The sequence below is a fragment of the Lathyrus oleraceus genome, chromosome 7 (genome assembly GCF_024323335.1).
Source record: "Lathyrus oleraceus cultivar Zhongwan6 chromosome 7, CAAS_Psat_ZW6_1.0, whole genome shotgun sequence".
In the NCBI taxonomy this organism is placed as follows: Eukaryota; Viridiplantae; Streptophyta; class Magnoliopsida; order Fabales; family Fabaceae; genus Lathyrus; species Lathyrus oleraceus.
Genome location: NC_066585.1, coordinates 230,177,535 through 230,249,623, shown reverse-complemented (window position 1 = coordinate 230,249,623; position 72,089 = coordinate 230,177,535). Strand labels below are relative to the sequence as shown.

At 37.7% G+C, this 72,089-nt stretch overlaps 1 protein-coding gene across 1 annotated transcript; it reads left to right on the top strand.

Annotated features, from left to right (window-relative positions):
• The first annotated feature begins 30,048 nt into the window (after window positions 1–30,048).
• LOC127103099 (uncharacterized) lies at window positions 30,049–30,936 on the top strand. Its single transcript, XM_051040387.1, has one exon. It carries the CDS (start codon window positions 30,049–30,051, stop codon window positions 30,934–30,936), a length of 888 nt encoding a protein of 295 aa, XP_050896344.1.
• Window positions 30,937–72,089: the final 41,153 nt, after the last annotated feature.

Sequence of the window (72,089 nt, the reverse complement as noted above, 5' to 3'; positions counted from 1 at the left end):
CATAGGGAGTCTCTGCAGAAAGTCTTGGATCTGGCGTATGTTGATCACGACGTCACCCTTGAGCAGTTTGATAGCATAGTTGCAAACATTACCGCTTGCAACACTTTGAGCTTTTGTGACGCTGATCTCCCTGAGGAGGGAAGAGACCACAACATGGCTTTACACATATCCATGAATTGCAAATCTGATGCAATGTCCAATGTGCTGGTGGACACTGGATCGTCCCTTAATGTATTGCCAAAATCCACACTCTCTCGTCTGTCATATCAAGGTCCTCCTATGAGGCAGAGTGGGGTTGTTGTGAAAGCATTTGATGGGTCGCGCAAGACCGTGATTGGGGAAGTTGACCTCCCAATCAAGATAGGACCAAGTGATTTCCAAGTTACTTTTCAAGTAATGGACATCCACCCATCTTACAGCTGTCTCTTAGGCAGACCATGGATTCACGAGGCGGGCGCCGTGACATCCACCCTACACCAGAAGTTAAAGTTTGTGAAAAACAAGAAATTGGTTGTAGTAAGGGGAGAAAAGGCTCTCCTGGTTAGCCATCTGTCTTCTTTCTCGTACATTGACGCAGAGGATGAAGTTGGAACTCAGTTCCAAGCTTTATCTATTGATGAACCAATCGAGAAGAAGTCTCCTTCATTCACTTCCTACCGAGATGCTAAGCTGGCCATTGAATGTGGTGCAGTTGCTGGATTAGGGAAAGTGCTTGAACTCGAAGACAACCGATCCCGGGCTGGCATTGGCTACTGTTCTGGGGCATGCAATGAGCAAGGTTTGTTCACAAGTGGAGGATTCATCCATGCTGATCAACCTGAAGAAGAGGAAGTTGCCGCTATCATTGAAGAAGTTACCGAAGATCTGAACAACTTTGTTATTCCTGGTGGTGTCTGCCACAATTGGGTCGCTGTAGATGTTCCTACAGTCATCCATAGATCAGAGTAATGGTTCACTTTGTTTAAAACCCTTCTCCCATGCCAAAAGGAGAAGTGATGACATTGTTGGCAAAGCATATATACAATGATGTTTTCATTCAATTTTCGCATTGTTAAACATTTGTTTTTCCTTTGTTTTCACTTTTTGCTTTTCATTATGAAATCAGTGATCACAAAAAACCATGAAAAACAAAAACAGCTTTTTCATCTGCATAAATGATTTGCTTGTTTAAAATTCAAAAGCTTTTCATTATCCAGAATCATTATGCAGGGATTTCTAAACCCATTGAACATAATGATCCAACGCCATCTCCCAATCTTGAATTCCTTGTATTTGAGGCAGAGGAAGATGATGTTGAAGGGGATTCCTGATGAGATTACCCGTCTTCTTGAGCACGAAAGAAGCTCATTCAGCTGTATCATGAGAATCAGCAGAACAGTCAAACTGGGGCATTACAAATGCATTACAAAAAAAAAAAAAAAAAAAAAAAAAAAAAAAAAAAAAAAAAAAAAAAAAAAAAGAGGAGGGTGAAAAATAAGAAAAAAATCAAAAATCAGGAAAAATTTTTCAAAGATTTTCCAAAAGAAAAAAGAAAAATTATACCCTCAAGTCCCTAGTTGACTGATGCTGAATGGATTCAGAGTCGTTACGACCAATTGAATTTGATTGAAGAGAAGCGGTTAACTGCCATGTGCCATGGTCAGCTATATCAGCAAAGAATGAAGAAAGCATTCGACAAGAAGGTCAAGCCTCGTGTGTTCCGAGAAGGTGACCTTGTGCTCAAGAAAGTTTTGTCTTTCGCGCCCGATTCCAGGGGCAAGTGGACTCCAAACTACGAGGGTCCATATGTTGTTAAGAGAGCCTTTTCAGGCGGAGCTTTGATGCTTACAACAATGGATGGGGAGGATTTCACTCGTCCTGTGAATTCAGATGCAGTCAAGAAATACTTTGCCTAAAAAAAAAAGTATATGCAAATGAAAAAAACAGAATAGCTCGCTAAGTTGAAAACCCGAAAGGGCGGCTTAGGAAAAAATGAGCGTCTCGGTGGAGAACCCGCAAGGGTAATTCAGGCAAAAATTAGAGACTTGAAAAAAAAATATTTGCATCCCGCTAGATTGAGTACCTCACTCTGGGGCAATCTAGGCAAAAATTAGGGATTTGGCAAGTAACTGCATCCTGACAAGACTTTCTGTTCCACAGTCGTCATTTCGTCAGAAGATTCTCGATTCGTCGTCAACTGAAGCTTCGGATACATCGAGATTCAAATTGGTAGAGAAAGGATCATTATGTTCAATGTAGCCCTCTTCCAATATATATCACTGATTTCGAATTTGTACAGATCTATGGAGTCTTGCCATTTGCAGGCTACCATTCCATCAAATCAATTTGAGCTTTTTATCCAATTATTTGCACTCTTATTTGTTTCAATTCAACAAATGTTTTGCATGTTTTAAATTGATAAAATGTCATTGTTTTAAACAAATAAATTTTTCAAAATTGTTGTTTTAAACAATGTGAACATTCACAAGATTGAAAGGATACTCAAGAATATCTCAGTGCTCTCCCGAGGGTGGCATGATTTCCAACAGGTAAGACATTTGTTCATATTCCTGGTTTGGTGGTATCTTCTTTCTTCAGATCTTTGTTGGGGTTGTTCCTCAGACAAAGTTGTTGGTGGGGTTGTCCCCCAGTATAGTCGCAAGCAGAGTGTTGTTGAGGACCTCGTTTTCTCCAGCAGCAGTTTTCCCTAGCATGGGTGTTTCCTTGTGAGTTTCGGCGGTTGATGGTTTGTCATCTTGGTGCCCCGTCACTTTCTCCAGTGGGTCGTATGCCCCAGACTTTATTTGTCTCCTCAGCACAGTCGTGAGTAGAACTGTTATTGATATCCCCATCGGATTTGCGAGTAGAGTTGTTATCACTCTTCCCAGTGCAGTTGCCAGCGGAACTGTCTGTTTCCTCAGCACGATCGCTTTCTTTTTAAAGACTCGGTAAGTCAGTGGTTGATACCCGGTACTTTACCTTTTCCCCGGCGAAGTCTTCAGCGGAATTGTTGCTATCTCTCCATCAGAGTTTTTCTCTTCAGCAGAGCAGGATTTATTTTCCTATTCAGTGGTTGATTGAGTTGATATTCCAGTTATTGCATTCACCTTTTCCTCAGCTTAGTCTGCAGAATGTTTGTTGTGGTGGTTTCGCCTGCTGAATACTCCTTCAATCCCCAGCATGGTCGGATGACGGCTCTAGCCTCCAGAGAACGGATTGATTTCCTGACTGTTTGTGATCCCCAGTAGAGTGGCTTATATTGCAGAATCTACTTGTTGTGATCAGTTTGCTATGTATATTCTCCCCAAGTAGAGTGGTTCGTTGCAAAATCTACTTGTTTGATCTGTCCTCCCTCAGTGGTTTGTTCCCCAAGAGAGTAGCCGACAGTTTTTCCCCAGTAGAGTTGCTTATGCAGTTAAATTCTATTTGGATGATATCATTCTCCCTCAGTGGTTTGTTCCCCCAGTGGAGTTATGTGGATTTGCTTCTACAGCAGTCTGTGCTTGTGCTTATGCACTTTTTGTTTCTCAGTTGACACTGGGATCCCTTGCAGATACTTTGGGTTTTCTCTTATTCCCCTACAGATTCGTCTTGGTGGCTGTTTTGCCTGTTGTGACTTTCTGTACCCTGATTGGGTTGTTTCCTGATATCTCTGATCCTCTGCTTCTCCAGCAGTACCCGCAGATCTTTGCTTTATAGCATATGGATCTCCGCAGATTGGCTCTCCAGCTGGTTTTTCCCCTGGAAGTATAATACCGGGCGTTTAGTTCCTGGACCTGTTCGTGTTAGAATTGTCTGTTTTGTCAGCATTCATCAAACATAAATCACGCATATTCATGCATATTCATAAACATTCAGATATTCATGTCGCATTTCTCGCCATGTATCCTTTGTTTGTCGTGTCTCCTGCTATGGTAATATAGATCTCTTTACAGATCTCCCCAAGCAGATGTTGGGTGTTTAAAATCTCTCCATATAGAGTCAGCCCCATAAGCAGAAAATGTGTCTGTCTTTCTTTCTGCAGTTCCCCACTGAGATATATCCTCGTGGATGACGGTTTCTTCCGTTTCCTCCCAACACATATATTGGGATGGATTTTCCTATTTGAGTTATATCCTCATTAGGACGTGTCTTGATTCAGTCCGTCTTTTCGGATAATTCCCGAATTGGCTATTTGTCAAATGTCTTGTGCTTCCCAGTGGGTTGTTCCCCAGCGGAATTTTTTCCGGGCCTCTACCCTCATACCGGTAGTTGTAAGTCCTACTTTTCCTGGCTCTCTTGACAGAATTTGTGGTTATACACCTTTTATTCCCCAGCCAGAGTGTTGGTTTTCTACCCTCATACCGGTAGTTGTAAATCCTATTTTCCTGCTCTTCAGCAGTTTGTGGTTTGTTATAAACCTTATCTTGGTTTCCCGTGCGGATTTGTGACTTGTTCTATCCCCACGCAGATTTGTTGGTCTTCTACCCCGTATTCGGTAGATGTAAACCCTAATTTTATGGTTACCTCCACCCTTTTGGCCCTCTGCTTACAAACCAGCAGTCGTAAGTCCTATCTTTGCGGTTTTTCTACCTACAAACCGGTAGTCATAAACCCCGTTCTCTCCACTTGCAGAGTTAACTTTGTTGTTCATCCCAACCGATGACAATTTCCCTTGTGGGTTATCTTCATCTAGTTCTTGATGTTGATCTTCCTTTGCTTGGATAAGTTGCTCAGATCAGCACTTATATCCCCAGCAAGTCTTTCGCAGATAATTGCCGTATGCTAGCAATTTTATCCCCAGCGGGTCCTTTCACCTTGTGTCAGTGATTGTGTTCCCCGGATCTTTGATTTTCATCAATGAATCCTCAGCAGATTGTCTTTCATTTACCCTTTTGTAGGTAATGTCTGTTGCTCCTTTTGATTGGTCATCATTATATACCTAGTTTGGTATCCCGATGCCTTTCTTTTCGGTTGATTTATCCTTTATTAACCCAGTAACCGGTTGTGGATAATCTTCCATGCGAGTATATTATTCACGGTTTGCCGGTAATGAATAATATATCTCATGCGCTCTTTAGTTGGAATCCTTTGTTGATTTTCCCCAGCTGAGCAAGATTCGTATTCTTTGTAGAATCGAATAGCCATCCTTTAACCAATTTGTGTTTTGGATGATGAGTGTTTTGGAAGTGAAATCCAATTCACGTTTTCGGTAGATCACCTATTATATACCCAGTAACCGGTATCTCTGGTGTTTCTTACCATGCGAGTTTATTATCTACGTTCTGACGGTAATAGATAATATATCTCATGCGAGTATCTTATCCACGTTCTGACGGTAATGGATATTGTATCTCATGCACTCTTTGGGTTTGTGTCCCCAGTTGAGTAAGATTCGTTTTCCCGTTGTGGATTCGAATATCCATCCTATAAACAAGTCTGCTGTTCTAGCTTTCTTCAGGATGATGAGTGTTTTGGAAGTGAAAACCAATTCACGTCTTCGGATCTTATCCTATAAACAACCCAGTAACCAGTTCAGGATAATTTTCCTTTCGAGTATATTATTCACGGTCTGCCGGTAATGAATAATATGTCTCATGCGCTCTTTGGTTGGAATCTTTTGTTGATCTTCCCCAGTCGAGTAAGATTCGTATTCCTTGTGGAATCGAATGTCCATCCTATAAACAAGTCTGCTGTTCTAGCTTTCTTCAGGGTGATGAGTGTCTTGGAACACAAACCAATTCACGTTTTCGGATCTTATCCTATAAACAACCTACAACCCGGTTCAGGATAATCTTCCTTTGTGAGTATTCTATCCACGTTCTGACGGTAATGGATACTATATCTCGTTCACTCTTGAGTCAATCTTTTGATTGTTTTCTCCGCAGAGTAAGATTCGTATTCCTTGTGGATTCGAATATCCATCCTATAAACAAGTCTGCTGTTCTAGCTTTCTTCAGGGTGATGAGTGTTTTGGAACACAAACCAATTCACGATTTCTGATTTTATCCTATAAACAACCTACAACCCGGTTCAGGATAATTTTCCATGCGAGTACATTATCTACGTTTTGACGGCTATAGATAATATATCTCATGCACTCTCTTGTCGAACACTTTGTTTGTTCCCCCAACTGAGTAAGATTTGCATTCTTTATAGAATCAAATATCCATCCTATAAACAAGTTTGCTTTCGCTCTCTTCAGGATGATGAGTGTTTTGGAACACACACCAATTCACGTCTTTGGTCGGTCACCTGTTACATACCTACAACCCGGTATCCTTGGTGTTCCTTCCTGTTTTTTGTTACCCTTATACCGGTGACATCTCATTTCTTTGGTGCTTCCTCAGTGAAGTTTTCCTTTTGCTTCTCCAGGAGTCAGCTTGTGTTTCTCCAATGGATTTATTTTCCTTTTGGAATTCTTTTCCCCAGGGTGAGTCCTTCACTCCCCAGTGAGTTCTCCAGTCTGTTTTCTGTTTCCCTAATCAGAGTCGTGTCTTGTTCACGCTGTGTCAGTTTTGTTTATCCCCAACTAGAGTCTTGTTAGAGTCTCTGTTCCTGGTGAGTGTATTACTCCGATGGATCGTCTTTTTTCTGTGTGAATCATATTCCCCACAGAATTTGTGTCTTTTGCATACATACATTTGCATCATGAGGTCTCTTAGGGACCAAAATTTGTCTCATTACTGTTATTTAAGCCCATTCTACCGCGTCAAGATGAAGATTTCTAAACTTCACTTCTCCGGCTAGAATGACCTTAAATAGGGGCATCTGTAAGACCCCAATTTTGGGCCCTAAGATCCCTCATGGCCCATATCATATCATATCATGGCCTCAAGGATCATTGCATGCCCTAGCTTCCCTCCTACTGGGTGGTTTACCTTGTGAGTGTGGTTCTTGATCACCAAGCATGTCTTGCATTTGTATATCTTTGCTTTTCACATGTTTACTAACCAAAAAGTACAAAAATATTGTCAGTCTAACCTTGTTGCTTGCAGTTGAAGCAATCATCAGCAATTAGGTCAAAGTCAGTCATTGGTCAGTCAAAGCAGTGGATGGTGGCCATTCTTGCAGAATTTGGGCACCATGATCAATAATCAAGAGTTCATACAACTTGGGACATCATTTGAAATCAAGTTCTCAAGGAATTAGGGTTTGGAATTCATCAGAAGTGGTTCAATCATGCAAAACCCTAGAAAAGTCAACAGGAAGTCAAACTTGGTCAACTGTGGATTTAATCAGTGATTTGATGGATGGAATTTATTTGAAGGAGATCATTCATGTCCATACAAGCCTCATATATCATGCCAAACCTCATCATGGAAGAATTTGAGGTCAAACAGAAAATTTCCCAAAATAGAAAGTGGACCTGTAATTTCAACTGCCAAAAATGGAAACTTCTTGATCTTAATCTTGCATCATGATACAAGCTTCAAATGAATTTTTGCCCAACATGAAAGTTGAAGATCTTGTTCTCCCATTTTCAAAAAGTCCAAGAACACTCAATTCCCATGTATGGTTGGCAAGATATGATCAATTCATTTTCACAAAATCTTGAACTTCAAAAGGCCATATCTCTCAAACCATTTGGCCAATTTTGGTGGGGTTTTTTTCCTACAAACCAAATTTCATCTCCTCTTTCCAAAAATATAAATTTCATGTACCAAAAATCACCATGCAAAATGCCATTTTTGGACTTGACTTCATTAATTTCAAGTGGTGCAAAAATTTGACTTTTTAAATGAGGGATTTTTAAACAATTTGGCCATTTAGGATTTGTTTGGAATGGTATTTGAAACTTGTTTGAGGCCCAAATTCGTGCAGACCTTACACCCTCCATGAACCATGTTGGAAAATTAGCAAAAATGGCAATTCACTTCATTTAAGTTAACCCTGCTTAGCACATCATTAACCAACCTTAAACAGTGATATATAACTTCATTTTCTGTGAATTGGAACCCTAGCTGCAGCCTCTAATCACACAGAAACTCTCATTCTCTCTCAATGTGCATTTTCACCAAATTGCATTTCTGACCAAAACTCTCAAAAGACTCGAGCAACTCTTGTTGGTTTCTTCACCTAGCCATCAATTGGAAGCTTTTTGCAACATCAAATCCCAGCTGGAAGCTGATTTTGAACTCTGTTTTCTTCAAAGCACAACAATGGCAAATCGAGATTTGAAAGATTCCAGACCTTGCTGAGCTAGATTACTTCAAGTATACATCAACATCAACCATTATCTCCATCTGTTCGAGCCAACATCATCCAAATAACAACTGCTTCCTCCATTTCTTCAAAAACAAGTAAGGTTTCGACCACCTTCTTTCTCTAATCCATGCTATGTTTATGGTAGATTATTCATTGCTGAGTCCATTGCAACTTGTATCACATGAAATGGTTATGCCATGCATGAGAAATCTGGATTTTCATTTGTATGCTCAAATATGCTTTTAGTCGATTTGCTTTGATGAAGATGATTTCATGAAAACCATGTTTGGATTATGCTTGTGCTTGGTTTGCTGAATCGATTGATATGCTTGCTGTCGATTTCTGGGCATGTTCATTTTCCACGATTCTTGGAGAAGATGAATATGTGTTCTACTGTAGCGAACCCTAATTTTTTCCAGAAAGTTTGAGTTTCACGTGTGTTGCTGCGTTCTGTTACTGTTCCATTCCATAACAACCAATTACAACATTTCGCGTGTCCCATTAAAACGGTGCGTTTTGGTTAGTTGGAATTATTATTACAAAATTGCCACTCGGTCAATGTTGACTTACTAAACCATGTCATTTTGTTCATCTTATTTCATTTTGTTACTCCATTTTACAAAATTCATAACATCATCATATTAAATCCAAAATTCATGAAATTTTTTCCATCATATTCACATGAATGTCTATTATTTTATCATGATTTTTGCTGATTTTTTGGTTGGCTGGATTTTAAATGGTATTAGGGTTCTTGACATGTATGCACATTTTACACCTTTTGCCATTTCTTTTGTGAAATTGTGATGATGTATCCAATGCCCCTGAAATTTTTTGTGGTTAATCTACACTCATTCATGTTTGTTTTGATGTAGAGTTCTTGAATTTATCATATGTGGTTTGTGAGATATGAATTTTGGAAGTAGGGTGTGACAATTTGTGTCACACCATTGATATGCAATTTCATGATTTTTGTTGACATGCTTCCTGACTCCCAATTAATGTGAAATTTTGCATGATCCTTCTCTCATATGTCTAGTTGACTTGTGAATTTTCCTGGAATTAATTATGCCATTTCCTTTTTGTTTGAGATTTTTCTTCTCTGCCTAGTCAATTGTTGACTTTGTGTGATACATGTTCCCATTTCCTTTGTGAAATTCTCATACTTCATTGGATGATCATGAAATTTTACATGTGCATACTAGACATCTTGAGCTTTGCATTGGTGTTGATCCCATTCATTTCTCATCTGTTTTAATTTAGTTATGATTTTTTGAAGTTGACACATGTTTGTTTGACTTCTTTGTGCATACTTGAAATTGTCTTGACTTCCTGATTTTAATTGACCATCTTCCCATGATCCAATTGAGCTGAAATTTTATATGCATGTCATTATGTGGATTGTGATTGACCATGAATTATTTTATGATTTTTGGAATTGATTATGATTGGTTTTGAGCTAAGTCTTGCTGTTGACTTCTATGAGCTTTCATTTGCCATGCTTTGACTTCCTTTGCTTATGAAATGATGATGATGAATGATATGAATGTGGGACCAATTGAGTTTTCTTCTTGATTGTTTAAACTTGATTTTGGTTGACTTTCATTTGCTGTTTTGACTTTCTCATCCTCTTTTGACCCTAGGCTTGTCCTAGTGGTCTTGTTGCTTATGTTTGAGCTCATTGTTTCAGGTTAAGCAACAATGCTTCAAAGAGAACAATCCAATTTGATTAAGCTTGATTGTTTATCATGAGCTAACCTCTTTGTTTTGTAGGTGGCTTGACTCATATGATTTGAGTCTTGTGCTTTGCACATTCATCTGATTATATTAACTGTTGGTTTCTATTCTCATTTTGCTTTGACTTTTGAATTGTGTACTGATTCTGTTTGACTATTTCAGGTACCATTAGTTGCTTAGTTCTTTGAACTTGCTTTGCTTTGCTTTATAGCAATTTGCATTGAGGTATAATCCCTTTTTCTTCATGTAGTCTGGAAGACCTGGCCTGTTATTTGGCCAGGCAACTGTCTGAAGTCCTCCTTAAGAGGCAATGCTTGTGTGTGTTTAATTTTGTCCCAAGCAGGAAAAGTCCTTCAAATAAGGCAATTGGTAGATCAAAGGGATAAGCAACCTATCCCCTACTATTCTGTGAGTCTTCTCCTTGCTCCCATTACATGGTTGTAGCATTGAGATCCAAACCCAAGATCAATCGAGTCTAATTTGTGCAGAGAGTTCCTACTTTCTGAACTCCCACACCTTCTGATATTCAAATGCTCTCCCTGATCAGGGATAAGAGCAATGAGGCACACCCCTCATCTCCTTTCATCTGCTTCACCTTAGCCCCTCAATGGCAAGGTTAAGAGCACCTGTGACCCTATTCCAGTTGGCTTCAATGCCTAACCCTTTTGTATGAGCCTCATTGTGTGGTTATAGTGTGTGCTGAATGCTTTCATTGCTTGATTGTTTCATATGCACATGCTTGCTTGTATGCTCTATGCATTTATCATCATTTACTGCTCATCAATACATAATCATCTCATTTATCTTTGTGACATTATCATTGTTGTTTGCCCATTGAGGACAATTGTAAGACCATTCATTGGCCATTGCTCCTATGATATGGAAGTGAGTATAAGACCATCACCTTGGCCACTCATCTTATCTTTGCTTGATGCATTTGTTTGATTGTGAGGATGCAATTGTAAGTCCCTGTAAGTTGGCATTTGTTTTCCTATGATCACATGTTGTTTTGTTTGTATGTGAGGATACAACTGTAAGTCCCTGCAAGTTGGCATTTGTATTCCTAGGACCATACTGTGGAGGTTAGAGTAAGCCCAGACAGATTGGCATCTGACATCCATATTTGCTTTTCTTTGTTTATGTGAGGATGCAATTGTAAGTCCCAGCAAGTTGGCATTTGCTTTCCTATGATCATATGTTGGATATTGGTATAAGTCCAGACAGATTGGCATCCGGTATCCAAGTTTCTTTTTGTTTTAGGAGATTAGTATAAGTCCATAGAGTGGCATCTGATATCCCGTTCTGTTTTAGGAGATTGGTATAAGCCCAGTGATTGGCATCCGATATCCGCTTTTGTTGACTTTCTTGTTTGTTTGTTATTATCCATTGCTTATTCCAAAGGACACACTTGAATCATCCTCCATATGATCTCAAGAGGTGAACCTTCTAAGAAGTTTTACAACCCATTTCCATCCATTCATCCTCATTATGTCCTAAACCTTTTCACACTTTGATTTCCAACTTGACATAGATATTGTGCAAACATCTTCATGTTTTCAAATTAAAAACCTGGACCCCAAGTCCTTGACTTTTTCAAACTCATTTCATAATACTTCTTTCAAATCAATCTTAATCATACTTTGACTCCACTTTCCTAATCACAATCAATTAACTTCACTCATTCACTTGTTTTGGCTTTGTCCATTGTTAATCTTTTCATGCATTAGCCATAGGTTTCAATTATCATTGTGGTTGATGTAAACCTCCCCTTATCTTTAGTGAGTCGACAGTAAGACTTCCGTACTGAAAACAGGGCTAATCCCTCTAGTACGTCGAAGCTATCCTCGCATGGTGGATGTTGGTTTTGGTCGAGTGTTCTCCCATTGATAATGAAAAGCCTCAGTGCTATTGTTTAAAATTGAATCCACCAACTTTTGGAAATCTTTTAGCCGAACTACGGCGTTTTGATCCTTACCTTTGATGGAAGGTACGTAGGCAGCGGGTTCATCCGTGCAAACCCAATAATAAAATTGTATATTCTTTTCTCCTCATCCCAATCATGTTTGCACAATACTTATGTCATAACAAATAACAATCTTTTACAACAAGTGTGAAAAGGGCTCCCTAGGAGTACCTAGGACGTGATGGGTGCCTAACACCTTCCCATTGCGTAATTTACCCCTTACCCAGACTCTCTGATCTTTTTATTAGTTTTCTACGTGTAAAACTTCTTAGGCATTTGTTCGCTTTTTAGCCAATCCTTTGGATAAATAAAAGTGCGGTGGCGACTCGAAATTTCATTGTATGCTTTGCTTATGATTTAATCGATAGATCATATAGCGACGAATACACCGCTACAATAAGGTGAAAACCATAATCCGCCAAAATGGATGATTGATATTAAGGATGATTGAGCCGGTTCATGTATTGTTAATATCAATGGAACTTGGGTGTCGGTAAGGTGAAAACCATAATCCACCAAAATGGATGATTGATATTAGGGATACAATGAGCTTTCCCATGACCTTTGTCTGGTGTGCTTTGCTTGATCCTTGAGTGTGATTGTTGCATTCATGCATTCATCTGCATCCATGTCATCAGAAAAATCAGAAAATTTTTCAAGGAACTTAAAGGGTTTATTTGCAAAATTTTCAGACATGGAAAGACCAAAACGGCATACAAAGAAGTACAGCTTTAGACAACCTGATGTGAAAGAGTTAAGGAATCTGACATCTTATGTATTAGATCCCTTGGGTTTCAAAGCTCGCTATGGGAAGCTTCTGCCTCTGTTGACTACTCAGGTTGATGAGGGACTGATAAGTACTCTGGCTCAGTTTTATGATCCTCTGTATCACTGCTTCTCATTTCCGGATTTCCAGTTGTTGCCTACTTTGGAGGAGTATGCTCATCTTATTGGGATCCCTATTCTGGATCAGGTGCCGTTCAGTGGCTTGGAGAGTATTCCGACTGCTCGAGAGATCGCAGACTTGTTGCACATAGATGAAGCTTTGATTAAAGCTAATCTGACTACCAAAGGTGGAATTCAGGGTCTTCCTTCTGAGTTCCTCATTGCTCAAGCTACAGTTTATGGGAAGGCCATGAGTGAGGATGCCTTTGACGCTCTATTTGTGCTGCTCATATATGGGTTGGTATTATTCCCCAACATCGACAAATTTGTGGATGTGAACGCCATTAGGATCTTTTCAGTTCTTAATCCCGTTCCGACTCTGTTGGGTGATGCCTATTTCTCTTTGCATCGGAGGAATGCGAAGGGTGGAGGAGTTATTGGGTGCTGTTTGCCTCTGCTGTATAAGTGGTTTATTTCGCACTTACCGCAGACGGTTGCTTTCAAGGAAAACAAGGGATGTCTACGGTGGTCTTAGAGGCTTATGTCTCTCACTAATGATGATATCTCTTGGTATGATCGCGTGTATGATACTGTGCAGATTATTGATTATTGTGGTGAATTCCCTAATGTGCCTCTTCTTGGTACATGTGGTAGGATCAGCTACAATCCTATCTTAGCACGTCGTCAGCTTGGGTTCCCCCTAAAGGATAAACCTCATAACATTTTGTTAGAAGGCGTATTCTTTCAGGAGGGTAAAGATCCCCAAGGCCTGAAAGCCAGATTTGTCCGCGCTTGGCGCAAGATCTGCAAGAAGAGTAGGAATGAATTGGGTATGAAGAATTGCATTGCTTTGGAGCCATATACCTCTTGGGTTAGACAGAGAGCTTCTGAATATCTGATGCCATATGATCATCCGAGACCTACACCGTTGGATGTGGCTGGGCCTTCAACCCTCCCCAACCAAGGCGTAGAGGAGTTGAGAGAAAAAGACCTTTCACGTGCCTGGATCCGTGAAAGAGAAGAGTTGCTTCAATAGCTGAAGGAGAAGGACGCTTTGATTGAGTTTCTCGAGCATCAGGTGATCGATGATCCGAATGATACTTGGACTTCTCTGCTTCCTCAGTCTTCCAAGTTCTGGAAGAGGAAGTATGATCGACTTGCAAAGGAGAAAGCGGATATGGAAGCAGCCTATGAGAGAGAGATCAAGAAGTTGTGTGCATCTCGTTTTCCAGCATCCCTAGCTTCTAGAGATCCGTAGGATGTTTATTTTCCTTTTCTCTTTGTAATAATAAAAAATGTTGTACTTCTTTGTCTCAAATATATTTGATGAGATATTTCCCATATGATATTAAATGCTTAAAAATTCAAATTTGCAAATGAATGCCCTAAAAGTTCCTTGAAATAAAAACAAAGCATATGCACAAACATTGCATGCATCATTTTGCATAAGCAGGTTGTTCTTGGTCTTCTTGTCTGTGGCCTAACTCTGTGCTCTTCATTTATTTTGAAGACAAGCTGACTCACCGGTACTATACAAGAGCCAATTCTGCCAGAGTAATGGATCAGTTGGAACAAGAGAACCGTGAATTGAAAGAAGAGGTCGCCAGACTTGGCGCTTTGATGGAGCAACTCCTTGCTGCTCAGAATCAACCTTCTCAACCTCCTGCAACTCCTCCCCAGAGGACGGTTATTTATGAAATTGTAGCTCCGTCTGTGCCAGCTGCCAGTGCTCACTTTGCGCCTCATGCCATGCCAGCCGGGTTTCCTTGGGGTATGCCTCCGGGTTTCATGCCAGATATTCCTGCTCCAACTTTTGCTTCTATGCCGGCATCTAGCCCGGTCCTTGCTGCTGCTCCTCCTGTCGTGCATACCATGCCTCGGGTAGACGACACCATCTATCATTCTGAGCCATCTGAGGGCCCAGATGTCAATGAGAAGATGGAAGCTATGAATGATCAGTTCCTTGAGCTGCGAAAGGAATTGAAGACTCTCAGAGGGAAAGATCTGTTTGGCAAGTCTGCTGCTGAACTTTGCCTTGTTCCCGGTGTTAAGATTCCGATAAAATTCAAAGTACCTGACTTTGAAAAGTATAAAGGGAACACCTGCCCTCTTGCTCATCTGGTTATGTACGCTAGAAAAATGTCTACTCAAACAGATAATGATCAGCTTCTGATCCATTATTTCTAGGATAGTTTGTCCGGTGCGGCTCTTCGTTGGTATATGAGCCTTGATAGTGCGAACATCCGATCCTTCAACGATCTTGGCGAAGCCTTCGTCAAGCAATACAAATACAATGTTGATATGGCGCCTGACCGTGATCAACTCAGGGCCATGTCCCAGAAGGATAAGGAGACATTTAAGGAGTACGCCCAGAGGTGGCGAGAATTGGCTGCTCATATCACTCCTCCGCTGGAAGAGAAGGAGATGACTAAGATCTTTCTGAAGACTCTTAGCTCATTTTATTATGAGCGGATGGTAGCGAGTGCTCCCTCTGATTTCACCGAGATGGTGAACATGGGGATGTGCTTGGAGGAAGGAGTCCGTGAAGGACGTTTGGCTAAAGATGAGAGCTCTTCTAAACGATATGGGGCGTTTAAGAAGAAAGATGGGGAGGCACATGCTGTGCAATCCCATGCTAAATCCAGAAGACCCTCTGTTCAGAGGAAGCCTGCACGCCGTGCAAGTAATCAGCACCAGGTGGCTCATATAGCACCTGTTTTCAGAGATAATGCTCAGTATCAGCAGCCTCAGCAGCATCAGCATCAACAGCAACCTCAGTATCAGCAACAGCACCGTCCACAGCAACAGGCTTACCAGCCTCGTGGAAGCACTAGTAACCAAGCTAATTTGAATTATGATAGGAAGAAGATAAGCTTCGATCCGATTCCTATGTCATACGCTGAATTGTATCCTTCCTTGTTGGAAAGGAAGCTGGTTACTCTCAGGGATCCTCCTGCTGTGCCTACAAATCCTCAGTGGTGGTATAAGCCAGATCAACACTGTGTTTATCACTCCGGTGCTCCGGGTCATAACATAGAGAACTGCTTTCCGTTGAAGACTAAGGTGCAAGACCTTATGCGGTGCGGTATTCTGAGCTTTGAGGACTCAGGCCCCAATGTTACCAAGAACCCATTGCCCGAGCATGGGAAATCTGTGAATATGGTCCAGGGGTGTCCTGGGAAATATAAAGTCAAATATGTCAGTCATATTAGACAGTCACTGGTCGAGTTGCATCGCTTGCTGTGTCAATACAGCCATATGGAGCATGACCATGACAGATGCCGCATCTGCTCGGTTAACCGTTTGGGTTGTCGCCAAGTGCGAAGAGAGCTTCAAGAGTTGTTAGACGAAGGAACCATAGAGATTCTTCAGAACCGTAATGTTGATGAAGATGAACCAGAAGTGAATGTTATCTCCCTTGTGTTCAAGCTGCCTGAGCCCGTTGTCATTCGTTATGATGGCAGCAAGCCGAAGGTCTCTCCTTCTCTAACAATCAAGCCTGCAGGCCCTGTGCCTTATTCATCTGATAAAGCGGTTCCCTTCAGGTATAATCCCGTTACTGTGGAAGATGGGAAAGAAGTGCCGTTGCCTTCAACTTCCGTTGTTAATATCGCTGATGTAAGTGGATTGACCCGGAGTGGTCGTGTGTTTTCTGCTCCTAAGCCTCAGGCTAGAGCTGTTGCTTCTGATTCTGCCGAGCGTCCGGTTGGGACGGCTGTGAGTGTTCAGAATCCGGCACCTGTTGCCAAACCCTCCTCTGTACAAAAGACTCCTGATTCTTCTATTGGCCCGAGTGGCATTGTGAATGAAGAATGTGATGAGATGCTAAGGCTCATCAAAAAGAGTGAGTACAATGTTGTAGACCAGCTTCTACAAACGCCATCCAAAATCTCCGTATTATCTTTGCTTCTGAATTCAGAACCCCATAGGGAGGCTCTGCAGAAAGTATTGGATCTGGCCTATGTTGCTCACGACGTCACTATTGAACAGTTTGATAGCATCGTTGCAAACATCACTGCTTGCAACACGTTGAGTTTCTGTGACGCTGATCTCCTTGAGGAGGGAAGAGACCACAACATGGCTTTACACATTTTTATGAACTGCAAGTCTGATGCCATGTCCAACGTGCTGGTGGACACTGGATCATCTCTGAATGTATTGCCAAAATCCACTCTTTCGAAGCTATCATATCAGGGGCCTCCTATGAGGCAGAGTGGGGTTGTTGTGAAGGCTTTTGATGGGTCGCGCAAGACCGTGATTGGGGAAGTTGATCTCCCAATCAAGATTGGACCAAGTGATTTCCAAGTTACCTTCCAGGTCATGGATATCCACCCATCATATAGCTGTCTCCTTGGTAGACCATGGATTCACGAGGCTGGTGCCGTGACATCCACCCTACACCAGAAGCTGAAATTCGTCAAGAACAAGAAACTGGTTGTGGTAGGGGGAGAAAAGGCTCTCCTGGTTAGCCACTTGTCTTCTTTCTCGTATATTGATGCCGAGGATGAAGTTGGAACTCCGTTCCAAGCTTTATCTATTGATGAACCAATTGAGAAGAAGTCTCATTCATTTGCTTCCTACAAAGATGCGAAACTGGCCATTGAATGTGGTGCAGTTGCTGGTTTGGGGAAGATGATTGAGCTTGAAGACAATAGATCCCGGGCTGGCATTGGCTATTCCTCTGGGGCATTCAACGAGCATGGTTTGTTCAAGAGTGCGGGATTCATCCATGCTGATCAACCTGAAGAAGCTGCTGCTATCTTGGAAGAGGATGCAGAGGATTTGAACAATTTCATCATACCTGGTGGTGTCTGCCACAATTGGGTCGCTGTAGATGTTCCTACAGTCATCCATAGATCAGAGTAATTGTTCACTTTGTTCAAAACCCTTCTCCTATGCCAAAAGGAGAAGTGATGACATTGTTGGCAGCATATATACAATGATGTTTTCATTCAATTAGTGCATTGTTAAACATTTGTTTTTCCATTTGTTTTCACTTTTTGCTTTTGCATGAAATCAGTGATCACAAAAAACCCATAAAAACAAGAATAAAAGCAATCCTTTTTCATCTGCATAATGATTTGCTTGTTTAAATCCTAAAGTTTTTCATTAACCAAAATCATTATGCAGGTTGATTCTAAAACCCATTGAACATAATGATCCAACGCCATCTCCCAATTTTGAATTCCCTGTATTCGAGGCAGAGGAAGATGATGTTGAAGGGGATTCCTGATGAGATTACCCGACTTCTTGAGCACGAAAGAAGCTCATTCAGCTGTATCTTGAGAATCAGCAAAACAGTCAAACTAGGGCATTACAAATGTAATAAAAAAAAAGAGGGTAAAATCAAAAATCAAAAAAAAAAAAAGAATCAAAAATCAAAAAAAAAATTTCAAAAAGGAAAAAGAAAAAAGAAAAATTATACCCTCAAATCCCTAGTTGACTAATGCTGAATGGATTCAGAGTCGTTATGACCAATTGAATTTGATTGGAGAGAAGCGATTGACTGCCATGTGCCATGGTCAATTATATCAACAAAGAATGAAGAAAGCATTCGATAAGAAGGTCAAGCCTCGTGTGTTCCGAGAAGGTGACCTCGTGCTCAAGAAAGTTTTGTCTTTCGCGCCCGATTCTAGGGGCAAGTGTACTCCAAACTACGAGGGTCCATATGTTGTTAAGAGAGCCTTTTCAGGCGGTGCTTTGATGCTTACAACAATGGATGGGGAGGATTTCACTCGTCCTATGAATTCAGATGCAGTCAAGAAATACTTTGCCTAAAAAAAAGTATATGCAAATCAAAAACAGAATAACTCGCTAAGTTGAAAACCTGAAAGGGCGGCTTAGGCAAAAATGAGCGCCTCGGTGGAGAACCCGAAAGGGCGATCCAGGAAAAAATTAGAGACTAAAAAAAAAAGAATATTTGCATCCCGCTAGATTGAGTACCTCACCCTGGGGTAATCTAGGCAAAAATTAGGGATTTGGCAAGTAACTGCATCCTGACAAGACTTTCTGTTCCGCAGCTGTCTTTTCGTCAGAGATTCTCGATTCATCATCGACTGAAGCTTCGCATACATCGAGATTCAAATTGGTAGAGAAAGGATCATTATGTTCAATGTAGCCCTCTTCCAATATATATCACTGATTTCAAATTTGTACAGATCTATGGAGTCTTGCCATTTGCAGGCTACCATTCCATCAAGTAAATTTGAGCTTTTTATCCAATTATTTGCACTCTTATTTGTTTCAATTCAACAAATGTTTTGCATGTTTTAATTGATAAAATGTCATTGTTTTAAACAAATAAATTTTTTCAAAATTGTTGTTTTAAACAAAGTGAACATTCACAACGATGAAAGGATACTCAAGAATTTCTCAGTGCTCTCCCAAGGGTGGCATGATTTCCAACAGGTAAGACATTTGTTCATATTCCTGGCATTGGTTGTATCCTCTTTCTCCTGCTTGGTTGTTGGGGTTGTTCCCCAAGCAGAGTTGTTGTTGGGGTTGTTCCCCCAAGTAGAGTGTTTGGTGAAGACTTCGTTTTCTTCTCCAGCAGTATTCTCTCCCAGCATGGGTGTTTTTCCTTTTGGAAGATTCGGTAGTTGGTGGTTGGAAACCCAGGTACTCCGTTTCTCCCCAGTACAGTCGCTAGCGGAGTTGTTGTTTCTCTCCTCAGCATGGTGGCTTTCTTTTTGAAGATTCAGTGGTTGGTGGATTGATATCCCGGTACTTTACCGCTTTCCCCAGCATTGTCGCAAGCAGGGTTGTTGCTATCTTTCCTCAGCACAGTCGCTAGTGGAATCTGTGATATATCCCCAGAACAGAGCGCTTGTGGAAGACTTCGTTTTCTCCAACAGTACCCTCTTCCCGGGTTAAGTCGCCTGCAGATTTGTTGCTATATCTCCCCATCAGAGCGCTTATCTCTTCAGCAGAGTAGTGATTGTGTTCCTCCTCAGCAGTTGTGGGTGTTCCCCTCAGAAGAGTCGGCATTTGGTGGTTGGTCCCCAGTTCCCCTCCATGTCCTCAGTGGATTCTTCAGTGAATTCCCCGGTGGAGTCGTTAGTAGATTTGTGGTTTGGTAGATTGTATCTATGCAAAATCCCCAAAAGAGTTGGTATCCCCAACAGAGCCAGAATCCCCGACAGAGTCAGGATTGCATATATGATAATCCCCTCAGACTTTCCGCCAGAGCTGGTATCCTCGACAGAGTTGCTTTTGTGGTAGTTTCTGCTTGTTGAAACCTCTGTTTCCCCAATAGGATTGTTTGGTGGTCTATCATCCTGAGATTGGGTTGATTTCCTGATTGCTTTTGATCCTCAGTAGAGTGGCTTGTTGCAAAATCTACTTGTGTGATCTGTGTTTCCTTCAGTGGGTGTATTCCCGATGGAATGACTACTTGTGTTCCCAGGTAGAGTTGCTTGTGCAGAAGATTCTACGTGGATGATCTGTTCTCCCTCAGTGGGTTGTTCCCCAGTGGAGTTGTGTGGAGTTGCTTTCATAGCAATTCTCGCTTATGCAATGAATTTTTGATACTGAGGATTCCCCCTGCAGATATCCTGGGATTTCTTCTGTTTCCCCAACAGATTCGTCTTTGTGGCTGTTTGTGCCTGTTGTGACTTTCTGTACTCCAGTTGGGTTGTTGTTGATCCATTACTCAGAGATTGGGTGTTTCTTTGATATCTCTGATCTTTTGCCTCCCCGCAGATCTTTGCTTTTCAGCATGTAGATCTCCTGCAGATCGGCTTTCCAGTTGGTTTTTCCCTGGAAGTATAGTACCGGGCGTCTGATTCCTGGGCCTGTTTGTGTTAGATATGTCTGTTTTGTCAGCATTCATCAAACATAAATTACGCATATTCATGCATAATCATAAACATTCAGATATTCATGTTGCATTTTTTGCCATATATCTTTTGTTTGTTGTTCTCCTACTATGGGTGATATAGATCTCCAATAGATCTTCCCGAGCAGATGTCGGGTGTTAAAATCTCTCCATATAGAGTCAGCCCCATAAGCAGAAAATGTCTGTATTTTCCTTCTGCAGTTCCCCACTGAGATTATCCTCGTGGATGACGGTTTCTTCCGTTTCCTCCCAACACATATATTGGGATGGATTTTCCTATTGAGTTATATCCTCATAGGACGAGTCTTGATTCAGTCTGTCTTTTCGGATCGATCCCGAATTGGCATTTGTCAATCGTTTCTTGTGCTTCCCTGTGGAATGAATGAATAATTTGCCCAGTAACCGACATTATTTCTTTTATCCCCAGCGGAACCTTTTTGGGCCTCTACCTTTATACCGGTAGTTGTAAGTCCTATGTTCCCTCTTCTTGGTGGAATTTGTGGTTATATACCCTTTTCCTCAGCAAGAGTTGATTTGGCCACTACCCCGTATTCGGTAGTCGTAAGTCCTATCTCTTTTCCCCTAGCAGAGGTAACCTTTGTGGTTCGATCTGATTGATGGCGGATTGTTATGATGTTGTGTTTTTTCTCCCCAGCGGAGTTTGTGCCTCGTGGTACAGGTGGATAATTGCCGGTTGCTAGCAATTTTATCCCCAGCCAGAGTTTTCGTTTTCTACCCCGTATTCGGTAGTTGTAAACCCTAATTTCTCCCCTTTGCAGAGTTAACCTTGTTGTTCATCCTAACCGATGATGGTTACTCTTTGTGGTTATCTTCATTCAATATTTGATGTTGATATTCCTCCCTTTGCTTGTGGATAATTGCCGGTTGCTAGCAATTGTATCCCTAGTAAGTTGTCTTCTGGATCATTGCCGTATGCTTGCAATGTTATTCCGTTTGAAGTCGCCAGTGGGTCCTTTCACCGTTTACTAGTGATTCGTCCCCCGGATCATTGATTGTTTATCAATGCATCTCTAGCTAGTTCTTGTGGGTAATTGCCGTATGCTTGCAATTTATCCCCAGCGGGTCTTCTTTCATTTACCCGTTTGCTTGGTAATGTTGTTGCTCCTTTTGATTGGTCATCATTATATACCTAGTTTGGTATCCCGATGCCTTTCTTTTCGGTCGATTTATCCTTTGTTAACCCCAGTAACCGGTTGTGGATAATCTTCCATGCGAGTATGTTATCCACGTTCTGACGATAATGGATAATATATCTCATGCACTCTTCAGTCGAAGCCTTTTGTGTTTCCCCAGTCGAGTAAGATTCGTTATTTCCCCTTGTGGAATCGAATATTTGTTATTTGTTGTTGTATAATTGCCGGATGCTTGCAATTTATCCCTCTGAGTTGTCTTTCGTTTACCCGTATGCTTGGTATCGATTGTCTCTCTTTTTGGTTAATCACCTATTATATGCCCTAACTGGTATCTCTGGTGTCTCTTCCTTTTCGAGTATATTATTCACGTTCTGACGGTAATGAACAATATATCTCTTTCACTCTTTGGTTGGAATCCTTTGTTGATCTTCCCCAGTAGAGTAAGATTCGTATTCTTTGTAGAATCGAATATCCATCCTTTAACCAGTTTGTGTTTTGGATGATGAGTGTTTTAGCATATATACCAATTCACGTTTTCGGTAGGTCACCTATTATATACCCAGTAACCGGTATCCCTGGTGTTTCTTACCATGCGAGTGTATTATCTACGTTCTGACGATAATAGATAATATATCTCATGCGAGTATTCTATCCACGTTCTGACGGTAATGGATATTATATCTCATGCACTCTTTGGGTTTGTGTCCCTAGTTGAGTAGGATTCGTTTTCCCGTTGTGGATTCGAATGTCCATCCTGTAAGTCGATTTGCTTTTTCAAGCCCTCCTTTCGGATGATGAGTGTTTTGGCATATATACCAATTCACGTTTTTGGTCGGTCACCTATTATATACCTCGGTATCCCTGGTGTTCCTTCCTTTCTGCTCCCTATTATGACCTTGGTCCCCTGCGGAGTCAGATTTTCCTGAGTTGATGTACCTTTTTCAGGTCTTTCTCAGATGTTTGGTTGATTGATATCTCTCACCCTTATACCGGTCTTATATATTCATTCTTCCTGAGTTTGTTACCCTTATACCGGTAACATCTCATCTTGTTGCTTTTCCCCAGGATAGTCTCTTTGTTAGACCTTTCCCGGTGGAGTTCTTGTGGTGATTTTTACCCTTTTGATGTATTGGCGTTTTCCCCAATATATGCAAATTTTCCCCGACAGGGAGGTTCTTTGTGAATCGTTCCTTGGTCCGAGTCCGGATTTTTATCCGAAGTATCCCTTGTGGATAGTTTGAGTCAGCTTATGTCTTTCCATGTGGATTTGTCTTCCTTTGGAAATCTTCTGATCCCTAGTGTGAGTCCTTCACTCCCCAGTTAGGTCTCCAGTCCAGTCGTGTTTTGGTCATGCTGTGTCAGTTTTGTTTTTCCCCAATTCAGAGTCGTGTCCTGCTCACGCCTTTCTTTCTCTTTTTTATTATCCCCCACAAGAGTCCTGGTATGGTCTCTGTTCCTGGTGAGTGTATTACTCCGACGGATCGTCTTTTCTTCTGTGTGAACCATATCCCCACAGAGTTTGTGTCTTTTACATGCATACATCTGCATCATGAGGTCTCTTAGGGACCAAAATTTGTCTCATTACTGTTATTTAAGCCCATTCTACCGCGTCGAGATGAAGATTTCTAAACTTCACTTCTCCGGGAAGAATGACCTTAAATAGGGGCATCTGTAAGACCCCAATTTTGTCCCTAAGATCCCTCATGGCATCACATCATATCATATCATTGCCTCAAGGATCATTGTGCACCTTGCTTGCTTTCTTAGTGGGTGGGTCATCTTTTGAGAGTGATTCTTGATCACCAAGCATGTTTTGCATTTGTATATCATTGCTTTTCATTTGTTTACTAACCAAAAGTACAAAAATATTGTCATCTAACCTTGTTACTTGCAGATGAAGCAACCATTAGGTCAAGCCAGTCAAAGGCAATTCATTGAGCAATAGATGATGGCCATTCTGAAGAATTTGGGCACCATTGATCATTCACAAGAGTTCATATGAACCATGACACCATTTTGAATCAAGATCTCAAGTGGTAGAGGCTTGGATTTCATCAGAGCATAGCTAGGTCAGCTGAAACCCTAGAAAAGTCAACACAAGTCAATTGTGCATTCAATCAGGGATTTGAAGGTGGGAGATGGTTAGAGAGGCCTCATTTATGTCCATACAAGTCTCATTTGACATTTCAAACATCAACAATGAAGGATTTGAGGTCAGATGAAAAGTTTCCAAAAATAGTAAGTGACCTGTAATTTCAAACTGCCAAAAATGGAAAGGTTTTCTCCTCAAGTTTACATCATAAAGAAAGCTTCAAATGAAATTTTGTCCAACATGAAAGTTGAAGATCTTTCTCTCACCTTTCCAAAAAGTCCAAGAACATAAATTTCTCATCTGTGGTTGAAAAGTTATGGATCAATCATTGCCAAGAAATTTTGAACTTCAAGCTAGCATAACTTTTGAACCAAAAGGCCAATTGGAATGGTTCTTTTTGTGACATTTCCATCTTGATGTGCACTATCATAATCATGCATCACATTTCATCAATTCTCATCACAAAAATATTGCATTTTTCACTTGAATTTAATTTGAATTTTGGAGGGAAAGTATGCATTTGAAAACTATGCATTACATTCACTTCTAACCAATTTCATTTGCCTCCAAACTGATTTTAAAACTTGTCCCAAGTGAAAAACGAGCACTGTAGCATGCCATGCACATATGAGGGTGTTTTGGCCAAATTGCATAAACCATTCCATTTCACTAATCCTTTTGCATTAGCCTAATCATGATTAAGGAGCTTCATTAGCAGAGGGTATATATTCATAATCCTAACAGAATTCATTAAGAACAACTTCAGAATTTCAGATCTAAACTTTTGCTCTCAAATTTCTCTCAACTTTTTTCATCGAGTTTCTTCATAGCCTTGCCTATTTCTTGTGCTGTTCATCATCTGCAAGCACCATTGAGGATTATTGAAGCCAGATCCTGCAGAATTCAAGCCAAATCGTGGACTGTTGGACTTGCATCTTCCCATGGCAGTTGAGATTTCAAGAGGAATCAAGCATTGTTGAGCTGAAATCTTGCATCCATTCATTCATTCAAGCTTGATAGAGCATCTGTTTCGTGTTTCCAGGACTTGAATCAAGCAAATCCAACTCTGCATCTTCATAGAGGTCAGTTCTCGATTGCTCTAATTCATGAAATTAGGATGTGCATCTTGTAGATCTTGGAACATAGAGTATGATGAACTTTAGATCTATTGATTTCATGCAATATTGAAATAGTTATGTTGAATTGAAGTTTGGTTGATGAAACTTTCACTGCTCGATTCATTTGATACAGTTAGAATTAGGTTAAATTGATGCTGGATTATTGATGTGTGTTGAATGATGATTCGATTGATATATGTTTGGTGAATTTCTGTGATGATTGGATCTTGATGATGATGAACATGATGAACACGTGATGAATAGCTAGGGTTTTGTTTCTAGACTTGTTTTGATCCTCATGGCGCGCTTATGCATGTGATTTCTTGTTTCTATTCATGCACTGGTCCATTTGGCTCTCACGTGGCGCTTTGATTGGTCTGAAATGCTTTGCCTCGCCACGTGAGATTAATGAAACGAAGCGTTTCATTAAGCTTGAGCGCCACATTCAAATTTCTACTCGGTTCGATTCCGAGTTCCAGCATTTGCATTTTGGCTTTTGCATTTGTACTTCACTTATGCTTATCATATTCATATGCCTTATTTCATGTTTTTTTATTTTCTCATTCATTCAAAAATTCATAACTCCAAAAATACTTGTCCAAATCACATGAGATTTTTTGCATAATGATCTTCATGGTGTCTTCTTTTTTTTTAGTTATTCTTACAGAATTTGTGCACGGTTGAAATTGTTTTTGGCCTAGGGTTTATGTTTGTATGTCATATCTTGCACCTTGCTTGCTATTTTGTTTGTAAAATGATGATGGTTAATCCAATGAACATGAAAATTGACATGCATAAACTAGACATCCTAATGGTCATTTTGGTATATAGTTTGCATTTTTATCATTTCTGGATGTTGAGTTATGATGTGATTAATGGAGGTGTGACAATGTGTGTCACACCATTTCTTGACCAATTTGCTGATTTTATTTACCATGCCAATTCAATGCCAAATGATTTGAATTTTTGCATGATGCTTCTTCTGGATGTTAGGTTTGATCATGAATGTTTGTAGAATTTTTGGATCCATTTCCAATTTGTTTGAGATTTTCTTTGCTGGTTAGTCATGTTTGGACTTTTGATGAGTGTTGAACTTTCATGATTTGTGAAATTCTTATGCCTTATCATATGAGCTTGAAATTTTGTACATTGATTCTTGACATGTTGAAGTGTGTCCTGGCTTTGGTTTGAGTCATTTATATTATGTCATCTCTATTTTAGGATTGCCTTAAGTTGATGCACCATTTGTAGTCTTGTTTGAGCTTGTTAATGCTTACCTTAACTTAGCGAATTTCTTTGACTTTCTTATGCTTATCCAAATGTCATGAATTTTGGTATGTTGCTCATTTGATGTGTTCTGTTTAACCATGATTTTTCTTGAGATTTATTGAGCCATTTTTGATTTGATTTGCCTTGGTTCTTTCTGTTTACCTCATTGAGCTGTCAATTTGCATGCTTTGACATGATTGCTTTATGAAATGAATTTGATGAATGCTTTTGATATGAGACCATTTGGATATTGTTCTTAATTGATAAATCTTGATCCTTGTCAATTTTCATGTTCTGTTTTGGATTATTCCTCCTTCTTTGACCCTAGGCTTTGTCCTAAGGGTTTGCTTCTCATGTTTGAGTTTGTTTTCAAGTTAAGAAGCATATGGCTTTAAGGAGATTAATTCACATGGCTTGAGTTGGTGTGTTTGATTGTTATGGACTAACTTTGACTCGTTTTGTAGGATGCTTTGAGCTCATTTGAGTTGAGCTTGTGCCTTGCACAATATAGCCTTGATTGTTGATTGTGTATTGTCTGTTGACTGTTGGATTATCTGTTTGACTTTTTAGAATTGAATACTGATTGAGTCGGATTGTTTTCAGGTACATTAGTTGCTTAAGTTCATTTTGAACTTGCTTGGTTGCTTAACCAATTAGGTATAACATCTCTTCTTCATGTAGTCTGGAAGACCTGGCCTGTTACTTGGCCAGGCACCTGTCTGAAGTCCTCCTTAAGAGGCAATGTTTGTGATTGTTTAGCTTTGTCCCCAAGAAGGAAAAGTCCTTTTGATAAGGCAATTGGTAGATAAAAGAGATGTGTAGTCCATCTCCTACTATTCTGTGTGTCATCCCTTTGCTCACATTACATGTTGAAGCATTGTGGATCTTAACCCAAGATCTATAGAGTCATTAACTTGTGGAGAGAGTTCCAACTTTCTGAACTCCCACACCTTCTATTATTTAATGCTCTCTCTGACCAGAGATAGAAGCCATGAGACACACCCCTCATATCCTTTCATCTGCTTCACCTTAACTCTCAATGTTAAGGTTAAGAGCACCACTTACCCCATTCCAGTTGACTTTAAAGTCTAACTCTTGCTTGAGCCTAATTGCTTGTATATAGTGTGTGCTAACTGAATCTTTGATTGCTTATTGGTTCATCTGTACATGTTTGCTTGTTTACTTTTGTGCATTTATTATCATTAATTGTTCATTATTGCATGATCATCATTTCATTATCTTTGTGACACATCTTTGTTTGCCCAAGGAGGAATCAACTATAAGTCCATTCATTGGCCTTTGTTCCTATGATTTGGAAGGGATTGAGTGTAAGACCATTTCATTGGCCACTTATGTCCTCTTTGCTTAGTGCTTTTATTTTGTTTGTTGTATGTGAGGATGCAATTGTAAGTCCATGTTGTTGGCATTTGTTTTCCCATGATCATCTGTTGGAGATTAGAGTAAGCCCAGATAGATTGGCATCTGATATCCATGTTTTGTGTTTGCTTTGTGAGATTGGTATAAGTCTAGTTGATTGGCATCCGATATCATTTCTTCGTTTGCTTCAGGAGATTAGTGTAAGTCCAGTTGATTGGCATCTGATATCCATGTTTTGTTTTGCTTTAGGAGATTAGTATAAGTCCATTGAGTGGCATCTGGTATCCATCTTTGTTTTAGGAGATTGGTATAAGTCCAGTAATTGGCATCCGGTATCCGCTTTTGTTGACTTTGCCTGATACTTTGTTTACCTGTTATGTGCATTGTTGCCTATTCCAAAGGACACACTTGAATCATCTTCTATATGATTTCAAGAGGTGAACTTCTAGGAAGTTTTACACTCCCTCATCCACATTCCTTTTTGTTTCAAAATCCCTTTTCACTTGTTGACTTTTAAAACTTGTAAATACATAGTGTGCAAACATTTTTATGTCTTTTCAAATTAGAAACCTGGACCTTAAGTCTTTGACTTTTCCAACTTCACTTTCCATAACACTTCTTTCTGAATTGAACTTTAATCATACTTTGACCATATTTTGTGAATACTCATAATCAATTAACTTCACCCATTCAATTGTTTTGGTGGCTTTGTCCATTGTTGATATGTTTTCATACATTAGCCATAGGTTTCAATTCTCATAGTGGTTGATGTAAATCTCACCACATCCTTAGTGAGTTGATTGTAAGTCTTCCATACTTATTATAGGGTTAACCCCTCACTAGTATGTTGAAGCTATCCTCGCATGGTGGATTGTTGGTCTTGGTTGAGTTTTCTCCCGTTGATAATGAAAAGCCTTAGTGCTCTTGTTTTAAAATGAACCCATTCATATTTTGGAAATCTTTTAGCCGAACTACGGCATTTTGATCCTTTACCTTTTCATGGAAAGGTACATAGGCAACGGGTTCATCCGTTCAAACACAAAAATAATAAAATTGTACATTCTTTTCTCATCTTCCCATTCATGTTTGCACAATATGTCATAAACAAATAAACATTTTTATACAACAAGTGTGATAAGGGCTCCCTAGGAGTACCTAGGACGTTTTGGGTGCCTAACACCTTCCCATTGCGTAATTTACCCCTTACCCAGACTCTCTGATCTTTTCCTTAGTTTTCTATGTGTAAAACTTCTTAGGCTTTTGTTCGCTTTTTAGCCAATCCTTTGGATAAATAAAAGTGCGGTGGCGACTCGATTTATTTGTATGCTTTGCTTTTGGTTTAATCAATAAATCATAAAGTGACGAATACACCGCTACAGCTGCTCTCATTTGATTTGGATGAAACAAATGTTAGAAGAATACGATGTCTAACAAGATGTCATGACATTGTACTGTGACAACCTATATGCTATTAACATCTCCAAGAACTCTATTCAGCATAGCAGAAGGAAGCACATTGATATCCAACATCATTTCATTAGGGATATGGTGGAAGATAAAATTGTCACTCTTGACCATGTAATTATTGAAAATCAATTGACAGACATATTTACAAAAGCTATAGATGCAATAAATTTGAAAAACTAAGGGGCGAATTGGGTATTATTATGCTTGAAGATTTATAGCAATACTGAAGAAGGGAAAAAGAAATCAAAATTTCTCTTCCCTCCACTTAATTATGCACAAAACTCAAAGTCCATCATTACACGTCCTTCTTATTTTCCAAACACAACACCATCACATTAACCCTTGCATTCTCTCTCAAACGCATTCTCAGACATCTTCATCTCTCCATCACCTCTCCAACAAAATCATCAAAAATGTCACAAGCTTCTGTCTCCACTCCATGAAAATCCTCCAAAGAGAAAGCAAACCTTAATAATATTGGCACTGAGTTAGATCTCTCTGATGTCATCACTGATGATGTTCCTATCTCAATCATTCATGTCCATGCAACCCCCATGTGAAAATCTAGAACTTCTTCTTCAAGAAAAAGCAAGCCTACTAAAGTAAGTACCTCTTCCACTCCCTCCATAACTGCAAAAAATATGAATGAACCTGAACCTCCCATTGTTGTGAATAAACCCATGTCCATGACTAGCTTGTATATAGACCCTATCAGCATTGAACCTAATGTTGGTATGAATGAAGATTTCTCTACTGCGACAAATGTTGTTGATAACGTTGAAGCTTCTAGAACCAGCAATAAACCTAGATCTATTACTACCTTGAGTAAATCTAGCGTGATTGTTGCTGGTATAGACGATGTTGATAAGAATATTTGTGTGCTGATATCTCAAGTTTTGGGGATTAACCCCAAGACAAATGTTGTGCTGGATGTTTCCACATAACTGGATAACAATTCTGAGAACCCCATAAATAATCCTGATATGCATGCACCTACTCTCTCTCCTGAGAAATCTCAAGACAAAGAAATGTCTGATGATATAATTAATAAGCTAGGCAACAAAGATAAAAACCATGTTGATCAACCCACTGACATTGTTAATATTGAGGAATTGGACTCTGATGATATCCCTATCGGGAAAAGACTGGCTCCTGGCATATCTAAAAGATTGAATAGTTGGAAAGGTCAAGTTGTTGGGTCCTCTAGCACTCCCTCCAAATATGTCAGGAAGAAGGCTAATGTTGGTCCCACTATAAGATGGAGCAATGTGGTTACTCCTACACCTAAGAAGAAGTATCTGAAAAGGAAGGAAGTTCCTTCCGAATCTAGTGAATATGATCAGGATGTCGAACATAATGTTCAAGACATCATCTCCACTTCCAGAAAGCAAGCTTCTGGGAAGAAGATTCCAACCAACATTCATGAAGTTCCACTTGACAACATCTCTTTTCACTATGTTGAAAATGTTGAAAAATGGAAATATGTTTATCAAAGAAGGCGAGAATTGGAAATGGAATTGGGGAATGATGTGTTTAAATGTAAAGAGGTGTCGAGTTTGATTCAAGAAACTGGTCTGGTGAAAACTATAACAGGTTTTAGGAAGTGCTATGAAATGCTGGTCAAAGAATTTGTTGTGAACATCTCCAAAGAGTGTGACAATAAAAGGATCAAGGAATTTATAAAAGTGTATGTCAGAGGAAGATGTGTGTATTTTTCTCCTGAAATAATCAACAGGTTCTTAGGAAGAAATGAAGAAGAACAAGCTAAAATTGAAGTCTCAGACAATATCATCTACAAAGAGATCACTGCTAAGCAAGTAAAAGAATGGCCATGGAAAGGAAAAATGTATGTTAGGGCCTTAGGTGTCTAGTATATTATTCTCCATAGAATTGGAGCTTCTAATTGGGTGCCTACCAATCACACCTCCAATGTAGATACTGGGCTAGGTAAGTTCATCTGTATTGTTGGGACCAAGTCAAATTTTGATTTTGGGTCTTATGTGTTAATTCAGACTATGAAACATGTTGCATCTTATGCTTAAAAATGCCAATAGCTTTTCCCTCTTTGATTTGTCGAGTTATCCTGAGTCAATACCCCAACATATTGATCAATTTTGAGAGTACTTGTAAAAGGGACCCTCCTCTCTCATATTTCATTATAGATTGTTTACTGGGAAACATGTCCTAGACATTATCATGACATCTAGACAAACTTCTTCAAGGTTCAATAATAGAACAAGCATTCTTACTGAGCTAAAAGACACCTGCAAGACTTTAGATGAGACTATAAAGAGTTGTACTGAAAAGAAATACAAACTTGAAATGTTGATTAAGGCTCTTTCTGAAGAGGAAGGTGGTGAGAAAGCTGATGGAAGTGATGAGGAAGAGGATAATAAAGACATAATTGTTACTAGTGATGAGGAAGAGACTAGAAGTGATGAAGATCAATGGTATATAGTTCTTTTGTGTGTTGTTCCTGAATTTGTTGCGTTTGTGCGTTGTGCCCTGGATTCTAGTTTGTGCACCCTTTAGGTGCTTCTTGATGTGTAACCGTCTTAATCTTGTGTGACTGACTTTGATGGTATGGTAAATGTGTTTTGTTTTGAAAACTTTATAGCTAAAAAGGGGGAGTAGTTAGTGTGTTTTGACTGTGTTGGACTGGTGTGTTTGAATGTTTGGATGGGTTACTCTTTGAGGGGGAACATGTGCAGGTCTGTAGGGGAAGTCTCCCTTGGGGAAACTCAACATGTTCTTCTAATACTCAGGGGAGAGCCTAATTTGGTTATGTTGTTCATGATGTTAAGAACAATGTTCTAACATCCTATCTAAGATAGAAGGATTTTTTTTCTTTTGCGCTTATAATTTTTACAATATGAGGCCTATTAATTCGTTGCGCCTGCCTCTGATGATTGTGTGTAAAAGGATGTTGTATGCTTTCTTGTTTATATACATCCCTTTGTTTGTCTCTTCTATTTATTGACAGCTGACCGTTGCAAAGATTGTTTTAGCCAAAAATTGCCAAAGGAGGAGATTGTTAGGTTTGTCTTTTAGTTATTGGCTGCTTTTTGCATAATCCTGCTTACGTTAGTTATGATATTTAGTCTCCTTAATTGTGTTTCCTACAAATTCTCTAAAGATTTAGTTATTATATTTTATTGTGTGTTTCCGCGTGACTGAAAAATATCATATCTTGTCTTGTACACGAAGGAACCAATGTCAAGACATAATAGGAAACATTTGATTTAATGAGAATCATATCTTTAGAAGATTGAGAAGATATCTTGGATTTGCTTCATATCAAAGACCTAAGCCCATGCGTATCATTCCTATATATATAGTAGTTCTTAACCTAGGAATGTGTCGAAGCAGTGCAGTATTGTGTTATCATTACGGTTTCGTGTGTGTGTTTTATGTGAGCCATTTGAGTATCCCATTGATACTTGAATTGGATTAGGTGTATTGAGTTATAATTTACTATCCCTCAGAAGCTTTTAAGTAAGAGTGGATTATGTTATTTTGTTGTGTGTTATTATGTGATTGAGGAAAGTAAGAGGGGTCTCATATCTAGGGTTGCCCTAGATAGAAACGTCCATAAGTAGAGATTATGAGAGAAGTCTATAAACACTAAGGTTATTCAGAACTTGAATCAAATTATGTGATAGTGGATTTTCTTCCTGGATTTGTAGCCCTCGGATGTAGGTGACGTTGCACTGAACTGGGTAATAACTGGTTGTGTTATTTACTATTTTGTTTATCCTGCTATTGTTTGTTGTGTGATAATGTGTATACCCTGAGGTCGTGACATCGTGTTCGACATCCGGGATCTACTTGCCAGAATTTCATTGATATCCTTGTAGGCATTTTCCAACTCATGCTGAAGTCTAGTAAGCAGGTTTTCGAATTGGTCATTTATGCATTGTTTGCCCTATAGGTAGTCTTGGTTTTTCTTGAGTTCAGCTTGGAGACTCTTTACTTGAGCTTCAAATTGTTCCCTCATTTCCTTTTTAGTCTTTGCGGCCAATTTCCACCAAATGTCCATCTTGTGAACTTGACGATAGGCTTCGTCCAACTCTTGATTTTTTTGTGATAAGAGTACTGCCAGGGTCTCCTATACGTTTTATTTTCTTGTTCTCATCCTGGATCATCTCTTTTTTCTTTAGGATTTTCTATGCCTTCTAGTCAAGGTTGAGCTTTATGTCATCCTTTTTACGGGTGACTTGATTGAGGCACAATCATAACTACTCATATTATTTTTTCAATCCTTGGATGATAACTTTGAGTTCGGTGAACTTTTTGATAGGAACATTATTTGATTCAGCAGGTTGTGGATTCATGGAAGTCTCCAAAGGAAAATGCAACATGACCTCCTTGTCTTTTTCCTTGACCCACTGTGTTTAAGGATCTTTAGCTGTACAGTTCTTCTTACCCAGTTCAGCCTTCCCATGTCGATTAATCCCTCCCCAAGCATTGCTTATCTTCTTCAACAATTATGGATTATCAACCCCTTCATTTAAGAAAAATTCTTCCAGTAACTTGGTATTAGGTTTGTCGGGCATCGGGTAACCCAATTGACGCAAATCCAGACATGGATTGTAGTTGATTCCCTCTTTAGTTCCTATGAGAGGTACGTTAGGGAAGTTACCATAATTAAGGATGATCTTGATATCATCGTAATCTCCAGAATACCAAGATATGTCATTAGCTGCCAAAGATATAATCCTTTAGGACCATTTGAGATTGACCTCATTTTCAAAGAAAGGGCCTTTGTTGGGTAAATAGTCCATGAACCATTTGTATAGCAAGGGTGCACAACATACAATAGTTCCTTTATTTTTCTTATTCCTCTAATGAATTGGGTAATAATTATCGGCAAGCAAGGTAGGAACGAGATTCTTGGCCATGAAGATGCATATTGAAGCCAAGTCCACAAAATCCTCAATGTTGGGGAATAAGACTATCCCGTATATGAGGAGAGCAAGTATTGTGTTGAAAGCATCCCAACTTTCTGTATCAGCAAAGGTCGTAGCTTTGTCCATCAAGAACCTCATGGTGAAACCATAAGTACCACCTTTAGGCTTAAGGTTAATTTATACATCTTTTTTCCCCAAGTAGAGTGTTTCAGCTACATTGTGAAACTTAGAAAGTTCCTTCGAGCTATTGAATGGAACTTGATCCTTGATCTTAATCCCCACGATATGTGAATTCTCTTCCAATGTGGGAGCCAATTGATAACCTTGAAAGGTAAAGCATCTCAATGGACGATCGTAGAATTACACAAGAGTGTGGATGGCCATTACATTGACTTTAGTGTTCAACATACTCAGGAGGTTGCCATGATATTTATTGAAATCATATCTATTACAAGAACCAAACGGGACCCCAATCCTCTCAGATCCTTCAACTGAGGTTCTACGATCTTGTAACTGTACTTCCTCTTTCTGTTAATACTCATGTTCTTTGGAATGCTCAACAAAGACTAATAATTTTGAATTCCCTGGAAATGGTATGCATATGCTAAATTATTTTTTTATGATGATATGATATGCAACATCACAGATTTAAAGATTCGGCATATTCAAGATAAACTACATATGATTCTCAAAGTATAGGTTCAAAGGTTTGACATATTTATGATTTTCAAGGTAGGTAAAGTTTTAGGTTTCCTGCAAAAAAAAACCATATCCATCTCACAAGTATGTTATAGTCTTGAAAAAAAAGGTAGATCCTAAAAAGACCTCCTAGAGTCATGAATTCAAATGAAAATACCTTATCATTGAAAATGATTGCATGACAGTGGTACTTCCAAGTGAATCTAGTCTGGGTGCGGGTATCGTGTCAACCCAATGCGCGAAACGCAATTAAACATGACTATCCATGATTCTATCCTGTATGTATACTCAAGCTTGGGTAGGGAGATTTTATCTCAAGTAACATCAAGAAACCCAACCTTAGAATATGATGAATATTTAAAATCAGTAAAGATACAATAAAATAAATCAAGTAAAACAATAAAGATAAACACCCAAACATGCATAGAAAACAAACAAAACTAAGCTTAACTTGCTTAGGTACTCCCTAACAGAGTCACCAACTATTGCACCGTGAAAAATACCTGAGTGCATTACACACTCGATATACAATAGATTCGCCATTGAATTTTATTTATTCTAAGAGAAAGGGAAAATATCAATAAAACAAAAGGGAATAGAATTGGGCAAGGAAGTTGGTTATGCAAGGGGAAGGTATGAGCACCCCTCACATCCGTTTTACTCAACAGGAACGATTTTGATTGTTCTTTGCACATATGGGTGTTATTATCTAAAGGTTAATTGAAATTGATTTTAATTAAGAGGGAAAATAAATTTTTTATTAATGTGTTCGCCAAGATTTTGAAACCTTGTACCTACGTATTCTCATGGTGCAATGACAAAACCAGAGATCTATAGATCGTGGGATAGAAAATAAGTATTTGTTGGTTGATTTTAGGGAACAATGTTATAATAATATCCTAGAAGTATTTTGATGTTAGTTGTTTGTTCCTGGTTTGGATGCTCTAAGTTGTTAGTCTGAATGCTAAGGAATGGATTATAACAATTCTTTAATGAATATAAATTGTTGTTTGGCCTGAATCAAGGACAAAGAAATGTAAAGATGGTGTCTGAACCAAGGATAAAAAATTATAAAGGTTTTCTAAATTGGAGATTAACAAGGCAGACGAGGAAAAGGAATAAGAGTTTGCCTAAACTAGGGGATTAACAAGGAAAATGGAGAAAAGGAATAAGAGTTTGCCTAAACTATGGGATTAACAAGGAAAACGGGAAAAAGAAAGAGAGTTTTCCTAAAATAGAGGATTAACAAGGCAAACAGGATAAAGGAAGAGTATGGGTGTCAAAACCAAGAGGAGTTATATTAAAACCAAGAGAGAATGATTGTGGAATGCTTTTGATATTGGTTGTGATTGATTTTCGTCTAAAGACAAACATTTAGACAGGGAGCTCTACAATAGTGTCTGAACATTCGTGGAGAGAGAATTTACATCCTCCTCTTTTTCTTCCTTTTATTATGAAAATTTGTCTTGATTTGAATTAAACTAAAGTATATGAATGAAGGTGAATACTTTGAACAACTGGATCATGCGTCCCGTATCCAAAGATATTCAAAATATGGATGGGAATACACCCTCTCATTCTTCTCTATTTCTTAAGGCTCATGCGCACAATTCACATCGTATTTCTAAAGTGTTTTTAGTTTATTAAGAAATAGAAGTTTTAGTTTTACATGAATAAAAAAAGACATGATTGAAAGAATTAGGGTACCAAAAATAGGGAATAAAGCCTAATGTTGTCATGCATATATTTGCTTATTTTTCCAGGGTTTTGAATATGAACGGAATTTGTATTTGATCTAAAGGATCCTACACGGTACGAGTCCTAAAGTTTTCTAATTCAGTTAAGAAATAACATGATATTAATATATGAATTGAATAAAGAACCTAAGGGAACATGCAAGAGATTATATGTCATTTTATTCATCAGGCAAGCAAGCAACCAATCATGAATTATGAATTAAAGATAAAGAAAAAAGAAAAAACAAGGTTAATGATATGAAGCCCAGATTTTAATTAATTCTAATCTAAACTTAATTAGGAAATTAAGTCCTAATGTTAATTAAGTATATATTCTAATCATTTCTAAGTTGCCATTTTGGTGTATTAAGAAGATTAAAATGAATTTTCTAAAATAAATAAATAATAAAAAAAGAAAACTCTACCAGGGGTGTAAAAATGAAGAAGGGAGTATATAAGCATTCAGGGCGCTAGGCCCAAGTGTGTGAGGCCCATGTATTTTTTGTTGTTTCTAGACTTAGGGGTGTATCAAGTGAGGAAAGGGTTTGTGCTGGGTAGAAGGATACTAGGCTTTGAACCTAAGCCCATGAGAGGGTCAGAAAAAAGGAAAAGGAAAAAAATCCTCATTTCCAACCTTACTCCCAACTTAAACCCTCGTTCTCCTCTCTCTCCCACTGAGTCACCTGAGATCGCCTTCGGCGCATCGGAAATCGCCTCTGACGGTAGCGGAGCCCAAAACATGACCAAACTTGCACCAATCAATTCATCTGTTTATCCTTTACCTTTGTCCAACCTTTGTTTCTTTCATTACCTCATATACCTCTCCTAATCCCCAAAATTCTAATCAAACCCCAACTATGAACAACTTAAATTAAACCCCAAATCCATGTACAATCAAGCAATTGGATTAGGGATGAGATTCAGTGAGCTAAGCATCCTAGCATGGTATCCCGAATCAATAGAAAAGAAGAAGAATTGAAGGCTTGTGTTTACCTACAAGGAGGAGATTGGTCGTGGTCGAAGTAGGAGTTAGGGAAGATATTGATAGAAACCCAGAGAAGATTGAAATTTTCAGGTATGAGTACTCTTCCAAGATTCTTGTTTTTTATTCAACATCTCTCTTTCTCTTCTTTTTTTCCTTTTATTCTTGAATTTTTTGGTGAAGGTTGTAGTGAGATTGTTGTGGTACTAAATAAAATATGTAGTGATGTAGAGATTAGGTAAGGGTTTGAATTTGAATAGGTGAGTGGATAGAGGATCCAACCTCTATTGCTCGGAGCTTCAAAGGTTTAAGCTCTGCCAATGGTGGGGAGAGAGCTATCAGTGAGGTTTAGGATGAGAATTGGACAGAGTAACAATAGGTGAATTGATAAATCTTGATGAATTGAGAGAGGTAGTGATTATATAGGTGAATGAAGATCGAAAAGAGAGGGAAACTCAGTTATGAAATTGATGATTGGGGGCCATTAGATTGTAATTAGTGGATAGGGTTAATCAATGGGTGAGAGTGATTCAAAAGTTTGTTAGATTGTGTGTTGGTTGAATGTGAGAATAAAAGAGAGATTGTTTTTCTTTTACACTATGTTTAGGTTAAAAAATTTAATAGGGAATGTGTTAGTTTGGTAGTTAGAGGTTTGAAATTTGTTTTGGTGGGAAAAGGTGATAACTAACTCGGGTAGTTAGCTAGGGCAACGGGGAAGGGTTAGTTATGTTGATTAATAATTAGTTTGAAGTTTGTTAGATGATTATTAGGTTGGTTATTTGACAGTTAGAGGTTTGTAACTAATTTGGGCAATTAGTTTGGTTAGGATAGTTATGTTTGTTAACTGTTAGTTACTAACTATTAAAAGTTAGTTAATTGAATAGGTTAGGTGAAGATGTTGATGTTGATCATTGGTTAAAGTTTGTTGAGAATTAGTTATGGTAGTTAAGGGTTAATTTTACTTGTTGTTATAGGTTTGTCAAAATACTGTCATGGTTTTTGAATTGAAGTGTTTAAATTGAGACATGACTCAGCGTTATGGATGTATGTAAGAAAATATGTTTAGATGTATACTTGGTATTAAGCTTGCATTATCTTTATGTGTTTGAATGCTTAAACATGCATTGATGAGATTGAGCTATGCCATGATTTGCTTTGGTTTTCGAATATGTTTGTCCTTGATATGAACTCAGTGATATTGGTATTGGCATGACTTGAATTACCTTTTTTTTGACTTTAGGATTGAAGTTGTTGGCTTCGGTTGAATCATGCTTGTGCATCTTTATTATGAGTTGTAATGGAGTACACATATTGAACTGATGAACATGTGTTGGCCCCCGGTACAAGCTGTTTTGGAATGCATTTCCTTATGTGAATCACTAGGATCTAGTTTGTATGATGAACTGCTTTAGAGCTTGATAGATGTAACACACCAATTTTATTAATTGTTTAAATTTGAATTATTGGTGATTTATGATGATTTTCGGTGTTTTGTTTAATTATAATTGTGCAATTTAGTTATTATCATTTAACTAAATAGATAAGTGTTGGAGAGTGTGTAGTTAGCATTGTTTAGTGTAGGGAGAAAACTAGATTAAATCGAGAATATTAATATTTAAATAATAGTAACTCATTTGATTTATCTAATTATAATGATAAAATAGAGACATTGGGTCAAAAGGGAAATTATGAGAAGTGGAAGGGAGGAAAGAGTAAGAGGGATAAGAGTTGAGTCAGAATTTTGATTTTAGAAAGATTATCCTAATGATATAAGTTAAGATCCTAACCTAAGTTTAAGAGTTTTTGGATCGGTATGTAGAAAATTGGAAAAAAGGAGAAAGAGGCAAGAGGCAAGAGAGAATAGAGAGAAGGCTAGGAGTTGAGGAAGAAGGATCAATAAAACCTGAATTTTACCCAAATGCTGCAAGGAATTAAGGTAATGAGGGAGATTGCTTATTTAATGGGTGTTTAAGTATGAGGGGGTAGAAGGCGGAGTCCTTGACCTCCAGTAGGATTGAGTGTTCTAATACTTGATTCTGAATATTTTGTTATAATTGTTGTTGCATGATGAATTTGGTGGGAATTTTGTTGCTATTATATGTGCAGTATTTTCTATTTCGAGATGTCAAATATATTCCACCATGTTTGAGGGTTTGGAAGGTTTGGGATAAACATAAATTGATGAGATTGAATGATTTTGTTGATGCCAATATGTGAACTATTGTGAAATTGTTGTTTTAATCAATGAATACGTGTAGTATGTTGAATTCTGAGATCGGGGGTTTTTACGAAATCGAAATCAGAGATCCGGAAAGCCTCCAATAGTGAAAATTATGTTTTTTCATTCCTATATAGTGGTAATCGCTTAACGCTTTGGTGTAACAAGTTACAACTAAACTTCTAATTTTTTTTTGAAATTTTTGTGACTGTAACCGGTTACGTGTTTTGGTGTAACCGGTTACAACTTCTGTGTACAAATTTTTTGGTCCCAACGGTTTTCGTTGTAACTTGAGTTTCGTGACTCGGATTGAGATACGGTTTGAAGTGTTGGAAAGATAATGAGAAATATTGTAAAATACTAATGTTTTCAGAGACTGAATGTAGGGAAATGACTTGAATAATTGATTAAAATTACATGTGTAGTTGTCCGACAATTTACGTCATAACTTTTGATCCATAGGTCCAAATGACGCATCATTTAAAGCGTTAGAAAGCTAACGCTCGGAGATCAATCATTGTAGTGACTAGTAAGATAGTTTAGAGGTAGTCACATGCCTACTTTAGGGATGTTTTTGAAGACTTGTATGATCGATTACCGAATCATTATGTTTATACGATGATTTATCGTCGTGTTGGTGAAGTAACATGATCAAATGCATATGAAGTTACAATTGTTGAGTTGCTAGTATTTGTGTTATTTGTTGTTGTTATAACATTATTTAATTGTTTCTTGTGATGAATAATTGTGGTGAATGTTAAATATGTTGCATATTTAATTATACATATGATATGTTTAGGTTGATTATGTTGTTGGTGGCATACACGGTCAGAAGAGGGGCCAATGTGTTTGTATTGTTGTTGTTTCATGTTGAGAGTCCATGCATTCATGTTGTCGGAAATTCAGTTCTTTTTAGTGACCCTTGGTCTTATGGTGGGGATCGAGTGAGAGTAGCTGGTTTTAGTGGGAATCGGTGAAGCATTACTTATCGTGATGGTAACGATTTTGGTGTGCTCTGGTTCCAAGAGGGAATTTGATCTTATCGTGAGGATCGAGGAGGAAAATGAACCTGAGTATTCATATTTGGTACTACATACATGTTGAGTCAGTGTTGATTACATTGCATAAGTGTTGAATTTGTATTGATTATTGTTGATGTGTTGTTGGATGAGAATACTTAATATGTTAGTGTTCATTGAGTAATGTGTATGTTGTTGTTATGTGATAATTTACTCCCGTTTGTTTTCACCATTAATTATTGAAGTGTATTCTCACCCCTTCTGTTTCAAAGTTGCCTTTACATGGGCATCGTGCAGATACTCAGGAGTAGTATTGTTGAAGTAAGTGGAAGATAGCTTTTGGAGTGACTTCCATTAGTTTGTCATTTTATCAGTATGGTTTTGCTTTGATCATGTAACATTGGGCTATGAGTGTTTTCTTTCACTTGTTTTATTTTGTTAAAGTTATTAATTATGTTTTGTTGAGATTCTCAAAATTGTTGTGAGTTGAATAATATAACTCCTTTTGTTGTGTTATGAAGGTTGAGGTTTATGAGACTAAATTACATGAGTTGCAATATTGTGTTTATTTCATTTAATAATGATTCCACTGTAATGACACCCTTAGTGAAGGTGAGCATGCGATGACAGGTTCTAAATTGTTATGTTATAACCCGTGTTACAGAGCAGTCTATGTTTGATTGTGTGCGACACCCTGAATTGTTGCATTTTGTTTAATTAAGTTCCATATTAAATTGTATGCGGGGTTTAGGGTGTTACATAGTCATATCAGAGTCTGGTTGGTCAGTCTGGCCAAGTTTTGTAATGTTTTTTTTTCCTAGTATGCGATATGTGTGTGGAACATTGCCGATACTATTTTGTTTTTCTAATCACTTACCTGTAGGAGCGGGATTGAAACAAGTTGGAGAGAAGCTTCTTCCTCTCTGATATTTTTACAAGTGTGGAGATTTGGTTCGTCGTGCCTTTTTTGCAAGAGTATAGGTTGTTGGATAAGTCAGTGTTATTTCTTGAGTTTGTTGAAGATGGAGATTTGAAGTTCATTTCAACTGCTACATCAAGACTGTGATGTTTCTAGAGTTGGCAATAATGGAGAACTGATGTTTCTATTTTCTAAAAGAAGTGAGTTTTCTCAGTCATGTGATTACAAGTGGGGGAATTGTTGTTGATCCGTCAAAAGTCGATGTGGTGTTAAAGTGGGAGACACTAAAGTCTATTACGGAGACCAGAAGTTTTCTAGGCTTAGATGGTCATTACAGGAGGTTCATCGAAGGCTTTTCAATATTATATTTTCCTTTGAATCAGTTGACTCGAAAGGGGAAAGCTTATGTTTGGGATGTGAAATGTGAGGAAAGTTTCGAAGAATTCAAGAAGAAGTTGACGACTGCTCCAGTGTTAATTTTTCTGAATCCAAGTGAGTGCTTTTTGTTGTATATTGTTATGCGTCAAATATGGGTTTAGGTGGTGTGCTGATGCAGAATGGCCAGGTTGTAGCTTATGCTTCCATACAATTGAAAGTTCATGGAAGGAATTATCATACGCATGATCTAGAGTTAGTAGCTGTCGTTTTTTGTAAGTTGAGTGTGCACCTAAGAGGGGGGTGAATTAGGTACTATGAAACTTTTTCCGGTTTTGACTTGTTTTAAGAATCTTTCCTTTGAGATTATTATGTGATGAATACGGTAAATGCTGAAAAGATAAAGAACAAAGAGAGATATCCTGGTTCCCCTCACAGATCGAGAGTACTTCAGTCCCCTTTCAACATGAAAGAGATTTTACTATTGTTAGGGCTTTTACAAGAATCTTCCTAGTCTTTCTATATAGACACTAACAATCACACCAAGAACAATCATATGGGATTTTTCACTAAGTTCAAAAAGAGAACAATCCTCCCTTTAATGAACCTCTTGTTTCCAACAATCCTGGACAACAAGGATACACAAAGTAATCTGAATTATTTATAAGTATGTAAAATCGAATTGTATAAATATCAATCTATGGATTGATCTTCTCCTTGTAACAAACAAATCTCTCAATGTTATACAAGTGTTCACTATGAATGAAATGAAACTTATAAAGATTTTCTATGAAGGTTAAGTGCAGAAAGTTTCACTCTAAAATTCTGGTTTTGAACACATAGATTTTTTTTTGAAAGATGAAGAGAATATTTGAATGTTTGAAAATTTTGCAAAAAGGAGGTGAGATTGAAATCTGAAGAAATGGTGTTTATATAACACTAAAGCACCTCTACAAATCAGTATAATTCATGAAAGGATTCCATGCTTCAAGAGCCAATCTTTAAAACCAACAGAATGAAAAAATGTAATATTTTCAGGCACTAGTATAGTGGTAATCGGCTAACCGAATATGGTTAATCCGTTACACCCTTGTAACATGCAGATTATTTGAAAAGTTTAGCCTGTTAATCGATTAGCACCGGGAGGTTAACCGATTAACAGCTCTCCAAATTTTAAAAATGGTTAATTTTCAAAGAGAAAACCTTTAGTAAGATGCATCCAAACATATTAACTAAACATGATATGAATTTATGAGGACTTGAACACTTGTATACTCATTAGAAAGATTGAATTCTATGTACCTTATCATGCATGATCAATCCATAAGTATTTATTCAAGACTTAACATAATATGAAACTTGTTTTTGCTTTAAGTCTTTCAACCATTTTATTTGTCAATCCATTCTTGCTTTGTAGAATCTTGTCGTCATCAAAACTCTTGAGAAGCATGCCTTCACATTCTTCCCGTTTTTGATGATGACAATCATATCTTGAAAGTTTTCTTCATTCTTGATTCTCTAACACAAAATTCTCCCCCTAGATCAATACTTGAAAGAGTTCAAAATGCTCCCCCTTGATTGATGCTTAAAAGAGATTTTGCTAGCTACACTTTATTAGAGAAAAAAGCATACAACACAACAACAATACTTCTCCCCCTTTGTCATTACCAAAAAGGAAGGGAAAAAACTTCAACAATCAAATATATAACACAAAAACATAGAATAATATAATAGTGATACAAAAACATAACATTATTTTTCAAAAACATAACACAAATATTAGAACAAAAACTTAGAAATTATAACAGAAAAGAAATCAAATAACAAAAACAATGACATCTAGTCACTTTTTGACATCTCTTCGGTTTCTTCATCATCTCCTTCTTCTCCTTCTTCACTTTCTTCCTCTTTAATAGGTTCACAGTTACAGGAAGAGGTTAGTATTTTAAAGAGTCTTTTAAGTGATGCCATTTCAAGTTTGTGTTCACAGTGGTTACGGTTCATTGTAGCTTCAATGGAACATATCTTGGAGTAAAGCATCTCATTTGAATAACCTCCTTCTAGAACTGGGTGTAAAGCATTTGAAGAAGAATACTCCTTGTACTTTAAGAGCTCGTCTTCATCCTTGATAATTCTGGTATTTTTAAGAGTCTTCCTTGCATTTATTTCTCAATCTTTTTTGGTCATCTTCTTTTGAGGTTCCCTCCTCAAAGCCAAACCACTTTCTTCCAAAATGCGAGAAATTAGTCTTACATAGGAACACCGCCACTAAGGATTTGTTGGTGTTTCATGTGATATATGATAGTGAGCGCCCAATTTATCTTGATGTTCTTCTGGATGGCATAGATCAATTGCATCTCAACATCATTAATTTGGGAATGATTTGAATGATTTGAATGCTTTGGCAATAAGACATATTCAATAATATAGTGAAGCATGTGGTCACTAACCGTCAAATTCTTAGCATAACAAAGAACCCTAGAAGATGATAGGTTATGTCAACTTAACACATCAGCTTGGCTGCCCCGACAGATTTTAAAATAAAAATCCATTTTGCTGTAATGTTCCCATTCTCCATCATTAGGTTGAAAACCTTGATGAATAAACTCTCCTTCATGAGGAATACCTAACACTATTCCAAAACTATCCATATCCTTACTAATCTCAAAATTTCTAACCTTAGCATAAATCATGTGATCTTCGAATTCATCCATACCAATTTGCAGAGTAGTAAAAAATTATTTGAAAAGGTCAGGATAATAGAAACCAACCTCAGACACTAATTTATCAACACCTTGTGCTTTCAACTGTGTCGAAAAAGAAAAACTATGCTCAGGAAAAGATATGAGGTTAACATATTTTACCGACATTAGAGATCAATTTCTGAAATCAAAGTTCAGCCTCCCTGACTTTGTTGTAGGAGCTTGTTCTTCAACATCAATTAGGTTAGAGCTAGATTCTCCCATTGGAAGCTTTCCTCTGTCTTTTCTTGATGGTGCCGTGGTTGGAAGTGAAGGTTTTGAGAGTTAGGGTTTGAGAAGGGATTTTTAGGATTTGGAAGGTAGAGGGTTTTGAGATGGAAGATTAGACGTGTGAATGGGTTATAATGAAGATTTATTGGAGCGGGTTTTAATTTTGGTTTAATGGAGTCAAAAATTTGGAAGAAATTTTTTGAATAAGAGAGTAAGTGAGAGTTGAAGGCTTTGATGAATATTGGTGAAGAAGTTGGAAAGTTAAAGACTTTTCAAACAAAAGCACTTAAGTGAATAAAACATAACAAGAATAAAATATATTTAAGTATGAATAAATTAAACTAAATGGAAATTTGTACCAGGTATAATCATTTAACCGTATATGGTTAATCGATTACATCACCAAACCGAACAGAAAATACGGATGGAAAAGAGGTGTTAATTGGTTACCCTATTATGGTTAATTGGTTAACGCCTGGCAAAAAACAATGACTGCGTAGCAGGCAGCATGCAGAGATTTTCCCTAAAATATCACTTTGACATGTTATAATATACAATAATGCAACTTGGAATTAACCATTCATGTCATGAAAATTATTTTAGCATCATGTAAAATGAAAATTTGTAAACATAGTGATAAAATCACATTCTTAAAATTTAAGTAAAATTTTGAAAGTTAAAATTTTGTGTACCTTTGATTCATTATAGAGTATAATGAATAAATATTGAGGAATTATATTTCGCCTTCATTTAGAATTCCAAGATCTCTTCTAATTTTGTAAAAAGTGTCTCGAGAAATCGTCTTTGTGAAGATATTCGCGAGTTGATTGTGAGTATCGATGAAGGAGATATCAATGTCACCTTTTAGAATGTGATCCCTTAGGAAGTGATGTCTAATGTCGATGTGTTGGGTTCTCGAGTGCATGATTGGATTCTTTGAAATATTTATTGCACTTGTGTTGTCGCATTTGAGAGAGATGCTATCTAGATTTACACCATAGTTGAGAAATTGTTGCTTCAACCAAAGTATTTGTGCACAACAACTGTCGGTGGTGATATATTCTACTTCTGCAGTGCTGAAAGCCACACTTGCTTGCTTTTTACATGACCAAGAAACTAGAGCATTTCCAAAAATATGACATTTTCTACTCGTGCTTTTCATGTTCGTCTTACATCCTGCATAATCTGCATCAGAGAAACCAACAAGACTACATATACTACCTTTGGGGTACCATAAGCCAACATTGGATGTTCCTTTGAGATACTTCATTATTCTCTTCACACCATTGAGATGAGTTTCCTTTGGACATGCTTGAAATCGAGCATATAAACATACACTAAACATAATATCGGGTCGACTAGCCGTTAGATACAACAAGGAACCGATCATACCTCGATACTTAGTGATATCAACTGGAGTTTCGGATTTGTCATGATCAAGATATGTCCCCGATCCCATTGGAGTGGCTATATCTTTGCAAGCATCCATGTCAAATCTTTTGATAAGTTCTTGCAATATTTAGATTGATTGATGAATATCCCATTCTTTGTTTGTTTGATGTGCAACCCAGGGAAGTAGTTCAACTTACCCATCATGGACATTTCAAATTCTCCTTGCATCATTGTTGAGAATTCTTCACATAAGGATTCATTTGTGGATCCAAATATGATGTCATCTACATAAATTTCCACTAAGATAGTATGATGGTTAATTCTTTTGATAAATAAAGTAGTATCCACTTTACCTTTTTTGAAACCATGTTCACAAAGGAAATTACTTAACATGTCATACCAAGCCCTTGGTGCTTGCTACAATCCGTACAAGGCCTTTTTGAGTTTGTACACATGATTAGTATGTTTTACGTCTTCAAACCCTGGAGGTTGACTTACATAAACTTCTTCAAGTATGTATCCATTTAGGAATGTGCTTTTAACGTTCAGTTGATACAACTAAAAATTCAAAGAGCAATCATATGCCAACAATAATCTAATTGCCTACTGTAAGACCCCAATTTTGGCCCTAATATCCCTCATGTTATCTCTTCATATGCATTGCCGTTAGGATCAAACCTTGGCATCCTCCTTACCCCTAATTCATTGGGTTTGCATTGGGAGAGATCACCAAGCACTTTTGATTGTATTCATACTTTGTTCTTCATTATTTACTAACCAAAATACCAAAAATATGGCAATTATAGTTTGTTGCTTTTGTAGGTAGCGTGCATGCTCACCTATGCTCTATCAAACTCATATATAGGGTTTGAGATCCTTAATACAAGGAGCTCAATCAAGAATGGTTCACATTGGCTCTAATCATCATATATGGATCTCCATGATCTTCACATGTTATTTTGATCAAGTAATATTCAAGATTTTGGAGCTTGTTTGCCTTGGAATTCCTAATTCATCTAGGTATCTTGTGTGACTTCTTCAACAAGTTTCTTCAACAATTGATCAAATATTTCAATGGATACTTCACATTACATCATCTTACACATATATTATCCTCCATGAATCCCAAAAGTCAAGATAATGGCAAGCTAGCAAGTCAACTGGTCAAAACTGGGGTTCCCTAGACCCTATCTCCTACAATTTTTGTCATATGAAAAATTATTCCAAGAGAAACGTTACTCTAAATGACATTCCAAACAACTTTCATGTTAAATTCAAGAGCTATTTTTTCTTGGAAAGTCATTTTTTATGGTGAAAGATTATAGGTCATTTTGTCTGACCCTAGTTTGGAGGTCAACTTCCCAAGACCATAACTTGCTCAATTGTTATTATATGAAATCCATTCAAATTCCATGATCAAATTCTAAATGTCTACTTCAACGTATATGTTTGGAGGAAGTTCAAATTCAACTTTTAAATGCATGCTCCAAGAGGAAACATTATAGGTCATTTTGGGTCAATACCATTGAACAAGTGATTTTCCTCAACTTCTAAAATGCATAACTCCTTAATGCCAAATCCGAATGAGGTCAAATTAGTTAACAAATTGAAGAGGTTTGAAAGAGCTACAACTTTGATGAAGGATATTTTCTCATTTGAAGTCCATGGAAAATGTTATCCAAGGTGGAAGAAGTGAACATTTGACTTGGGACTTAGAAAATTTTCAAATATGTTTGATTTCCCAAACTTCCACCTCAAAATTCATCATGATCCAAGCTTCAATGAAAGAGTGTTCAACATGAAAGTTGCTCCCCTTGATCTCACATTTCCAAAAATTCCAAGATCATTTCATTTGGCCAAAGTATGAAGGACTTGCGCATGGGTGCAAATGTAAGAACCATTTGGGTGATTTCCACTTCCACTTTTCATACACGATTGCATGGCCTTTCAACATGAATTCAGCATGACTCTCACTCAATTTTGGATCAGATTACACCACTTGATGTGCCTAGCATACCCCCATGCAAGCATGCATGAGAATTACTCAAAATTTGCCAAATTTGGAAGTGTGCGGAAATCAATCTCATGGCCTATAAATACAACCCTCATTGCTCAGAATTAAGGACCTCGTGCCCAAGCTTTGAACCTGCAACCCCAAACCCTCACCATTGAAGGATAAGCTTGAATATATTCTTTGAAAATAGAGTTTCAAATCTCCATCTGTTTTGAGATTGAAACTCCAAGGGTACATACCTTTCATTGATCCTAATCACTTCCAACAAGCATCTGGAGCAAGGCCAGGCATAATTGAAAGCAAGATCGTGCCAATCTGAAGCTCCATTGAAGGTAAATTTTCAAAATTTTCATCTCTTTGATTCTCCCTCAATTCTTTATCATTCTTGTTGATTTTTGGTTGTATGAAATCCTATCAATGTTGGCAAGAAGATTGAGTTGCTTTGAGGTCAAATCGAAGCAACTCAGTTCATGATCCTCAAAATCCAAATCCTTGTATCTTTTTATATACTTGGAATTGGAGAAAATTGAGGCCAGATTCGTGCTCTTGAGCATTTTTCCTTCAAATTATTGTATTCATTTTCTATTTTTCATGAGGATTTGGTTGGACCGGTCTGGTGGCTCTCACCGGAGAAGAAGACCGGAGCTAAGGCTCTGGTGATGTGTTGGCGTGTCCAAAACCATTGGATCATGATCTCACGTTATAATCTCAGCCATTGCTTTTGCATACCACGCGTAGATTAAGTTGACTTGAGTGCATGGTGGAACGCGTGCGTGTGGCCATCATATATGTCACCTCAATTAATGAGGGAGATCTGATGGCCCTTGTTTTTTTTATTTATATTTTATTTTCTGATTTTTCATTTAATCCATTTATTTTGATTAATTCATATTAATTTCATTTTTAATCCAAAAAATATAGGACTTTCACCAAAAAAATTCAAATATTTTTCTATTTCATTTTCTGAATTAAAATTATTTTTTGGATTAATTTTGATATTTTTCATGATTTAATTGATTTTGTGCATATTTTTAATTGTTTAAAAATACTTTTGACTTTTCAAAAATTATGATTTTTTTTGTCTAAGGTCCTTTGACTTTGTTTGACCTATGATAAATCTCTTGGCCATTTATTTGGTGTTTTGAAGAGGTTATGGGATTTTCACCAAACAAATTCAATTTAAATGCATTTTAATTTTATTTTTAATTGTTTAATTGTGTAAAAATTATGTTGAGCCATTTTTTTTACTTGTGAAGTTTGACTATGTGTTTGGGCATTGGCCAAGGTTCATTTGACTTTTATTGGATTAAAATCATTGGATTTAGGGGATTGATGAAATGTATATTTCATCTCCCAAAATGAATGAATTATTTTAATTTGATAAAAGTCCTCACATGACCAATTTGTGTTTGTCTCATCTCCCTTCCCTCTTCATCTTTAATCCCATTCTTTCCCATCCCTTCCATTGACCAATAAAGTCCGAATATCCTAAGGCTAATTGGTTCATCAATAACTTTGTGTTAAATGAACCAATACAAGTATGGATGACATAGGTCCATCCTTTGATCTTTTATCTTTTTGTGTGTGGTATGTTTTAGGAGTATGTTTCATTATACCATATCTATAACATGCATTAACACCCAAATTTCTATTGCCCGACCTCAGATATTTGTGACTTCTACATAAGTACAATTGCGATTGCTTAACATAGCGCTAAATTTAGACCCAAAGGCATAGCATTGTAGTAAGTGAGATTGTAAGTCTTCCCCCTTTCATGGTATTATAAGGAAACTTGGCCTTTTTTCCTTCCTTTGGAAGATGTCTTAGTTCAAGGATCCATGCTTGTGAATAGAGGGTTGACTGTTCTCCAAAGAATGACTTAATCAACTGAAAGGCAAAACTCAACTAACATCTAATCAACTAACACTTGACTAACTTTTTATTATTCTTGCTTTTAATTTCAAGTCATTTACTTTAGACAATTTAAATTCAAGCCATTTACCATTTCATTTGTCATCTACATATCATTTAACTTGTGTTTGTTTATGCCATTTTCACTTTGCTCACTTGAGCCATATATTGTGAATGTGTATATATTTGTTTGTGTATTTTGCTTGTGTTTGTGGTCTTAGGACCTTAAAATACTTAATAAACAACAAAAACCCTAAAAAAATATTTGTGTGGACTGTTGGATTTGATCTGAGCTTTTGGACTTAGAATTAGTCAACATTCCCTATGCAAAAGGACTTGTCCAATGCCAACATTTCTGAAACCAAGTTATTGTGATTTGAGTTTTCATCTGATGTAAGTATTAGGATCCTCATGAATTCATCTGCTACATGGTCTTGATTAGGGGTGGCAAAACGGGCCCGGCCCGCGGGCCATGCCCGTTTTACCCGTCATTTTTGGCGGGCCGGGCCAAGGATTTAGGCCCTCACCCTCAAATGTGTCCGCCCCACCCCGCCCCGTTTTTTTCGCGGGCTTTTGCGGGCACGTGTATTTATATAAATTTTTGTATTTTTAGGCTTAAAGAGTGTAGTGCCCGCGGGCTTTCCCCGCCCCGCCTTCACTTTTTTGCGGGGCGGGTCTAAGTTTTAGGCCCGCATCCTCAACTATGACCGCCCCGCCCCGTCCCGTTTTTTTGCGGGCTTTTGCGGGGCGGGCATGCCCGTTTGCCACCCCTAGTCTTGATACAACTGTTACTTTGAACCTGTGTCTAATGCCTTATTCTGAGCCAACCAAGGAGTATGTCATCTGATACATGAGAAGAAGAAGACTATGAAGTTGCTTGCTTGGATGTGGCTATCTTTATCTGATGTCTTGCTCTTCATTTTTCTACTTGATTATTTGATATTGCTTGACTTAAAGTCCAAAGGGAAAGTGGATTTATATATGACATTCTTGTCTCTTGGATTGCATCCCATTGGTCAGATATTTTTAACTCTTAACTTTTAATTTCTGCTTAGGATTAGTCTCTTCATCTCCTCCCATTTCTTAAATTTCAAATCTCTCCCCCTTTTCAAAAACTTCTTTGCTTGTTATTTTAAAACTTAGACCTTATTGCAAATTAGAAACTTTGGCCTTATGCCATTGAATTTTCAAACTCTTTTCTTAAATCAAACTTGTAAATGAATTTAATCATATTGACTTAAAATTTTCAAAAGACAAAAAGAAATAACACTCATTCAAACTTTTGGGAATTTTTATGCCTCTTTTAAATTTAAATTTTGTTAAAAGTAATTCACTCATTTTGAAATTGATGCCACGAACTACGAGGTTTTGATCCCTCATTTTTACGTTGGTACGTAGGCACAAGTCCAAAGGTCTTGTCAAACACAAAGATATAATTAATGAATTCTTTTCTCATCCCTACACTCTATTTATTGAAAACATATTTTATACCAAAAACATATACACACATAAAAAAGGGCTCCCTGGGAGTACCTAGGACACTTTGGGTGCTAACACCTTCCCTATGTGTAACCAACCCCCTTACCTATAATATCTGGCATTTTATTAGTTTTGATTTGAAAACTTATGTTTGGGTTTTGTTCGTACTTTTCCCTTTTCCTTTGGAAATAATAAAAGCGGGATGGCGACTCTTGTTTTATTGACGTTAAGTTTATCCATAGCTTAATGGTCATGAATTTACCGCTACAGAAATTAAGTGGTGACTCTGTTGGGGAGTAGCCATCATTGGGTTTAGCATACTTTTTATGTGTATGTAATTGTATATTTGATGTTTGTATATTTGTTTGTATGATATAATCTGCTTATTGTGCTTGGTGATCTTTGAGTGGTGAGATAAGTTCTAACCCAAAATTGAGTGCAATTAAGGTAGGAGGATGGTATAGTCATGTTCGACTTATGTTGAGTAGTCCTTAACAAGTTAGCTTGAGACCCATCTACTCAGTGGAGACCCTTTTGGAGCTATTGATGTCATACAAGTTATTTGTGGTTAGGCATTACTTTCTCTAATTTGGGATCCGAGAAGCTGAGGATCGTAGAACATTTAACCCAACTTGGCCTATTTAGGACGTAGTGTAAAGACTGTTCAGGTGTAGACTTGATAACAGTTGTTACGTGATACTACACTCAGACGAGTTTCTCTTGAGAATATTATGGGTTGATGAGTCAGTCATCCTAACCTGTATTATCCGATATATGGAATTAAGACACTAGGAACTTTTTAGAACATGATCTACAGGTTTTTATCCTTAGTACACTCCTTTGGGATGGTTCTTAACCTGGCTCCATGCTCGTGACTCATAATAAACCCTTTGATTCTTGGTTGATCCAATCAAGTCTTGTCAATATCAATGGAACTTGGGTGTTGATAAGGTGAAAACCATAATCCACCAAAATGGATGATTGATCTTGACAATGACTTGATTCATCCCCTGACCTTTGTTTGCCTTGTGTGTGATCCCTTATTTGTGATTGTTGCATTCATGCATTCATGCGCATCATGACATTCATCACACGAAAATAACTTTAAGGAACTGAGGTTTTATTTGCAAATATTTTCAGACCATGGATTATGGACGAAGGAACACTAAGAAGTACAGTTTTAGATATCCCAATTTGAAAGAGCTAAGGAAGTTGTAATCCTTTGTATTAGATCCCTTGGACTTCAAGCAACGTCATGGGAAGCTTTTATCTGTGTTATCTGTTAATGTAATGGAAGGACTCTTGAGTGTGTTGGTTCAGTTTTATGATCCTCTCTACCATTGCTTCACTTTTCCCGATTCTTAGCTTATGCCTACGTTAGAATAGTATGCTCACCTCTTGGGAATAGCCGTTTTTGACAAGGTGCCTTTTAGTGAAATGGAGGAGATTCCCAGATCTCATCTTCTAGCTGAAGCTCTTCATCTGAAGAAGTCTGAGATTGAGGCTCATTGGGTGAAGAAAGGCGGAATGTTTGGGTTGACTTCTGAGTTCCTCATTGGGAAAGCTATTGTCTTTGTTCAAGCCGGTAGTGTAGATGCTTTCGAAGCCATCTTTGTGTTGCTCATCTATTATTTAGCTTTGTTCCCTAACATTGACGGTTTTGTTGATGTTAACGCCATTAGAATCTTCTTGATTGGAAATCATATTCCTACCCTATCAGGTGACATGTATTTCTCTTTGCATTTGAGAAATTCTAAAGGTGTTGGGACTATTGTGTGTTTTGTTCCTCTTCTGTACAAATGGTTTATTTCGCACTTTCCTCACACACCTGCTTTTGTGGAGAACAAGCAATGTCTACGGTGGTCTCAGAGGCTTATGTCTCTCACTAATGATGATATTGTTTGGTATAATTCTATGATGAGTAGCTTGGATACTATTGACAGTTGTGGTGAATTCTCTAAGGAAGAATCAACTACAACCCTGCTTTGGCTCGTCGACAACTTGGGTTCCCCTTGAGAGACAAACCTAATAACACTCAGTTAGAAGGTCTTTTCTATCAAGAGGGTAAAGATCCCTAACATTTGAAGCATAAAATGGTACATGCTTGGCATAATGGGCATAGGAAAAAAAGATCTGAGCTTGGTTCGTGCAACTGTGTAGCTTTGGAAGCTTACACTACTTGGGTGAAGAAGAGAGCTTTAGAATTGAAGACGTTGTATGCTTGTGAGGGACCTATGTCTATGGTTGTGGTTGAGCCATCAACTCTCCCTAATCAAGATATAGAGGAGTTGGAAGACGCGTTCACCAAGATGAAGCAAGAGAAGGATATATGGGAAGAGCGATTCCACGCGTTGAGCCAAAAGCATGAGGAGTTACAACTTGAGTCTAAGGACAATGATGCACTTATTGAACTTCTTAAAGATCGAGCAGTGAAGAGACATAGAGAAACAGAGGGTCCATCTTCCTCTAGTATGCCTCATCCTTCCGGTGCTTGGAAGAAGATTGTTGATCAGCTTGTCCTCGAGAAGGCTCAGATGAAGACATCCTTTGAGTCCGAGATTCGACGCATCCGAAGGAAGTACACGCATGCAACCATATTATCTGACATTGTTGCTAAGGGATCCTTAGGATGATTAGTTTCCACTTCTCTTGTATTTTTACTTTGGTTTCTGATATTGTACTCAGTGTAATCCTTCCAAGTTTTATGAATAAAAGAGATTTTATGGTCAATCAAATTGTTACTATTGTTATTATATAATTGCGAATAAAATAATATGTTCCTTGAAAATAAAAACAAACAAAAACATTGCATTTCATTCATCATTTGCATAGCAGGTTTTCTTCCGCCAGATGTCTTTTCGATTATTCTTCTGTACTTCAGCCAAGCTGACTCACCGATACAACACTCGCGCCAATCAACCCAGAATTATGGAGAACTTAGAGCAAGAGAATAGAGAACTGAAGGATGAGATCGCTCGTCTGTCTGCTATGATGAAGTCTATTCTTGCTACACAGAATCAATCTTCACCAACTCCTGCAACTCCTCCTCCTCAGAGGGCTGTCATCTCAGAGGTTGCTACCTCAACAATGCCTGTTGTTGCTACTCAATCTAGTCCAATTATGCCTGTTGGATTCCCATGGGGAATGCCACCAATTTTATGCCTGAAGGGTTTGTGCCTACATTTGCTTTTATGTCGGCATTTAGCCCGGTCATGTCTATGTCACCTCTGATTGTTCATACCCTGCCTCATGTTGAGGACACCATCTATCATTTTGAGCCATCTGAGGCCCCGATGTTTATGAGAAGATGGATGAAATGAATGATCAGTTCCTTGAGCTGCGTAAGGAATTGAGAACAGTGAGAGGAAAAGACCTATTTGGGAAGAGTGTTGTTGAACTTTGCTTAGTGCCAAATGTGAAAATCCCGATGAAGTTCAAAGTCCCTGACTTTGAAAAGTATAAGTGAAATACTTGTCCACTTAGCCACCTTGTTATGTACGCCAGAAAGATGTCAACTCAAATTGATAATGATTAGTTACTGATTTACTACTTTCAAGACAGTTTGACTTGTGTCGCTCTGAGGTGGTATATGGGGATAGACAATGCAAGTGTTTGCATGTTTAATGATTTGGGTGAAGCTTTTATGAAACAATACAAGTATAATATGGACATGGCGCCAGATAGAGACCAGTTGAGGTCTATGTCTCATAAGGATAAGGAGACGTTGAAAGAGTATCCCCGGAGGTGGACAGAGCTTGTTGCTCAGATTAATCCTCTGTTGGAAGAGAAAGAGATGACGAACATTTTCCTGAAGACCCTGAGTTCATTTTATTACGAACACGTGATTGGTAGTGCCCCTAGTGACTTTACCAAAATGGTAAACATGGGGATGAGGTTAGAGGAAGGAGTCTGTGAGGGACGTCTTTCTAAGGAAGAGGTGTCATCTAATAAGAAGTATGGAAGTGGTTTTGCCAAGAAGAAGGAAGGAGAAACCAATGCAGTATCTGTAGGGAGGCAGAGGAGGCCTCATGTCAAAAGAAATTTGCAATCGCGCCAGCATCAACATCAAGTTTCATCAGTTATCCCAGTATTTTCTAACAATCAATCAGCACCAGTTCAACAACAACGTCAACAACAACCGCAACAAATAACCAACTACAACAACAACAACATAAATAAACAACAACAAAACTTCGAGAGGAAGAAGGTCTCTTTTGAACCTATTCCTGTGTTATACGCCGAACTCTATCCATCTTTGGTTCTTAAGAACCTACTCCAACCAAGAAATCTGCCTCAAATTCCCGAACCACTTCCGTGGTGGTATAAGCCCGAACTCCGTTATGCCTTTCATCAAGGAGATCTCGGCCATGATATTGAGAACTGTTACCCATTGAAGTATGAGGTCCAGAAACTTGTGAAGAGTGAGATGGTGTCCTTTGAGGACCGTGTGTCAAATGTGAAAGCCAATTCATTGCCCGCCCACGGTAATTCCTATGTCAATACGGTAGAAGTTTGCGAGAACAAGAATAGAGCCGGATTGGGATTCCAGCAAGGGTCGTCTAATGTCAAAGCTAAAGAAGTGTAACCGAGTTTCCGTAGTGGAGGGTTCATCCATGGTAATGAACAACACTCAGGTGCTGTGATCGAGGGTGGTGAAGATGAAGACATCACCAATTTTGTGACGCGTGGCAAGACTTGCAACAATTGGGTTGTTGTTGATGTTCCTATTATTGTCCATCTCTCTTAGTAATTTGTTATCCATTATTTTAAGAAAATATCCTTCTCATATGCCTAAGGGAGAAGTGAACATTATTGCGCATTTTCAATTATCATCAATAAAATGCAATTCTATTCATCCACATCTATGATGTTTTTATTTTACTTTTTGCTTTTCTGAAAATGGTAATCACAAAAAAACATAAATAAATAATAATTCTCCATCTGCATAATTTTTTGTCACAATTCACTTCTCTAAAATCAAAATATCAAATCTTTATGCAGGTTGTTTTCTAAACCCATTGAATATAATGATCCTACTCCCTCTCCAAACTTTGAGTTCCTTGTGTTTGAGGCTGAGGAAGAGATTGATGAAGAAGTGTTTGATGAATTGTCTCATCTACTTGAGGACGAGGAAAAAGCCATTCAGCTGTTCAAAGAGAAAATTGAGTTAGTCAACTTGGGTTCCAAAAATGATGTGAAGGAAGTCAAGATTGGGTCTCAATTGTGTCCAGAGGTCAAGAAGGGGTTGATTGATCTTCTTCGAGAATATTCATATGCGTTTGCTTGGTCCTATCAAGACATGCCTGGTTTGGATTCTGAGATTGTGGAGCATAGATTGTCGTTGAAGCCAGAATGCCCGCCAGTCAAGCAGAAATTGAGGAGGACTCATCCTGATATGGCAGTGAAGATCAAAGAAGAAGTGCAGAAGCAGATTGATGTCGGTTTTCTTGTTAGCGCTGAATATCCGCAATGGGTAGCCAATATTGTGCTTGTTCCGAACAAGGACGGAAAAGTCCGTATGTGCGTTGATTATAGATATTTGAACAAGGCTAGTCCGAAAGATGATTTACCTCTACTACACAATGATATGTTAGTAGACAATACAACTAAATTCAAAGTCTTTTCGTTTATGGATGGATTTTCCGGTTATAATCAGATCAAAATGGCACCCAAAGATATGGAGAAGACCACATTCATTACACCATGGGGAACATTCTGTTATAGAGTGATGCCTTTCGGTTTAAGGAATGTTGGTGCAACATACCAAATAGCTATGACCACTCTTTTTCATGATATGATGCATAAAGAGATTGAAGTCTATGTTAATGATATGATTGCCAAGTCAAGTGATGTGGAAGAGCATGTTGAGCATTTGTTGAAGTTATTCCAGCATTTGAAGAAGTATACATTTGGTGTTCATTCTGGTAAGTTGTTGGGCTTTATTGTCAGCAAGAAGGGTATTGAGGTTGATCCTGCCAAGGTCAAAGAAATACAAGAGATGCTTGCACCCAAAACATAGAAGCAGGTCAGAGGTTTTCTTGGTCGCTTGAATTATATTTCAAGATTCATTTTGCATATGACTTCCACGTGTGCGCCTATATTCAAGCTTCTTCGAAAAGATCAGTCTTATGATTGGACCGAAGATTTCCATAAAGCTTTTGGCAATATCAAAGAGTATCTGCTTAAGCCTCCGATTTTGTCTCCGCCTGTTGAAGGAAGGTCGTTGATCATGTATTTGACTGTGCTTGATGAATGTATGGGTTGTGTTCTAGGTCAACAAGATGAAACTGGAAAGAAAGAATTTGCTATTTACTACCTCATTAAGAAGTTTACCGACGGTGATACTCGGTATTCTATGCTTGAAAAGACTTATTGCGCATTGGCTTGGGCTGCTAAGCGTCTGCGCCAGTATATGTTGAATCATACTACTTGGTTGATATCCAAAATGGATCCAATCAAATATATCTTCGAGAAGCCTGCTTTAACTGGGAGGATTTCCCATTGGCAGATATTATTATCAGAGTATGACATTGGATACCGATCTCAAAAAGTTATTAAAGGTAGTGTCTTGGCTGACCATTTGGCTCACCAACCGATTGAAGATTACCAGTCAGTGCAATATGATTTTCCCGATGAATAAATTGTGTACCTGAAAATGAAAGATTGTGATGAACCATTGCTTGAAGAAGGGCCAAAACCTGGTTCCTGTTGGGGCATGGTATTTGATGGAGCTGTTAATCAGTATGGTAATGGCATTGGGGCAGTGATTATTACTCCTCAAGGCACTCATTTTCCGTTTATAGCTAGATTGACTTTCAAGTGTACAAATAACATGGTTGAGTATGAAGCTTGCAATATGGGGCTTGGAGAGGCCATTGATCTCAGAATCAAATATCTTGACGTCTATGGAGATTCAGCTTTGGTCGTGAATCAGATAAAAGGTGAATGGGAGACAAATCAACCCGGTTTGATACCATATAGAGATTTTGCGAGGAGGATTTCAACTTTCTTTACAAAGGTTGAATTTCATCATATCCCTCGAGATTAAAACCGGATGGCAGATGCTATTGTAACGTTGGCTTCAATGATTGTGGTGAAATTTTGGAATGAAGTTCCCAATTTGACAGTGATGCATCTTGATAGGCCAGCTCATGTATTTGTTGTTGAAGAATTTAAAGATGAGAAGCCATGGTATTATGATATCAATTATTTCCTCCAAAGTTAGATTTACCCGCCTGGGGAATCTTTGAAAGATAAGAAGACTTTGAGAAGATTAGCTGACAACTTCTACCTGAATGGTGATGTGCTTTACAAGAGAAACTTCGATATGGTTCTGCTCAGATGTGTGGATAGACACGAAGAAGACTTATTGATGACTGAAGTCCATGAAGGTTCCTTTGGTACTCATTCCAATGGACATGTTATGGCTAAGAAGATGTTGAGAGTATGTTACTATTAGCTAACAATGGAATCTGACTGTTGCAAGTTTGTGAAGAAATGCCACAAGTGTCTGATTTATGCAGATAAAATTCATGTTCCTCTGACACTTTAGAATGTCATTTCCTCTCCATGGCCCTTCTCCATGTGGGGAATCGATATGATTGAGCCCAAAGCTTCGAACGGACATCGTTTCATTCTGGTGGCTATTGATTACTTCATAAAGTGGGTTGAAGCGGCATCGTATGCGAATGTAACTAAGCAAGTTATTGTAAGGTTTATCAAGAATCAGATTATATGTCGTTATGGTGTGCCAAGTAAGATCATTACTGATAATGCATTGAACTTGAATAATCACATGGTGGAATCTCTTTGCAAAGACTTCAAGATTGCACATCATAATTCTTCTCCTTACAGACCTAAGATGAATGGGGTTATTGAAGCTGCGAATAAGAACATCAAGAAGATCATTCAGAAGATGGTTGTGACCTACAAGGATTGGCATGAGATGCTCACATTTGCTTTGCATTGGTACCGTACATCCATCCGCACTTCAACAGGGGCAACCCCTTTCTCACTTGTTTATGGCATGGAAGTTGTGCTCCAAGTAGAGGTTGAAATCCCATTATTGTGTGTTTTGATGGAAGCCAAGTTGATTGAAGCTGAATGGTGTCAGACCAGGTATGACCAGTTGAATTTAATTGAAGAGAATAGGTTGACTTCCATGTTTCATGGTCAGTTATACCAGCAGAGAATAAAGGAATCTTTTGATAAGAAGGTCAATCCTCGTGTATTCAGAGAAGGTGACCTTGTGCTCAAGAAGATTCTATCTTTCAAACCAGATTCTAAGGGCAAGTGGACTCCTATATATGAAGGCTCATATGTTGTTAAAAGAGCCTTTTCAGGCGGTGCTTTGATTCTTACAACTATGGATGGTGAAAAGTTCACTCATCCTGTGAATGTCGATGTAGTCAAGAAATACTTCTCCTAAAAAAGAAAAGAGCAACTCGCTAAGTTGAAAACCCGAAAGGGCGACTTAGGCAAAAATGAATGTTTCGGTGGATTCAAAACCCGAAAGGGCGATCCAGGCAAAAGTTAGAGACATAAAAACAGAAAATTTATCCAGATAGATTGAGTACCCCACCGTGGGGCAATTTATGCAAAAAATAGGGATCATGGCAAGTAACTACACTCGGTTGATCTTCAGTCTGAGAACACTTTTGAGCAAATCATTTGGTTCTGATTCATCATCTTCAACCGAAGCCAAGAGCATAATGGATATTGAAGTTGGTAGAAGGATTAGTGATCATTGTATTCAATGTAGCCCTTTTCCATGTAAATTACCATTTTTCAACTTTTGTAAAGATCTATGGAGTCTTGTCATTTACAGACTACCATTCTATTAAATAAAGTTGAGCTTTTTATCCAATTGTGTCTACTCCTATTTATCTTTCTATTTTGAAATTGAATTTAAAAATCAAAATCATGTTTTCTTAAAATAATAAAAGCAATTACTTTAAAAGAGCAATCAATTTTCAGTAAGAAATAACAACACCAGACAGAGAACAAGTAAGTCCTAAAAATGTGAAGCATTGTTGGTCTTTCTCCAAGCAGTTGGTTTAGCAATTCAGTTACACCGGCCGAGTTTTGTGATCGCCTCCCCAGTTGAGTTGTAGGCGCATATTCTCAATGTTTTGCATAGATTCAGTACAAACTTTTATTCCCCTCAATCGTGAGCCCCGCCGATACTGATTCTTGAGCAGTATTTTTGGTCCTCTACAAGGTTGTCTCCCATTTTGGTATGGTGTTGACCTAAAATTCCCCACAGAGTTGATGATTCAAATCCTCGACATATATGTTCTCTTTCCCCAGCCAGGGTTGAGCCTTTGAGATGGATAATTTATGTCCATCCCTAACTCTTTTCTCCAGCCGATGCCTCCATCCCGTCGATATTAGTCGAGTGTTGTAGCAATGATACAGATCAACGATATTTGTATCCTTTGTGATTGTTTTGTCAGCATAATCATCAATCATATACATACATATAATTTCATACATTAGATATTTCATTATTGCATTGCATTATGATTTTTTTCCCGCGCAGATTTGGTGCGTCTGTCCTCCCTCAATGGTAGAGTGTCAGCCCATTAAGCAGAAACAATTTAACCTTTCTCATTTCCCCACTGACTTATTTCCTCGTGGACGGTTATTATTTCAGCTTCCTCCTCAGTTGATTATTTGGATGGAATCACTCCCCCTGAGTTATATCCTCATTGGGTCGAGTCTTTGTTTCACAATTTTCTTTCTAGCTCTTATCTAGATAAATACTTTTAGTCCCCTGAAAGTCTATTACCTAGTAACTGGTAATATTCTTCTCAATTTTTGAGTATATTACTTTTTCCCAATACCCAGGAAATTGTAATTTACTTCCTTTTGTTATCCCCATCGGATTCGTTTTACGTTTCCCCAAGAAGTTTATCCTTGATATGTTCATCCTAACCGATGACGGATATTCTTTCCTTTCGAGTCTATCCTTGATATGTTCATCCTAACCGGTGATGGATATTCTCCCCTTTTTTGGTTTTCTACCCAGTAAAAAGGTAGTCGTAATCCCTATTTCATCCCTTAGAGGGTTAATCCTTGATATGTTCATCCTAACCGATGACAAATTTCCTCCTCTTTGCGGTCTTCTACCCAGTAACCGGTAGTTATAAATCATGTTTTCCCCTCTGAGTCTATCCTTGATATGTTCATCCTAACTGGTGACGAATATTCTCTTTGGTATTCTATCCAATAATTGATAGATGTAATCCCTACTTTTCCCCGAAAATCTATTCTTGATATGTTCATCTTAGCCGATGATGGATATTCTTCCCTTTGAGTTTATCCTTGATATGTTCACTTTAACCAGTGACAGATATTCTCTTCCTTTGGTCTTCTGCCCAGTAATCGGTAGTTGTAAATCCCATTTGATATATTCTCCAGTGGGTTGTTCTTGCCTAGTAACTTGTAATGAATACACCTCCTGTTTTCCTCAGCGAGTCATCCTTGATATGTTTACCCTAACTGGTAACGGATGTCCTCCTTGTCAGATTATGTTATCTCCTTACCCAGTAACCGGTAGTAGATAATATATTTATGGTACTCTTGTGTTGAAGTTCATTCTTCCCCAGTTGAGTTGGATTCGAGTATTTCATCTTTGTTCTGGTTTACCCGTTTCCCCTGCAGGTTTTCCCTTTATCCCCGGATGAGTCCTTCCATTGATTTATTTTCATGGAATCCTCTTGTGTCTCTAGCAGTTTTAAGTCGTAGCCTGGCTTACACACAACTTTTTTCCCTTAGAGTCTATGTCTCCCCAATGAGTTTTCCTTACGGAATGCATTATGCTCCTGCAGACTTTTAGTCTCTCCTGATTCTTTTTCTTTGTGGAAATATTTTCCCCACAGAGAGTCCTTTTCAACATTCATATCACATGCATCATGAGGTCTCTTATGGACCAAAATTTGTTTCTATTGTTGTTATTTAAGTCCATTCTAATGAGTCGATATGAAGATTTTAACCTTCATCTCCTCAGTTAGAACGTCCTTAAATAGGGGCAGTTGTAAGACCTCAATTTTGGCCCTAAGATCCCTTATGATATCTCTTCATATGCATTGGCAATAGGATCACACCTTGGTATCCTCGATACCCATCATTCATTGGGTTTGCATTAGGAGAGATCACAAAGCACTTTTGATTGTATTCATACATTGTTCTTCATTATTTACTAACCAAAATACCAAAAATATGGCAATGTATAGTTTGTTGCTTTTGTAGGTAGTGTGCATGTTCACCTATGCTCTATCAAGCTCATATCTAGGGTTTGAGACCCTCAATGAAAGGAGATCAATTAGGAATTGGTTCACATTGGCTATAAGCATCATATATGGATCCCCATGATCTTCACATGTTATTTTGATCAAGAAATCATCAAGAGTTTGGAGCTTGTTTGTCTTGGAAACCCTAATTCATTTGGGTATCTAGTGTGACTTCTTCAACAAGTTTCTTCAACAATTGATCAATTATTTCAAGGGATACTTCACATTACGTCATCTTACACATATAAGATCCTCCATGAGTTCCAAAAGTCAATAGAATGGCAAGCTAGCAAGATGGTTCATGGTGGTTGACAAGAGAAAGTCAACTGGTCAAACCTGGGGTTCCCTATACCCTATCTCCTACAATTTTTGTCATATGAAAATGATTCCAAGATAAAAGTTACTCTAAGTGACATTCCAAATAACTTTCATGTTAAAGTCAAGATCTATTTTTTTTCTTGTAAAGTCATTTTTAATGGTGAAAGAGTGTAGGTCATTTTGTCTGAACCCTAGTTTGGAGGTCAACTTCCCAAGACCATAACTTGCTCAATGTTTATGAGATGAAAGCCATTAAAATTCCATGATCAAATTCAAGATGTTTACTTAAAATTTTATGTTTGGAGGAAGTTCAAATTAAACATTCAAATGCATGATCCAAGAGAAAACATTATAGGTCATTTTGGGTCAATACCATTGAACAAGTGATTTTCCTCAACTTATAAAATGCATAACTCCTTCATGCCAAATATAAATGAGGTCAAATTGGTGACTAAATTGAAGAGGTTTTAAAGAGCTACAACTTTAATGAAGGAATGTTTCTCATTTGAAGTTCATAGAAAAAGTTATCCAAGGTGGAAGAAGTGAACATTTGACTTGGGACTTATAAAATTTTCAAATATGTTAGATTTCCCAAACTTCCACCTCAAAATTCATCATGATCCATGCTTCAAATGAAAAAATGTTCAACATGAAATTTCTCCCCCTTTATCTCACCTTTCCAAAACGTCCAAGATCATCCTATTTGGCCAAAGTATGAAGGACTTGCGAATCGATGCAAATTGAAGAACCATTTGGATGATTTCCACTTTCACTTTTCATACACGATTGCATGGCCTTTCAACATGAATTCAGCATGACTCTCAATTTTGGATCAAATTACATCACTTGATGGGCCTAGCACATGCCCATGAAAGCATGCATGAGAATTACTCAAAATTTGCCAAATTTGGAAGTGTGTAGAAATCAATCTCATGGCCTATAAATACAATCCTCATTGCTCAGAATTAAGGACCTCATGCCCAAGCTTTGAACCTGCAACCCCAAACCCTCACCATTGAAGCATAAGCTTGAAGGTTTTCTTTGAAAATTGAGTTTCAAATCTCCATCAATTTTGAGATTGAAACTCCAAGAATCCATACCTTTCATTGATCCTAATCACTTCCAACAAGCATCTGAAGCAAGGCCAAGCATAATTTAAAGCAAGATCATGCCAATCTGAAGCTCCATTGAAGGTAAATTTTCAGAATTTTCATCTCTTTGATTCTCCCTCGATTCTTTACCATTCTTGTTGATTTTTGGTTGTATGAAGTCCTATTAATGTAGGAAATAAGATTGAGTTGCTTTGAGGTCAAATTGAAGCAACTCAGTTCATGATCCTCAAAATTCAAATCCATGTATCTTTTTATATAGTTGGAATTGGAGAAAATTGAGGCTAGATTCGTGCTCCTGGGCATTTTTCCTTCAAATTAGTATATTCATTTTCCATTTTTCATGAGGATTTGGTTGGACCAGTCTGGTGGCTCTCACCGGAGAAGAAGACCAGAGTTAGGGCTCTGGTGATGTGTTGGCGTGTCCAATTGCTTTTGCATACCACGCGTACATTAAGGTGACTTAAATGCATGGTGGAACGCACACGTGTGGCCATCAGATCTTCCACCTCAATTAATGGGGGAGATCTGATGACCCTTTTTTTTATTTATATTTTATTTTCTGATTTTTCATTTAATCCATAAATTTTATTAATTATATTAATTTCATTTTTAATCAAAAAAATATGGGACTTTCACCAAAATAAATCAAATATTTTCCTCTTTCATTTTCTGAATTAAAATTATTTTTTAGATTAATTTGGATATTTTTCATTATTCAATTGATTCTTTGCATATTTTTAATTGTTTAAAAATACTTCTGACTTTTCAAAAATTACGAAATTTTTTGTCTAAGGTCCTTTGACCTTGTTTGACCTAGGATAAATCTCTTGGCCATTTATTTGGTGTTTTGAAGAGGTTTTAGGTTTTTGACCAAACAAATTTAATTTGAATGCATTTTAATTTGATTTTTAATTGTTTAATTGTGTAGAAATTATGTTGAGTCATTTTTTTTACTTGTGAAGTTTGACTATGTGTTTGGGCCTTGGTCAAGGTTGATTTGACTTTTTTTGGATTAGAATCATTGGATTTAGGGGATTGATGAAATGTAAATTTCATCTCCCAAAATGAATGAATGGTTTTAATTTGATAAAAGTCCTCCCATGACCAATTTGTGTTTGTCCCATCTCCCTTCCCTCTTCATATTCAATCCCATTCTTTCCCATCCCTTCCATTGACCAACGAAGTCTCAATATCCTAAGGCTAATTGGTTCATCAATAACTTTGTGTTAGATGAACCAATACAAGTGTGGATGAGATAGGTCAATGCTTTGATCTTTTTATTTTTATGTGTGGTATGTTTCAGGAGTATGGTTCATTATACCGTATCTGTAACATGCATTAACACCAAAATTTCTATTGCTCGACCTCAGATAGTTGCGACTTCTACATAAGTCCAATTACGATTGCTTAACATAGCGCTAAATTTATACCCAAAGGCATAGAATTCTAGTAAGTGAGATTGTAAGTATCCCCCCTTTCATGGTATTATGTAGAAACTTGGGATTTTTTCCTTCCTTTGGAAGATGTCTTGGTCAAGGATCCATGCTTGTGAATAGAGCGTTGAGTATTCTCCAAAGAATGACTTAATCAATTGAAAGGCAAAACTCCACTAACATCTAATCAACTAACACTTGACTAACTTTTTATTATTCTTGCTTTTAATTTCAAGTTATTTACTTTATGCAATTTAAAGTCAGGCCATTTACCATTTTATTTATCATCTACATATCATTAAACTTGTTTTAGTTGATGCCATTTTCACTTTGCTCACTTGAGCCATATATCGTGATTGTGTATTTTGCTTGTGTTTGTGGTCTTAGGACCTTCAAATACTTAATAAAAAACAAAAACCCTAAAAAATGTTTGTGTGGATTGTTGGATTTGATCTGAGCTTTTGGACTTAGAATTAGGCAACATTCCCTATGCAAAAGGACTTGGCCAATGCCAACATTTCTGAAACCAAGTTATTGTGATTTGAGTTTTCATCTAATGCAAGTATTAGGATCCTCATGAATTCATGTGCTACATGTTCTTGATACAACTGTTTTTTTGAACCTGTGTCTAATTCCTTATTCTGATCCAATCAAGGAGTATGCCATCAGATACACCAGAAGAAGAAAACTACGAAGTTGCTTGCTTGGATGTGGATATCTTTATTGGATGCCTTGCTATTCATTTTTCTACTTGCTTATTTGATATTTCTTGACTTAAAATCCAAAGGGAAAGTGGGTTTCTATTTGACATTCTTGTCTGTTGGATTGCATCCCATTGGTCAAATCTTTTTAACTCTTAACTTTTAATTTCTGCTTAGGATTAGTCTCTTCATCTCCTCCCATTTCTTAAATTTCAAATCTGTCTCCCTTTTCAAAAACTTCTTTGCTCGTGATTTCAAAACTTAGACCTTATTGCAAATTAGAAACTTTGGCCTTATGCCATTGAATTTTCAAACTCTTTTCTTAAATCAAACTTGTAAATGAATCTAATCATATTGACTTAAAATTTTCAAAAGACAAAAAGAACTAATACTCATTAAAACTTTTGGGCCTTTTGTGACTATTTTAAATTTAAATTTTGTTAAAAGTAATCCACTCATTTTGAAACTGATACCACGAACTACGAGGTTTTGATCCCTCATTTTTATGTTGGTACATATGCACAAGTCCGAAGGTCTTGTCAAAAACAAAGATATAATTAATGAATTCTTTTCTCATCCCTACACTCTATTTATTGCAAACATCTTTTATACCAAAAACACATACACACATAAAAAAGGGCTCCCTAGGAGTACGTAGGACACTTTGGATGCTAACATCTTCCCTCTGTGTAACCAACCCCCTTACCTGTAATCTCTGGCATATTATTACTTTTGATTTGAAAACTTATTATCTTTGGGTTTTGTTCGTACTTTTCTCTTTTCCTTTGGAAACAATAAAAGCGTGGTGGCGACTCTGGTTTTATTGACGTTAATTTTATCCATAGCTTAATGGTCATGAATTTACCGTTACACCTATGGTCTAGCTACAAGAGCAAATGTTTCCTCAAAATATATACCTTCTTCTTGATTATAGCCTTGGGCTACTAATCTTGCCTTGTTCCTTACAATGATACCATTTCCATCTAGATTATTTTTAAAAATCCATCTAGTACCAATAACATGCTTACCTTTTGGTCCTTGAACTAAATCCCATACTTGATTTATTTCAAATTGATTAAGTTCCTCTTGCATGGCTAGAATCCATTGGTCATCATATAAGGTATCGATGACTTTAAAAGGTTCTATTTGAGAAACAAAATCCATGTTGAGACAAGCATCTTTAAGATTCAACCAAGTAGATACTCCCTGACTTATGTCTCCAATAATTTTGTCAGTAGGATAATCTCTATGTGTTCTCCATTCTTGAGGAAGATATTATTGATTTGTCTCTTGTTGAATGTGTTCCTCTTGGTCTTTTATTTGTTCATCAATATTGACTTTGGTAGAATCTTCCATAGGATTTCTTATAATCTCATCATCGTCACAAATAACTTCATCTTCTTTCGAGGTGTTATATTCATCAAATGAAACATGCATAGATTCTTCAATTGTTAAAGTTCTTTCGTTATAAATTCTAAAAGCTTTACTAGAAAGAGAATATCCTAGAAAGATACCTTCATCGAATTTCTCATCAAACTTACCGAGATTGTCTTTGTCATTGTTTAAGACAAAGCACTTGCATCCAAAGATGTGAAAGTAAGATATGTTTGGTTTCGTTCCTTTGAAGAGTTCATAGGGGGTCTTTTTCAATATAGGTCTAATAATAATTCTATTACTTACATGGCATGTCGTTCTTACCGCATCCGCCCAAAAATACTTTGGAAGATTTGAGTCGCTAAGCATTGTTCTTGCAAGTTCCACAAGTGACCTATTCTTTCTCTCCACCACTCCATTTTGTTCAGTGGACCTTGGTGCTGAGAAATTATGAAATATTCCATTTTCTTCGCAAAACTCTTTGAAGGAGGCATTTTGTAATTATCCACCATGGTCGCTTCTTATGGAGGCAATAGTTAGAGATTTCTCATTTTGAATTTGCTTTGCATATTTCTTGAACGCCTTGAATGCATCACTTTTCTGCACTAAGAAGAATGTCCAAGTATATCTATAAAAATCATCAACAATAACTAAAGCATACACATTACCCCTGAAGCTTCTTGTTCTTGATGGACCAAATAAGTCCATATGCAACAATTGTAGTGGCTTTGTAGCGGACACCATGTTCTTTGATATGAAAGTTGATTTGGTTTGTTTTCCCTTTTGACATGCATCACATAATCTATATTTGACAATATTTTCTTAGGCAATCCAATAAAAAGATCATGCTTTATTAGTTTATTCAAATGTTCCATATGAATATGAGCGAATCTTATACGCCAAAGCCATGACTCATTATTGTTTTCCATAAGATATTTTACCTTCAAAGACACATCATCAAGGGAAATCATAAATATATTATTAAATCTTGTACATTTCAGTTTTAACTCATGTGTGACTTCATCTTTAATCAAGAATTCATCCTTGGTGAACTTGATTTTGAAGCCTTTGTCACAAAGTTGGCTAATACTAAGAAGATTGTGCTTTAGTCCTTCAACATAAAGAACATCTTCAATGGAGGTGAAAGGTGGTGCTCCAACTTTTCCTATGCCAAGAATTATTCCTTTGTTGTTATCTCCATATGTAACAAAACCCTTGGCCTTAAGCACTAGATTTGAAAATTTGTTCATGTCTCCCGTCATATGCATGGAACAACCACTATCGAGATACCAAAGATTTAATGTGATTTTTAAGCATACCTACAAAACAAATTAATTTTTGTTAGGTACTGTAAGACCCCAATTTTGTCCCTAAGATCCCTCATGGCATCATAACATTGCATTGCATAGCCTCAAGGATCATTGAGCATCTTGGCTCCCTTTCCCTGTGGGTAGGGATCTCTTGTGAGTGGTTTGATATCACCAAGCATGCTTGAATTGTATATCATTGCTTTTCTTGTTTTATTTACTAACCAAAAGCACAAAAATATGTCACTAACATCTTTTGTTTGTAGCTTAAGCAATCACCAGGTCAAGAGGTTCAAGGAAATCTTTTGTGCAAGAGATGAGATATTTTCTTAGGATGAGGATCACATTATTATTATAAGGAGCTTACATGGGCTAGGGTTTCATTTTGAAGCAATTTCACCAAGTGGTAGAGGCTCAAGTTAATCAAGACATTTCAAGGTCATCTGAGGACCAAAAGTCAACTGTGCAGTCAACTGAGGGCGATGAGGTGGGGAAATGAGTTGAGACACCTCAATCATGTTCAAATGGGGTATATTCATCATTCTAGACATCCATCTTGAAGATTCAAAGGTCATGGCAAAAGTTACTAAAAATGGAAAATGACCTGTAATTCAAAGTTTCCAAAATTGGCAAGTTTTGGTCCACTTTCAGCTTGACTTGTCAATGTCAAAGAAGTTTCAAATGGATTTTTGGTGAACATGAAAGTTGTAGATTTTTGTCTCCTCTTTCCAAAAAGTCCCAATTCATGTCCATATTATGAATGGTTGAGAAGTTATGGTCATTTGCTCACAAAGTGTGCATGGAAATTCAAAATGGCATAACTTTTGATACAATGCTCCAAATTGGTTCATTCTTTTTGCAAAATGCTTCTCATGTTCAAGACATCTCAAAATGAGCATTTCCATGTATGAGGCAGGCATGTATATTCATTATTTCACACATGTGCAAATTGAAGAAAATCTCCACCATTCATTTTTGGCTTAAGATATGAGCAAATTAATGTTCAAATCCTAGAACTTGGTTGTTCTTAAGTGGATTGAGATCATAACATGGAGTTGTACACGTGTATTATGGGCATGTGAGCTCATTTTTCATTTTTGCAAGATGCTTCATATCTCACTAATCATGATTAGTGGATGGAAAATATGATTAGCATTGTCATTAGCAAGGAGTATAAGTACCAAAACCCTAATCATAACTGAAGAACCACCATTTTCAAATCAAAATTCAAGAACTCTCTCAAAAATTCTCTCTCTTCGAATCTTCATTTTTCTCACACAAACTTCAAAGATCCTTGCATAATCTTGATCCTCATGCTTCACTGAGCAAGATTCATCCATCATTTGGTGCAATTCAGTCAGAATTCGAGCAGACCAAGAACATGAACATGGCAATGGAATTTGGAAATTGAAGTGGATTCAAGAGGGTTCAACCGTTCATTTTTGCCTAAAACTTCATAGGAAGATCATAGGAGAAGATCTGGAGCTGATGAGCTTGTGAGAACACGATTTCAGAGGACTCCATTTCCAGGTGATGCCATTTTCGATCTCTCCTTTTGCTGTTTTTTGATCATAGACTTGTAGATCTTGTTGAGTAGAGCATGGAGATGTGTTTAGATTTAAAAATGAGTGAGAATTGAGGATGTTAGGTCGAATGGAAGTTTGGATCTAGAATCTTATTCACTTCGATTTGCAAAATCTAGGAAGAATTAGGAAGAATTAAGGTCATATTTGGAATCCTCGTGGAGAGACGGTTCGAATGGTATAGGTTTGGTGGATTTCTGGAAAAGTGCATGGCGGCGCCGCCACGTGAGTCGTCGGAGAAGACGACCGGAGCTGTAGATCCGGCGTCTGCGTGTGCCTAGGGTTTGTGTGATGTGGATTCCATGTGTGCGCTTGCTTGGACGATTGATTGGATGTGATTCCTTTGACTGGAGCCACGCGTGCGTTGAAGCGCTGAGTGGCATGCTGACTGGTTTAAGTGAAACGGTGCATTTCACTGTTTGAACGTGGAGCGTTGGATTGATGAGCGCGCCAGATCCATTGGTTCCTATTTTTTCTGATTTAATTTGAATAATTGCTTTTCCCTCCATTTCATTTGTATTTCAATTTATTTTGTTCATTTTGTAAAATTCATAAAAAATGCAAAAATGATCCAAATGAGTCCCAATTTTTTTTCATAGATTTGTATTGATGTCTACTTTTTTATGGTGCAGATTTCATGAATTGTTGATAACTGGATTTTTATTTGTGAATTTTTGAATTGATGTTGTGCCAATTTGATCTATTGCATTCAATGCATTGTGAAATCCTCATTTTTGAGCCATTTGATCCAATCTTTTTCATGCATGACTTTCATACATAATATGAATTTTTGGTCACTGGTTTGGATTTTTTCTCACATGTTATCATCATTTTTGACACATAGAGAAAAGTGTGACAATTTGTGTCGCATTTTTGTTCACATAGCATTTGCATCATTATGGACTTGATTTTTTGCATGTTGAAAATTCATGGCATGAGAAACTTATACAAAAAATCTCAAAGTCATTGCATGCATTTCTGATTTGGTATGAATTTTCTAAGTTGGAAGCTCATTTTGTGCATATTTTTGAGGCTTTTTGAAGCATTTGAATGATATTTGGAGTATGATGGATCTTTGGCCATGGTGATTGGTGCTTAGGGGTTCATATGGTTCTGTTTGGGACTTGTGATTTGATTCATCTCATGCCATTGGTTGTTTATGCTTTGTTGTTTTGATTGGATGTACATAAGCTAACTTTGTTGTTTTGTTTCAGGATTGGATACTTAGCATTGGTAATTGGATTTGTTCTCACTTTGTGAGATGCAAATACATTGA

Coding starts and splice junctions, on each gene's coding strand:
- LOC127103099 (XM_051040387.1), top strand. CDS start 30,049: ATGCATGCACCTACTCTCTCTCCTGAGAAATCTCAAGACAAAGAAATG.